Raw genomic sequence first — 72,089 nt, forward strand, 5'->3', positions numbered from 1 at the left:
CGAATTTTTTGGGTAACAGTTGATCCGGATGTCGATAAGATTGTTATAGACCAAGAACTTGAGGAATCAAATAACAGCGATTTTTGGCAAAACAAAACAATATTTTGTATTTTTTGGGTCATTTTAAGCAAAAAATATTTCTACAAGTTTTTTAGTAGGATGCAGAGTTTTCGAGATAAACGCGGTTGAACTTTCAAAAAATCGAAAAACTGCAATTTTTAAACCCGAATAACTTTTGATTAAAAAATAAAATAGCAATTCTGCTAAGCGCCTTTGAAAGTTCAAGTCAAATTATGTCGGTTTTGATTATTTGCATTGCTAAAAATTTATTGTGTTATTGTTAAACAAAGCTACAAACAACTAGTGCGTGAGTGATGTTTCTATGATTTCTCATTTAAAATCGAACGAGTAGGTAGAATAGGTACTAGTGCAATCAAGACTATTTCTACGTTACATGCGTTAAAACGCATGTAAAAGCACGGGAAACCCTACGTGTTTATAGCTTTGTTAAACAATAAAAAAATAAATTTTTACCAATGCAAATAATCAAAACCGATATAATTTGACTTAAACTTTCAAATGCGGTAAGCAGACTTGCTATTTTATTTTTTAATCAAAAGTTATTCGGGTTCAAAAATTGCAGTTTTTCGATTTTTTTAAAGTTCAACCGCGTTTATCTCGAAAACTGTGCATCCTACGAAAAAACTTGTAGAAATATTTTTTACTTAAAATGGCCCAAAAAATACAAAATATTGTTTTGTTTTGCCAAAAATCGCTGTTATTAGATTCCTCAAGTTCTTGGTCTATAACAATCTTATCGACATCCGGATCAACTGTTACCCAAAAAATTCGTGTTCTACGGGTCAAAATACATAAGAAAACCTTGAGTAAGTCCATCTGAATTAACGAGGCCGTTGTACCCCCCCTGGCGACAGGACTAATCTGAATTTTCCCACATTTACAAAGTGCGTCGTTATCTGTCTTGATACCCCATTTAATGAGGTTCTGTTTTACAGGGGCAACATCGGTACGTATGAGGTTAAGTTTCCGTCAGGCTCTCCAGTCCAGGTTCATTCCATTAGGTCGCTCTGGATGTAGGGGGAACAGTTCGGGTGGTTTGACGCTGACATTTCTCATAAACCTTTTCCTTCAATTAAGTCGCCTGGTTCCTGGCGGTTATTCAAACCCGTATAATTGGTGCCTTTTAATCGAAAGTCTGCCTGAACTTCTCCACATATTGTGAGGAGCAATCTACGGTCGTCTGGTGATGCGAATCCAGCTGCCCGGTACAGTAGGGGAGAGGGGTAGGCCTCATACAACCGGTAGTTATTCTATGTACATGTTTCGTTTAACGCCGTGGTGACTTGTTGGGTGTGTCTAGATCTACCCCAGACGGGACAAGCATATTGTTCTGTTGAGAAACATAAGGCCTTAGCTGTTAACTTTAAGACCTGGGGGTTCGCACCCCACTTGATCCCTACAAGTTTCCGGAGAAGGTTGTTTCTCGTAGAAACCTTTTGTCTTGTTCTCTGACAATGGAATTTATAGGTTAGTGACCGGTCTAGTATCACTCCAAGATATTTGGGCCTATCAGTATGTTCCAAGCGTTGTCCCTCCCAAGATACATTCAGTTTTACATGCCCCAAATGGTTGTTTAGATGGAATGCACATACTTGGGCTTTAGTAGGGTTTGGCTTTAATGAGTTTTGTTTGTAGTATCGTCGTGAATATTAGTGTAGGATCGTAGCGTCGCTTAGATTAAATGTTACTTTTTATTATACTACGGAGAAGATAATTTTATTTTTATTAATGATTTGTTTTTGTTTTGAAAAAGTAAATACAAAATGATCAGTGATGATGAATTCGATTCAAAAGATCCACAACAAAACACGACCAACAGACGTTTTATAAATTTCTTCCGGGATAAAAATACAAGTTTTATATACTATGAAAATTGATAACTTCTAATATGAAAAGGAAGGTTAAAGAAATATATATTTTCCGTCTCTATGCGGCCTGATTCCTAAATAAACTGTAAAATACATATATATTTTGTCAAATACCCTCATACAGTCAACATTTTCTAAAAGAAAATTTACAATTACAATACAATATTTGATGAAAAAATATATAAAATTCGATAATAATAAAAAATAACTTAATCATTTATATATAACCTATATAAAACATACTCAATGTTACAATTAATCGAAAAAAATATTTGGTATAACTACAAATAATAATTAATATTTACCCTTAACTAGTATCAACATATATGCATTTTCGTACAGGGTTGAAGACAGTCAAAATAAATTCACAGTTTAAAATCTCATCAACGGGGTTAGATTGCACGATTGTGAGTAAAGACTTCTTAAAGACTATTATTAATCGTTGTATTTTTCTGAATTTAGTTATATATTTTTTGGTTTATTTGAAAAAAAAAAGGTTAAAAATACGAGGGCGTGTGAATAAGTCCGTGACTGTTTGAATTTTCCGCCTCTTAACTGAAATGACAACACTGCTCATGTCAACAGACAACTGTCACATCACTCCTTGACTTCAGTATAAATTTGAACCTTAGAATATAAAATAAACAGGAAGGAGTCTGTCTGAAAGAGATTTGACTCCAACGACGAAATCATCTCACAAAAAAATGTGTATTCGCGGTGTGCAAGTACTTGGAGGCGATACGAGAAACGATCGTGCGAGAATAGCGGAGAAATATTGCAACTTTGACGTATATTTCAACCTACTGTCATTGAAGAAGAAAAATTATATATTGCTCCACAATATTGATATGATATGCAATTATTATATAAAGTAAATTCAATTAATTGTATTTTGCTTGCAGTACTGCATTTTAATAACTAATTTTATTTACTACATACAATTGTTTACATTTTAATAACATAACCTGAATCTTATTTTTTCTGCTTATTATTTTTTTGGACTATGGCCTTGACAATTATTCAGTAACCAGGAATAATATAATTGGCCAATGTAATTAAAAGTTCGAATAATGTTGCTGAGCGTAGAAACCAGGTGTCGCTTTGCCGAACTTGCACGGTCCCAATAGAACTCAAAGGCAGGCTATGTAAAAAAAATAATTTTTTATATAAAAACCTATGTTTCATTCAAAAAGTCACGGAATTATTGACATTCCCTCGTATTTTCAAAGGCCTGAGACAAGTTATCAATCAGAAGAAAAAGCACAGGTCAACAAAAAAATGAATGCAATACTTTAACAGAATAAGCAGCAACGTAGCTTATTCTGTTGGAGCAAATACATGCAATATGTCCTAAGGAGAAATGTTCTGCTTGATCAAAGTCATATAGTAAATAATATCATTTTTACAGTTTATTTTGACTGCTTACCCAATTACCTTAAGTATAACTCGTATTTTTGACGCCGCGCATCAAGGGAACAAGCAAGGCTGGAGGTCCGGCTTGCCGTAAGAAGGGATGCGCCAATAGCTCTTGCGCAGTTGCTCGTTGAGCGGGATCTCTGACCAACATCCTGTCCAAGAATGACTGCAATCTTGGCGACACCTATTAAATAATAGTGAAAATAGCATCAAAAGATTATAACTTGAAAGAGAAAACCCCTTCTATTTAATTCTTGTCTTTGTACCAGTTGCGCTATGTCACATAAGGACATATAGCAATGTTAAATATCCAAATTTAAAGTATACCTAAATCAAAAGTGGTAGATACACAGAATACAGTTAGAGCCCGATCAGAGAACACAAAATTTTACGAAAACCTCCAAAAAAATGAAGGAAGGATGAAAATTTGGTAAAAGGTAGTTGAAATTGTCTATTAGGTCTGGATCCCGCGTATGAAAAAAAAGTTAATTAATAGCAAGCTGAAAATTTGTTAATAGCTTAAGGGTGTCTAGTCAGATAAACTTTGATATATGGGAATACTGGAACAGGGGCAGTTTTAATTGTGGAACAGGTTAAAAATTTGGAACGGTCAGACCACGAAAACGGCACATTTTAAACTCTCCGAACAGGAATTAAACTCTCATGCAAAAATCAAACTGCTATTTATCACCTGTCATAATTCCTGTCATTTGACATATTCTACATGTTCCGCTCATTAAAACGCCCATTTGGTGATAAATAGCAGTCTGATTTTTGCATGAGAGTTTAATCTCTGTTGGGAGAGTTTAAGTCTGTTCTGTCGGACAAAATACATGTGCCGTTTTCATGGTCTGACCGTTCCAAATTTTTAACCTGTTCCACAATTAAAACTTCCTCTGTTCCAGTGTTCCCATATATCAAAGTTTGTCCGACTAGACACTCTTAAGCTATTACCAAATTTTCAGCTTGCTATTAATCAACTTTTTTTTCATACGCGGGACCCAGACCCATATTATTATATAAGAAAAAGTTTACAATTCTAAATCCTCTCCATTTTACAAAAACTGGGAAATACGGGGTGAAAAATATTTTCTCAGGAGTGAAAAAATATACGTCAATATAAGTCAATACTTCGATTTATTTGTGAGTGAATATGTTCATTTTTAACAAAAAAAAACATGTTTTTGGACGGTTTTTCGCAGATAACTCAAAAAGTAAGTATTATAGCGAAACAATATTCTGAGTAAAAATATAGCTTATAAAAATTGAAAAAATGGTGTACGCGTGAGGTCTGCAGACCCAGTACAAGCAGAGTTGTAGCTAATGAAAAGTAGGTTCTTCTTTGTCAGATTCCAAAGCGAATATTTCAATGTGAAATAACCAAAAAACAGAGCATTTTTCGGGGAAAATTCGTTATAACTTTTTTAAAGTGTTTAAGAAAAGGTTTATTTTTGTTTTTTAAAAAAACGTCTAACAATAAAAATAAGTGAGTTACGCTTAAAATATTGTTGGTCTCTTTTATTTTTTGGTACAAAAATCGCGAAAATCATCCCCTAATTAGCTTCCCAAATAAAATTAATCGTTACCGCTTCACAATCGTTAGTTTACTTTTCTATTGTTTATATTATCTATACGTTTCATTGGTTCAAAGTGCTCACTTTAAAAAAAATTGGGTTTAAATAAAAATTTTTTTTAATTTGAAAAAAAAATGGAATTGTTCATGGAATTAACTTTAAAATTATTAGTAATACCAAAAATCTTAAAGAGTAATAAAATGTACGTTTTGCTTTTCTGAATATTTTTGCTGTTTTGTTTTCTTGTTAGACAAAAATTGGTTATGCTATGGCTGTTCAAAATTTGCCTAAACTCGTGATTAGTTACTCGTTCAAGCCGTTTTAACTACAGCTTTTTCAAAAATAAGCACTTTGAACCGATGAAACTTATAGATCATATAAATAATACATAAGTAAAGTAACTTGTGTTCGCGATTTTTTTACCAAAAAATAAAAGAAACCACTATTTTGAGCGCAACTCACTTACTTTTAATGTTACAAGTTTTTTTTAAAAACAAAAATAAACCTTTTTTTAAACACTTTAAAAAAGTTGAAATGAATTTTCCCCGAAAAGTGCTTCGTTTTTGGGTTATTTCACAGTGAAATATTCGATTTGGAATTTTATGAAGAAGAACCTACTTTTCATTAGCTACAACTCTGTTTCTGCTGGGTCTACATACCTCAAGCATACACCATTTTTTTCAATTTTTTATAAGCTATACTTTTGCTAAGAATATTTTTTTCGCTGAAATACTTACTTTTTGAGTTATCTCCGAAAAACCGTCCAAAAACATGTTTTTTTTTTCTGTTAAAAATGAACATATTCACTTACAAATATGTATCTCGAAAAGTATTGACTTAAGGAAAAAACTCTACAGAACAAAAGTTGCTTAGAATTAGTCATTTTATCCAATTCCGGACTTATTTTGAATGTATATTTTTCACCTTCGAGAGGGGGGTTTTCCTCTCCATTTTTGTAAAATGGAGGGGATGTAGAATTGTAAACTTTTTCTTATATAATAATAGACAATTTCAATTACCTATTCCCAAATTTTCATTCTTTCTTTATTTTTTTTGGAGTCAGATTGTTCTTTGATCGGGCTATTAAGTTCAACTCAATTAGTTGGCATCGCTGACACAGTTAAAGTAGTAATGACCCTACCTCCTTTTCTTTCCTTTGGGAAAAGTGAACATAAAAATTAAGTTGGGGCGAATGTAGCGGAGTCCAGCGCTAAAAGTTTTTTTTAATATTTCAGAACTTCTGATAGAAAAAAATGGGATTCATATTAATAATCTTTCATTTTGCGCTTAAATTTTTTTTTAAAAATACTCATTAGTTTTATTAGGATTCGAAAAAAATGAATGCATTTAAAAAACATTTGACCGAAATTTTCCGCAAGTATTATACATTTTTGTAACCAGCATTTCAAAAGCTTTTAAATGAGGTGTCACATGATGTACTTTCCCATAAAAAAAAAACAAAGTTATGACTGTCACCTAAAGAGGCATCATGTAAAGTTCGAAACATTGATTATATATCGAATATAGTATGATTATTTTAACAATCAATCTGTCCGAGCATTTTGCTTATGTGCTAAAAAAATAAGTTAATATGAGAGGGGGGTGGGGTAACACTTATTCCAGTGCACTGTATAAACAGTTCTAAATATATTACCTTGTGAGCATTTTTAAGTTTCGGTGGAGGCATCTCCCTTATCCTCCTCATTGCCTGTAATGGAGGTTCGTTAAATAAGGGCGGTTCTCCGTCTACCATTTCAATGACCATAATACCTAGAGACCAAATATCGACTTCAGGTCCATATGGTAATCTGGAAATCACTTCTGGAGACATCCAGTACGGGGTTCCTACCAGTGATTTTCGTTTCGGAAGCTCTTGAGAAACCTAAAAGAACGGGATAAAAAAAAATATTAAAATATTAGTTCTTTTAGTAGTAGAGCATTTTTTAGAAAAAGCGAGTATTTCTATATTAGAACCCGCCGTCAATTCGAAAAGGGCATCATAAGGCATACTTTTTTAAATATGTATCACTTTTTCGTGCCATTTTCTTTCTTAAAGCGTTTTAAATAATTTGGCATGCATTTGGACCGACGCGCGACGCGACGCCTGACTTGGAAGAAGCATATATTCACCAAAAGAAAACAGCTATCTCTTAAATTTTGCAAAATGTATTGACTCATTGTCGCAAATCTAAATTATCATTGGACAACAAATTACTGTTGTATAAGGCCATTCTCAAACCTGTGTGGACCTATGGTATACAACTTTGGGAAACCACCAGTAACTCCAACATTGACATCCTTCAAAGATTTCAAAACAAAATGTTGCGAGCCATCGTTGATGCACCATTCTACATCCCCAATAGGGTCCTTCAGTCATTCTACACGACGTCAAGCTGGAATCAATCAAGGAAGTCATCTACCAATTTAGTGTTCGTTACAATGAAAGAGTGTCAGTGCACCCTAACGTGTTGGCCAATCATCTAAATGTGTCCGATGACAACGAAGTGCATAGACTTACACGCTTGCTGTCTGCCGACTGCCTACAGGACTCAGATAAGTTTTAAGTTCTAAGGAAATTAAACACTAATAAGTACTCTCAGTCAAAAACATTAAATTTAAATTTCGTTAGTTTTTAAAGGAGATCACTCACTGGATGGATACTCTAAATCAGGGGTTCCCAAACTGGGGGGCGTGAGAACATATCAGGGGGGGGGCGCGAGGCAAGTTGAACATTAAATTAAATTTGGTTAGTTTTCTAAAATTCAAAATTACCCGCTTGTTAAACTGTGTCTGGTAATGCAGAGTAAGCAAAAGTTATCTCAAATACCTCTTTTTGACAACACTGTGAAACGCCACATTGATGATATAACCGAATACATACAAAACCAGGTAATTGATGCAGTAAAATAATCGCCATTTTTTACTATTCAGCTAGACGAGAGTACTGACATAGCAGAATGTTATCAGTTAATTTTTTATGTTCGGTATATTCAAAACGAAAGAATGAAAGACGAGCTACTCTTTTCTACAGAGTTTTAGTGGAGACCACGACAAAAGCTATTAATATTATGAAAGCAGTGTGCGAGTTTTTTGACAAACATGAACTTTCTTGGCAAAAACTGATCAGTTTATGTACAGATGGCGCACCTTCAATGCTTGGTTTTCACTCAGGCTATTTGGAATTAGTAATAGAGAAAAATGCTGATGTGATTGGGATACATTGTTTTATACATTGACAAGCTTTGGCAGCAAAAACCCTTCCAAATGAACTTATCGCTGTCTTAAAGTTGTGTATTAAAGTAGTAAAGTACATAAAAAAAACAGTGCGTTGAATACTCGACTGTTTAAAGCTCTTTGTGAAGATTTAGAAAGTGATCACAAAACACTGCTACTTCATACAGAAGTACGATGGCTCTTAAAAGGAAACATGTTGGCAAGATTATTTGGCCTTTGAGATGAAGTAATCACCTTGGAACATGAAAAGCAAACTGAGCTAAACATGGCCTTCAAAAAACATTGTATTCAAGTAATATTGGCTTATTTGTCAGACATCTTTGACTCGATGAACAGCCTTAACCTAAAACTGCAGGGTGGAGGCTCAAATATAGTAGTTACCTACTCATTGTGATGGAGGCTTAGTTACTCAACTTTGTAGGCGTAAAATATCAGCAAACCCCTGAAATTATTCAAATTTCTTTAAAGTAGAGCCAATGTAATGAGCCAAAGTAAATGGAAAGAAACTAAACCATCTAAGATATGCAGACGATGTAGTAGTCATAGCATCAAGTTTTGAAGAACTACAAACCATGCTAACCGAACTAGCAAATGAATCCGAACAAACGACACCACAATAGAAGCGGTTAATGATTATATATTAGGACAGATGATAAAAATAAATAAGGAAAACCAAACAGCGGAGGTAAAAAGAAGGGTCAGATTGGCCTGGACAGGATTTGGAAAATTCAAATGGGTCCTAAAGAATAAAAAAAATACAACAATACTTAAAAACAAGAGTGTTTGAACAGTGCATGGTCAATGCCAAACATGGACCTTGACTAAGGCAAACATGGATAAAATAATGAAGACACAAAGAGCCATGGAGAGAGCAATGTTAGGAGTAAAATTGACAGACAAAAAGCAAAACAACTAGATCAGAAATAGAACAAAAGTCAAAGACGCAGGTCAACATATAGCCAGGCTAAAATGGAGCTTCACAGGTCATAACGCTAGACAAACGGACAATAGGTGGAATAGCACGATACAACAATGGAGACCATGGACAGGAAAGAGAGAAAGAGGACGACCCCAGATGAGATGGGGAGACGACATTAAAAAGATAGGAGGAACGCACTGGAAACAGAAAGCACTAAACAGAAGCGAATGGAGGAAACTGGGGGAAGCCTATGTTCAAAATTGGACGAATTAAAGGGCAAAAGAAGAAGAGCCAATCTCAGAAGAAACACGCTTCAGGGACATTTATGGAGGATCAAGTTTGAAAATCCAAATATCAAACCATTTGGAGAGCCTAATTTTACAGAATGTCAACTGATCCATTCCATGTCAACATAGACTCCCTGCCTGAATCACTTCAAGAATATGCTTTACAAATAAATCCAAATGATTTTTGCATGATTCCTCTGCCAAATACTTTAATGGACAAACCTTCATTTTGGTTAAAATATTTCAAAGTGTATCTTAGTGTATCACAGGAAGCTCTTCATTTATATTTGCCTTTTTCAAGTAACTATTTGTGCGATTTTCAACACTTGTGGCAATTACAACAAAGTATCGGAATAAACTTGATGTTGCTAGTGACTTGTGCCGTGCACTTACTAAAACTCAGCCACGAATAGGCATAGGTACTAGTAAATAAAATACAAGCACATCCATCTCACTAACCAACCTAATCTATTTTTCTTTTATTAATAATTTTTGTATTAATAAATTTGAATAAATAAATGTTTTGTTTTCAAGCTAATACTTATTTGTTTTTGATTTATTCCTATTTAGGCGCATACAATTTATTGTAAAGGGGGGGGGGCGCGAGAAGCTTTCATTTCAACAAAAGGGGGCGTGGTACAAAAAAGTTTGGGAACCCCTGCTCTAAATGGTAGGGGAGCCCAAGTGGGGATTTTTGCAGTTACTCGAGCGCGTCAGATAATCATATGGGGAGAAACCTGGTACCCTGCAGATGTACCTCTACCATATATTAGCTCTTAACACAGGGGAGTTCGTTAAGGAGGGCCCGAAAAAAAATCTATCCTTAAAATAACTCGAAATTGTCAGATTAAGATAAGGTGAGTTAAGTACATGCAAAAGAGTGTATATTTCAAAAATCTGACGATTTGAGCCGGGCGTAAGGAAATGGTGAGTTCCAAAATTTCACAAGAAAAAAGCGAATACTTCGCGAAATGAATGAGATCGAAAAACTAAAAAATATGTGCATAATTGCATAGTGTAGAATTCCTTCCCTTTAGTCTTCACTGCAGCATCCATTTGGCTTGCATATTGTAGAAGCCTTGGAGGTTGTCACCAGGAAATGGGCCAATAAAGTTTTTCAATTAAAAATCTTTTAAAAATATTTAATTTACAAATATTTTTATTAGGTTGAAAAACTTAGTCTTTTATTTAGCAGATGCCGCTAGGCACCTACTACCATCTCGTCAGTTGCGGTGGGAGATGGATATGTCGAAGATTTTTACCTGGGCCAGAGAAATGCAGCCTATGCAGTCTCTGATGAACCTCTAACAAGAGGTGAAATCGTCGATAAGAGTGCTGGCTGCACTCTCTGATCTGAGTAAAAATTAAGACAGTTTTGGTTTCGCACCGCAACTGAATGAATAAAAATGGTATACATTTTTATTTTTATTTTTAAAAAATATGTGCTCAATGTTTTTTAAAAATCTATCGAATGATACCAAACACAACTTCCCACGGAGAGGGGTGGAGGGTAAATTTAATATTTTACATACGAATCTCGCGATATTTCGCGAAATGAACATCAGATCGAAAAACTGTAAAATATACTTATTCAATATTTTTGAAAAATCTATCGAATACCAAACACGTCCCCCCACGGAGGTGTGGTGGGAGGTTACTTTAAAATCTTAAATAGGAGCCCTCATTATATATTGCAGATTTGGATTCCTTACTACCAAAATGTCAGTCTCACATTTGTCATAGCAAACGCTTATTGTTCTTTCGGCAGATTGCAGAACCCATTAGGGGTTATAAAAATTTTTATTATACATATAACTACTCACCTGCGCACAAAAACCAAAATCGGACAATTTTACCCTTCCATCAAGGGCTAGTAATATCGAATCGGACTTGATATCCCTATGTATAACTCCTTGCGAATGAAGGTAAGCTAAAGCCTTAAGACATTGCTTACATACTGTTGCGATTTGTTCTTCGTCCATTCTGGAATGAGTAACGATATCGGTAAGAGCTCCACCTATAATAGAGTAAGTTATTAAGTACATTAAAATAAACCAAATGGATAAAACTGGCAGTTAGATACTAATAAAACTGTTTTAGTATTATTACTTTATTATAGTCAGTAAAGTAGTAGACATTGCAGCGCACTTTGACTCCTGACGTCACATGTCACATATTCTTCTTCTTATTGTGCCGTCTTCTAACGAAGATTGGCGATCACTTTTTGAAGTTATACTTCTTTACGATAGAGAGTGAAATTTTATAATCCTGGGCGCATGCGCACACAGACAGTATGTTCTTAGTTGCTAAATCATCCAACTAGTTGCTAAATCATTATGTATATATCAGCGCAACTAAGGTTTAAAAAGAATATATTAGTGTTTTTAGTAAATACATATATTTATTATAATTTTTGTGTCTTTAGATTTGTCTTCCTTGGGAGTAAGATAAGAAGTATTAAACATTTTTATATAATTATACTTCATTTGATTTATTTGTCACCGTCGTTTGTAATTACGTCCGAGCAGCGGTAAAAACAAAACCCCGATGGGTTGTTGGTAGAGCATTCGACTACGTAACGCGGAGGTCCCGGGTTCGAATCCGGACTCGGACGGATGTTATTAATCCTTTTTTTTTAAATACAAATAAACTATTTTAAGTACCTATATTTATTTCGTTGAAATCATATAATAGAATCAGGGGTGGCCAAGCTCCTTGATATTCCGAGCCATTTGTCAAAATTTGAAATTTTTCGCGAGCCGCAATTAAACAATTACCTCAAAAGTGAAAAAAAGGTTATTATATTATTACATTTCTCTTTCACTGTTTGGATTTCGTGTTTTTGAAGTGAAATAAGATGGTTCACATTGTTTTTTGAAACATGCGAATAATTCTACAAGCAGCCTTTAATAATTCAGGATACTTCAATTCTACATCATCCATACATCTGTTTCTGGGACGGCCTACTGATCTTCGATCGTCTCTAAAAAACACTGTCTATAACACTCTGTCTTTCTCTGATCTGCCTATATTATCTTAGCTTTTATATGTCTGACGATGTTTTCAGTTCCATACACAGTCACCAATTCAGCTTTGCAGCACCTTCTCCACTCTACTGTCAATTCATCTCTTTGAAGGACAAATATCATTCTGATAACTTTGCTTTCAAATACCAGCACCATATTTATTTCCCGCTGATGTAGAGTCAATGTTTCACTTTCATATGTGAGAATTGGGGGAATAATTGGCTGTACAGTTTTAATTTATGTTGTTTTTTAGCAGTTAGATCTTAGTAATGATAATAGGGAGTATAATGCTCTATTCCACGCAGCCACCTTTGCTGAGACCTGTTTTTATATGTGGTTGTCATCTGTGATTACCGCCTCTAGATATTTAAACTCTTTTCCTACTTCGAAATTGTGGTCATTAATAGTTATGTTCTGCCTAACTCTTCGTCTTGGATTTTTGGTTACTAGCATGTATTTCGTCTTCTCTTCATTTATTCGAAGGCACAGACTACCTGTTCCTTCCTCGAGTTGTGAAAACACCTCTCTCCAGTGGCGGTTTCTCCATAAGTGCACATGTGCACGTGAAGCCCCAAAATTATTTTCACACCAGCATTCATATATGCAAAATTTATCATTGTATCAATAACATTTTAATCTAACTATACAGTAATTGAAATTCGAAATAACAGATCCAAGGAGTTTATAAGTATCTAATAGGCAATATTTAATTATTTTTATTGTATTTCAAAGGAGAAACTTCACGGATGCGAAGCCTTAGACAGAACCCCTCGTTCACCGCTCTTACGGTGGTTCCTATCCCAATGACTTTTCATACGGCAAAATACAACTCACCACCCGCCCGCTACCCGATATAGCCCAAAAGTTTAGATGGCCACAAGAACACAAGTTGGGTGTGATCTTATGGTGTATTTAACGTGCACGGCACACGTACGTTTAAATTTTGCTTTCGTGAAGTTCGAATTTCGGAACAATATTAAGAATGGAAGGATTTGTGGATGTAAATATTAGCGTAAAATATTTAAAATCAATTAAATTTTCTTCATTATATTCAGAAGAAAAATTAAAAATGCCGAAACCAAATTTGTTAATTAAGGATGTAGAATAAGCTCTCACGTCTCTTGCAGAATAAGCCACTGCACCTATATCATCAGTATGGAGCAGATTTATATGCGATCAATTTTGATGAAATATGCGCATATATATGCAGTAAAAAATTACGAAATATGCGCAAGATATGCACAAAAATTTAAAAAATGCGCATTTCGAGAAACCACAAATTTTCTGTTCTATTATATTCTAGCGGGTTCTTTTATAGGGGGGCGGCAATCTTATTTATTATCTTTCAAATAAAATCATTATTTTTTTATTTATTATTTATTATTATTTATTATTAAAATCTATTCACATTTTTTACAAAAACTGATACCAATAGTTACCTATTTAAAATAAAACAACAATATCACTATATATATCTTCGATTATAATTCACTACAATGTGTTTTCCAAATTTTTTAAGAGGAAACATTTTCTTTGATATTTTTATAACTTGAAAAACTCCTTTCAACATCAATAGAAGTAATTGGGGCGTATTTAAAATAACTTGTTAAAGCCGAATATTCTGCACCAAAATCAATTTCAAAATTTCCATTAATGATTTCGCATAAATATGTCCTCCAAAGTTTTAAAGCCGTTTAAATACGGGATCTGATCTAAAGCGTGAATATTTCAATTGCCGTTAGAAAATCGTAAAACTATGGTGGAACCTCTATATATGGTGTATTCCACGAATATACGACTGTTTTGGATTATTGCGACAACGAATATTTTACTGTGCAAAATAAGAAGTACGAAAGGATTTTGCTCTAATAATGACTCCAATAAACAACAATATAATTTGCAATTTACTTTCGTTCTTCATATTTTGCACAGTAAAATATTCGTTGTCGCGATAATCCAAGAGGGTCGTATATTCGTGGAATGGGGTATACATACTGTGCTATGGTTAAATGTGTAAATTCTCTTAACAATGGGGGATTTAAAAGAATCACCAGAATTGTAGGTACCTGCTAAATATAATAAAAGTAAATAAAATTCGGATTTCCCGGTAAACCATCCTTCAGTCACCTTCATCATTTTAACATCCTACAATCATTTTATAACGGCGTACTATAAATAAGTAGTTTGCGTAAAGATGGGGTATTTTCTAAGAAAAAATGAAAAGGCAGTGAATGAGCCGTCTCTCTTCAGGTAGTTTTCGAATTATAACCAGCCTGTGCGGGGAAATATTTTGTGTCGAATTAAATTTTTTTTTTTGGACTTAAATGATTTTAATATGCACAACATATGCATGTTTTTTAAAAAATATGCAAAATTTAGTAAAGTTCTGAAATATGCGAAATATGCATGCAATATGCATTTAGCATAAAATCCGCTCCCTAATCATCAGCAAAGACCAACAATAGTTTTGATCCTCGATTCTTATATCTTCCTCTCAACTGAGATGATATTTTACCTATTACATATTCTAAAGCCAAATTGAACAGCAACAGTGATAAGAGGTATCCTTATAAAAGTACTGATGTTACACTTAGTCTTTTATATTTGCTGTCAGTAATTTAATACATTTTGCCACACAAAAATTAAAAGTAATTCAGGTACATTTATTAACGAGCGACAAATAATCCTTCAAAGAGCCGCATGTGGCTCGCGAGCCACAGTTTGGCCACTCCTGTAAATAGAAGTATAACTTCTTACGTGCGTACAAAGTACACACACATTGTTTTTAAACGCTTCCCTATCTTTTGCAACGTAAAATATCTGTTCAACACTGAGGTTAGTCCAATCTCTGATATTGCTCAGCCAAGATTTCTTCTTTTTCCCAAGCCTTTTCTTCTTTCTATTCTTCCTTGTAACGTGTAGCAGAGTGTATTTATCGTTTCGAAATATATGGCCTAGATATGATGTTTTCATTATTTTAATTGTATTCATAAGCTTTCTGCCATGTCGAATTCGTCTTAACACTTCTTCGTTTGAGACTTTTGCAATCCAAGGAATTTTCAGAATACACCTATATAAACTGCGCGTCATAGAAAACGGGCACCCTAAAAAATGGGTCATTTTTGATGTGGCGTATCTCCTTAACCTGTTGTCCGATTTAAGTGACTTTTTGAACATAGTATAGCCTTATTCTTTGTCAATAACCCTGTAATAACATTTTTGCTAAACAGGTAAATTTTCATTGTATACCGGATGTACGAATCAAACTGTGTTTTTTTCTCAAAGTTCGCAACACCCTGTGGAATATTCTAGCCTTTATCAAATACTGAAATTAAATCCCGACTATAGCCTCAGGTTTTCTGAACATTCTGTTTTTTTATTCATTCTCTTATGTTGGATAATACAAAAGTTATGTACTTTAACAACTAGTCATGTTTTTCATCAGTATAGGTTGTTTGTAAATAAGTGCGACAAACTTTAAGGGGCAATTCTGCATGAAATAATAATGACCGTTTGCTTTATAAACTTATGTCCGCAAATGCTTCGTTTACGAAATACGGGACGTTGAATATTTTTTACAAACTGATGATTTATTTTATTGCCCTAAAACCGGTTGAGATATGCAAATGAAATTTAGTAGGTTGTAAGAGATAGTTATTGCGAATTTTTTGACTTGCAATCAAGAATTTTATATTCACTATTGGCGTGCATACGGGTAATATGACCGATCATATTACCCGTATGCACGCCAATGGTGAATAGAAAATTCTTAATTGTATGTCAAAAAATGTGCAATAATTACTTCTTAAAACCCACCAAATTTCATTTGTATATCTCAACCGGTTTTAAAGCAATAAATAAATCGTCAGTTTGTAAGAAAAAATTTAACATCCCGTATCTCGCAAACGAAGCATTTGCGGACATACGATCATAAAGCAAACTGTCATTATTTTTTAATGCAGAATTGCCCCTTAAAGTTTGTCGCACTTGTTTATAAATACCCTGTACTTAAAAAGAACATGGCTAATTGTTATAGTACCTAACTTTTGTATTATCCAACATAAGCGAATGAATCAAAAAACATAATGTTGAGAAAACTTGAGGCTATAGTTGGGTTTTCATTTCAGTATTTTATAAATGCTAGGATATTTCACAGGGTGTTGCGAACTTTGAGAAAAAAACACATTTTGATTCCTACAGCCGGTATACAATGAAAATTTACCTGTTTAGCAAAAATATTATTACAGGGATATTGACAAAGAATAAGGCTATAATATATTCAAAAAATCACTTAAATCGGACAACAGGTTTAGGAGATACGCAACCTCAAAAATTATCAATTTTTTAGGGTGCCCGTTTTCTATGACGCGCAGTTTAGTTACATTTCGAATACCTCCAATATTTTTTACGGATTGGTCTTTCAGATTAGCTCTTCAGAGTCCAAGTTTCTATCCCATATAGTAGTTGCGACCAAACATAACATTAAACGAACTTCAATCTGATAGCCATACTTAATTTCTTATTTGTAAACATTGACCTTGTGTTTTATAAATCCTTTTCGAACTATTTCTATTCTGACCTTTATCTCCTCATCTTGATCTAACAGTGAATTTATAATTATTGCTCCGAGGTATTTATACTTGTTGACCCTCTCTAACGGCTTACCCACAAATGTCAGATGTATGTTGACAAAAGGGTCTTTGAGATCACCATAGATTTGGTTGTTCTTGTACTAGTTGTTCTTGCCGGCGCTGGGATTTGAACGCCGGCCTACCAGAACGCGAGTCAAGCATACTACCGCATGAGCTACGCCGGCCCAAATATCACATAATACGTGACATGTGCTGTCAGGGGTCAAAGATCAAGTTGCGCTGAAGTATCTACTATTCTACTGTGGTAAATATGATATTTACAAGGTAAATCCCCCTCTTAATAAACGTTTATCACTTTAGTCGTGAGATTTAATAAAAAAGAATGTGTGTGTACTTTGTACGCACGTAAGAAGTTATACTTCTATTATATGATTCTTAAAAATAAATATACTTTAAACAGTTTGTTTTAATTTTTTTTAAACACCAAACTAATTTTGGGCTTACCGCTTTCAAAAAAAATAAAAAAAAAAGTATAGGATTGCACTGGATTCGAACTCACGACCTCTAGATCTCTGGTCGAATTAGTCGAGGCATTGAAGCACAAAAAAAGGCCTTACTCTCGATTTTTGGCGCAGTAAGACGGATTTTAATGCAGTTTGGTGCGTTGGATTCGTGAGAATGTCAGGAAATTTTGTGAACTATTGTAATGAATAAGAAATCTGAAATTGCATTTGTGCATAAGAAAAATTCATTTTAAAAGTGCATTTTGAAATAGGCAATTATTATAAATTTGCAACCCGGTAAATAGTTGGGCAACATCCCGATTAATTATTTTAATTATTTTTAATTATTTTTAATCATTTATAAGTACATATAATAATAGTCTAAGATGTCAATAACCATTAATAATAAACGAAAAAAAATTCCTTATGTGGGAATCGAACCAAGTACTAACGGGTCCGTAGCTAAATACACATACCGCTAATCTACGCAGTCACTTGCTAGACAACGGCGATATTAGGTATAAACAAAACAAATTGGTAAGTAAAAATTGTAAAGAAAATTACTACATACTTAAATGTATTATAAAATTAATATATTCCTAAATTTTAGAAGAAACATTCGTAAATAGGTATTATTAATATCTATTAATGTTACTAAATGAAATATAAATATTTTGACGTTTCACAATTTGACAATTCACTTTTAACTGCAGTGCCTTAAAATTTTTAAAGCACCGGTGCTTTAAAGTAGCATTTTTAACGCTCCTATGGAGTGCTATAAATTGCATTTTTAACACGTTTGTAGAAAAATATATTTAAAAATACTAATATATTCTTTCCACACCTTTTCTGGACTGATAAATACATAAATTAAAACATTTAGTAACGAACTCCATACTGCCTGTGTGCGCAGATTACTAAAATTTCACCCTCAATGAAATCGCGCCTAAAGAAGTATAACTTCAAAAAGTCAGTATAACTATTAACTAACCTTTGTTGTTTCTCTTCCCACAAATTTTAACACGCAACAACCATACATTACATAACCAAACCGTCAACCGTCCACACCACAGCTGTGCTACAGCTGCCATATTGGATAATTTTTGACATGTCATTTGAACATCCAATCAGAACAAAGTTAAAATGCGCATGCGCCCGGATCATATGTTTTAACATATAAAAAGTCACCCTCATATCGCGCGTAAAGAAGTATAACTTCAAAAATCTTTTGAGTTAGATGCAATATGTCTATCTTATAGTTACAAATTAAAAACGTTCCTAAATAAATAGTTTAACTTAATTGACTTAAGCGCAGAACACACCTAACCGACCACGATCGCGATCGCGTCCACGATGGCGATGGCGATTTCGGTTTCTGCAGAAAGCGAACACATTGGAGCGATAGCGCCCTGCGATTTTATTAGTGTAAATAATACGTCTGGGAATATTGTGTATAAAATGTGCGATTTACAAGAAGAAGAAGCATTGTTTGTTGAAGTATTGTTGGATGAAAAAAGGCAATTCAATCTAATTTGAAGACATGCATCCTTCATTATTCGAAATTAATGCGGATAAAGAAAGAAATTTAATAAAAGGTAAGCGTGAGCGTTCTATTTTTTCCATTTATAAATGAAGACATTTATACAGTTTATTTTGTAGAAACAGAAGGGATGTTTGGGTAGTAGTCCTGTCGCCAGGGGGGGTACAACGGCCTCCTTTATTCAGATGGACTTACCCAAGTTTTTTTTATGTATTTTGACCCGTAGAACACGAATTTTTTGGGTAACAGCTGATCCGGATGTCGATAAGATTGTTATAAACAAAGAACTTGAGGAATAACATAACAGCGATTTCTCGCAAAACATAACATTTTTTTGTATTTTTGGGTCATTCTAAGCAAAAAATGTTCCTACAAGTTTTTTCGTAGGATTCATAGTTTTCGAGATAACCGCTGTTAAAATTTCAAAAAATCGAAAAATTGCAGTTTTTGAACCCGAATAACTTTTGATTTAAAAATAAAATAGGAGTTCTGCTTATCGTTGTTGAAAGTTCAAGTCAAATTATATCGGTTTTGATTATTTGCATTGCTAAAAATTTATTTTTTTATTGTTAAAGAAAGCTATAAACACATAGTGTTTCCCGTACCTAATACATGCGTTTTAATACATCCTACGTAGATATTGCCTCGCTTGCACTTGTACCTACTCTACCTACTTGTTCGATTTTAGATGAGAAATCATTGAAAACATCACTCACGCACTAGCTGTTTATTACTGTTTATAGCTTTGTTTAAGAATAAAACAATTAATTTTTAGCAATGCAAATAATCAAAACCGATAAAATTTGACTTGAACTTTCAAATGCGCTAATCAGAATTGCTATTTTATTTTTTAATCAAAAGTTATTCTGGTTCAAAAATTGCAATTTTTCGATTTTTTGGAAGTTCAACCGCGTTTATCTCACAAACTACGCATCCTACGAAAAAACTTGGTAAGAACATTTTTTGCTTAGAATGGCCCAAAAAATACAAAAAAATGTTTTGTTTTGCGAGAAATCGCTGTTATGTAATTCCTCAAGTTCTTTGTCTATAACAAATTTATCGACATCCGGATCAACTGTTACCCAAAAAATTCGTATTCTACGGGTCAAAATACATGAAAAAAACTTAGGTAAGTCCATCTGAATAAAGGAGGCCGTTGTACCCCCCCTGGCGACAGGACTATAGGTACATGACAATAACCTGAGGTACAAGCAATAAGGAGAATTTTCTAAATTGTTCCCAAAACTTCGCAGAGATGTGTAGACCGTTTATATACATATTTTAGAATAAATTTAGAAAATTTTGATGAAACATTTTAATACGTATGTTCTTTTAATCTGGGTGGGACAGGTCGAAAGATATATCATATATTTTTTTAAAGTTCAACAAATTTTTAGATAACTATTTTTATTTGCATCGTCGCGACCAGTGAAAAATGTAACCTGCTGCGTTCTGTGCTAAGCTAATTATATCGCCGCGATCGCAATCAGAACGCTGCACAAATTCCTTTGATCGCCAGCAGATCGCGACAAGTGTGTGCTGATCCACTTATTTGCTTCAGACGAGTTAAATCGCGATCGCCATCGTGAACGCCATCGCGTCGAGATCGCGTTGGTATGTTCTCCGCTTTAAGCAAAATTTTGTCTTAAAAAGCAATTAAAAGCACTCTTGATTGATATCTCGAAACCATTGGTACAAAAAGCATACTTTTGGTTTTCAGTTAAAAAAGCTTACCTTCCAAAAACTCCATTACTACCCACAACTCATCGTTCACCAAATAACTGTCGAACATTTCCACGATATTCGGATGATGGTAATCCCTCATGATGACCACCTCGTTGAATAACAGTTCTCTTCGTTGTTGTTTTCTCAAGTCCATTTTCTTCACCGCGACTTGTCGGCCTGTTGTACGATCGTGAGCTATGCATACGGTGCCAGTAGAACCTTCTCCAATCTTGATGAATCTCTCCAGGTTCTCCCGAGGGTCTTTCGAAGACACGACCATTTGTAGAGCTGCCCGAAACTAAAAAAGTAACTCTTTAAAATCATAATAAAATGGTACTTACCTAGTTTACGGATGCAATATTTGTTGCAACTTTTCATCATTTGAGCAACTATTTTTAATATTAAATGGAAATTATTATTAAATATCAAGCTTTTATAGATATATAAAAAGTATTTGACAGAACACCGCGGATAGACATCGACAAAAGCCTAAAGAACAGAGAAGTAGACACTAAACTCAGAAAAGCTATTATGAGTCTATACAAAAACACAAGAAACAGAGTAAGAACAGATAATATGGAAACCGACGAGTTTAGAGTCAATGATGGCTTACGACAAAGATGTGTACTAGGCTCCATGCTGTTCAATATTGTACTAGATGGTGTAATGAAGGAAACCAGAGAAGAAACATCGATGTTGGACATAAAAATCTGAAAATGATACAGATTGCGGAATACGCATTTGTAGATGATCTCGTTGTGTTTGGAAGAGACGAGGGCGAACTCAAGAGAAACCTCCAAATATGGAGGGAAAAACTTGAAAAACGCAATCTAAGGATTAACAAAAGTAATACCAACGTAATGGTATGTGGAAAAACAGATAAACGTACAAAAATTAAAATCATTAAAACACTTTAGAACAAGTTGAAACCTTCAAATATCAAGTAGGTCAACTAGAGAATAGAGGTACACAAGAAACTGTGATAAACACTAGAATAGCCAACGCAGCCCGAATATGCCATGCAATTAAGAGCACATTCCTATCGAAAAAAGAAGTATTTCAAAAAGCCAAGATAACCAACTACAACACAGTTTTCGTACCTATCTTAACATGTGGATCTGGACGCTCACCATCAGACTAAAGAAGAAACTGCAAAGCATTGAAATTAAGTATCTAAGAAGAGTACTCGGTGTACCAAAAGACCAGAATGGACGGGACCAGAAATTAAAGATTATCTTAACCCATTAACGCTGAGAAAAAAAATTGTTTTCGACAAAATTTATTAAAAATCGTTAAATGTAACAGTATTCTGTACCAAACGTAACAAGAAATTTTTTTGTAAATGAAACAGTTATTGAGAAAAAAACTGTTCCCATATGGGACCACTATGCGCGAACCCAGTAGATGTTCGTTAAGGGTTACTTGGTATGAAAATTGCGAAACAGTCAATACAAAGGACCACATCATATTTGCAGCATATTGTTATCCCTCGGCTTAAAAATCCAATGCGTGCGCAACTTCTTCTTTTGTTTTCTGGTACAGAAACCACAAAATGATTTAATCACTCGTACCGAATATCTCCAATTCGAGAGTCACTTCTTGCACCTGCAGAAACTCTTCCTGGTGCTTTCGGTGGGATTTTATATCTTATTGGATACATTTGGGTAAGATCCCGTGTAAATTCCAATTGGCTAATGTTACGACCAGATTTTCTATACAACTTGCATGCATTTTTAATGTTCGCATCCACTAGGTATGTAAAAATAGGCCATTACCATTTTTTTGGAACCGATTCCAATTCGATAACAAGAAACATCGCTACCCATCAAATCAGTACCACCTACATTAATATTGTATTTTGAAACAATATTTTTGGCCTCGGAACAACAATGTTTCTTTTTCCTGTCTTGAAAACCTTTTAACAGGTCTAGTTGCTGTAATCTAAAAAGTTCTGAAGGGCTTGAACCAGTATACTTTGAGTAATCAGGCTCTAGAAAATCATACACTGTAGAAACCAACTCCCTTTCTTTGCAAAAATCTGCATGTTGCTGCAGCTTGAAAATATTTAGACCTCCATCAGTTGGCGTAGATGGAATTGCACTGCTAGTACGGGGTGGATCTAAGTGGTTTCTTTTACGATCGTGACTTCAGCAGTGCCTTCGATTCTAGTATCATTCGAAAATCCAATTTCCACGCCCGAAGACAGCTGGTTACGATTTCGATTATCAATAAAACCCGCGTCATTTTTATCTGCCGAATCGTCGTCTGTCAAAATGTTAGTATCTGGAGATTCTATATAAACGACAGAAACATCATTATTACTTTCGTTTTCCTCAAAAGCTATACCTACCTACCGAGATCTTTTTTCAACGAAATTCCTCTAAAAATAAGAAAAGTAAAAAAAGAATAGTGAAAAAAATATATCCAGCAAACCGCCTAGCGGTTCCATTTGGGAACACCCATATTTTTGGCCTAGTTACGAAAAAACCAAAAGATGAAATATTATGAAAACCTGTACAAATTATTTATTAAAGTTTGTAAAACATCTTTTGAAAACAAAAACGGGGATAATACTGCAAAAAATAATAAATAAAACACTTACACGAAACGAATCTCCATATTTTGGCCCAAAAAAACCAACCGTAAATTAAAAAAGTTATTACACTGGAAAATAGGTATAAAACTAAATTTGGGTTGTTCATTCAAGAAAAGGTATCTAACCTTGAACTACAAATAGGCCGAATCTCTCTGCTAAATTTTACCTAACAATATGGTAAATAGACTCCGATGTGTATGCAATTTGTTGGCTCCATATGGTACCCGTAGGCGTTAATGGGTTAATGTCCAACATATAGAGAAGAAAATCGAAGCCCAGCTGTTCAATGTAGAGATGTTAATCACGCAATATGAACAATTGCTAATCTGCGGGTTACTGTGACAAGTAGCAGAGGAATACCAAAGAAGACGAGGGGGGAAACGCATATGCAGGACATGTCGGTAAACGGTATTTGATATTGGTATGACCCAAGGTGGAAGTTTATGGAGAAATGTAATTTGTGAAGCCGACTCCGCATAGGGATGAAAGCAAAGATAATGATAATCGAAGTTAGTGGGTTATTTAGCCTCTATAAATTATATTATTTTCAGTGCACAAGATACCCTACCTGTTCGTGTGTCAACCTTTGTTCATGATGTTTACTGGAAGAAACCTGGCCTGTAGCGCTAGCGGGCGCATGCGCGGGTTGAGCCTGTTGCACGCCGTTCTTCAGATTTTGGTTCTGATCATGTCTCGCCGGTGCAGGATGGTACCCTGCATGTTGAAGGCTTTGGTGAGAACCACCGTGGCTGGAATTCGGGTGTGCACCCATGTGAGGGATGGGAGCCATTGGGGGAGGTCCCGATGACATCATGGAACCGGCAGGCGAGATCTGGGGATGATCGCGCGGATGATAGCCCATATATTGCTCCGGGATGTTACCATTTAGATAGGAATTTGGAACTTCGTGATTGCTTAGGGAACGTTCGGCCGGAGAATTATCTCGTACTTGAGGTTTGCCTAAAAGGTTCAAAATACCAATATTAAGCTATTTAATATTTGTCAGTAAGTAATTCAGAGTAAAACATTAGAATACATATGACAATTATTAAAATAGATATTTTAATGTTGTTCTGAAGCTATTTCCTTGAGGCAACAATTAATTGATATTTTGTATTTTTGACAATGACATCCGATGTGGACGTCGAAACGTTAATAAAATAATTTTTATAGTTAAATTGTGGCTTATTTCAGAATATTTGATTTGTTGATAATAGATATTTTAATAGGAATCATTGTTTATTTGTTACATCCCTATCATATTTCTTTCTTAATAGATCTCTGTATACATTTCTTTCTTGACTAACATAATATAGCCAGCCCGTGCTAGATTTACTTTACTACAAAAGGTTGTTTTCGTTAAATTGTCTTTTTAAGCTTATTATCTCATAAATCAGGTCTTTTCATATATGTTCTAAAAATGATTATAAAGATAATATATGAGGCGTCAACTCAACGTGAGATTATCGGTATAAAATACTTTTTGAATCGATTCTTGAATACACCTGCATGTAAATCAGATCGTTTGTATATATTATTTACACCATATCTAAAGCGCCAAATCTAGGCGTTAGTAAACGTATGTAAAATTTCCTTTTATCGACATAAGAAACAATTTTGACCGCACACCTATATTTTTTATCGATCTATTCTCACTGAAATGGTCTTCTAATAGTCGACTATAAAAATATTTTATTGCTTTTGAATTTAAAAAACTATAAGGCATAAAAAAGATCATAAAACCTCCCCTCGCTTGGAAATTTCTATAAAAGGCTGGTTCTTTGCCCGTAACAAGACAGAATTATTTCACACTCTCAGTTATCAAAATTTATCTCGTCCTCAATTATTAAAACAATCATCACGAGCTCTCTATGTATATTATTAGGGTTATCTCGTCTTCCTCAGTTAAAACAATCATATTGCGGTACTCAGTTAAAGTACAAACTTATATGGAATCATCTGATATTTCTTATTATTTCGTACGAATTTAAAAAAACGAACACACGAAGTCAAACATAATTTATTTTAAAGCAATTTAATAATAAATACGTAACAATTAAATAAAACGATAAAGTATTTAACAAACAAATTAAAACTAGTTGTTTTAAAACTAATAGAATAAAAAATTTTAATGTAAAACTAATAATGTTTAAATTGTTTTTATTTTTTTTTTATTTTTTTTTTTTTTTGGTAGCCAGTGTTATCACCTCTAGTCCTATGCAAGCTTCAGTTTGCTTGGGCACGCGCCTAATCAAATTTCAACATTCTGTTATGGTAGGTTGCTCCATTCTTCAAAAGCAACTTATACTAGCCGTGCAGTGTTTTGTGGATTATCCCGGCGAGCTCTAATTTTTCTTTTAAGCATATTCCACAAATAATCTAGAGGGTTAAGCTCGGGTGAGCAAGCAGTCCACTCCAAACAAGGGATGCCTTCTGCTTCAATGATGTCTCTAGCCACTCTAATGGTATGTGGAGGTCCATTATCATGCATGAAAATTAAATTTTCTCTTGTTCCATCTCTCCAGAGCCTAACCACAGGTTATCAACATACCTGTGAGCAGTTAAAGTTGATTGGATGAAAATTAAAGGAGTTTTTTTACGGATCGCAATTCCTCTCCAGAACATTCTACTTCCCCTTGTATATTTGTGAACAGATCTAACGGTTTTCGTTCTTGCTTGTCTTCTTCGACCTCTAAGTACACGATTTCGTGGGTCATATGATTTTACACCAAACCTGACTTTTTCTGAAAATAGCACATTTTGTCAATTCCCAATGTTCGAGTTTTGGTGGTGAAGACACCAATTTAGGCGACCAATCTTGTGCTCGCTGGATAACTCGGGAACTCAGTAACTGTCTCCTGCTGTATACTTCTTGGCACGAACTCTTCTTCTTATCGTTTCAACTGAAAAAGTTACACTTGTAGCTTCTAAAAACTGCCTTTTGAGCTGCAGGTGAGAAATTTTTGGGTCTTATCCAGCTGATTGGACAATTAAACAATCGTGGCGAGCCCATATTACTTTTTGACGACTTTCCCTTGCTTTATTTTTAAGCTTTCCTAGTTCCTGTTACCTAGCATAGGTTTTGGACAGAACGCCCGTGTGTTACGCATAGCTCTACAGCTATGTCCCTCTGAGAACATTACTTTCTCCACAAGACCAATATCTTTCCCCGTTGTAAGTTCTATAACCCCACATGAGGCATATTTTCGGTTTTGGACGCAAAAGTTAGTTTATTTATTTTCGTTCAATTTGCAACTCAAGCAAATAACCTATAAAGTACCGAGCTGTACTATCTGATTGTCTTATCGATTTGTTTATTTTCAATAAAAACCTTTATTCTTCGCAACAATAAAAAGTTTTTTCAAAATAAATAAATATTTCTTTGAAATACATGGTGATTCCATATAAGTTTGGGTGTGTGTACGTAAAGTACGTGCAAATAAGTCTAGATAATGTGTCATATGTCATATACTAAGAATTTTTTATTGCATCCTCGTATAATATTATAATTTTAATAGTTTACCCATTACAGTTCTAACAATGAAGTCAAATACCCATTCAAGAGGAATTAATTTATTGAAAAAATTCTTGTTATTTCTCACTCTTCTGGAATAACTGGCAGCATGCCTTATTTAATAGTATAATTAAACTGAATAAAATGACATGTGCTATATAATTATTAAGCGAAAGAATAACTTCTATTCTATTTTTGTTTGAGTACTTATACATTGTAAGAGGATGTACCAATTAAAATTAATAAAAATTATTAGGATAGGTTAACATTGCAAAAATTTTGTGGGAATCGTTTTTGTTCAGCAATAATAAATATAGTTCTTCACCTATAATATTAAATATAGTGAAGTAAAATCATTATCTGATTCACGCGTTATGCAAGAAATAGGTTTACAAAACGATAAGGGCTCGCAACTATAATGGTTTCCATGAGAGCTCCGTCGAGAGTGCAGATATAATAAAGAAATACTTTCCGGTGTCCTTTTGCCACATAAACAAGTCATTATAAGGTGGGGATCATGGATTGAAGCAGTAGTTTTTACAGCAGTTAACAAAACAGTAGTTACAGCAACAAAAACTACTAAAAGTAATTTTAGTTGCATTTGAGTACTTAATCTATAAAAGTTGTTAATAAATGGCAGTTTTATCTATCTAATCATAGATACGACACGCAGCGTTCCTAATTTCGTTAAGGTCGCGCATGACGTCGCGTTGTGAGTAGATCCTTTACATTTCGAATGCATTTCCATTATGATTTGGGGATTTTAGCTTTTAATATCAGTTGTGAAATTTTCGAGAAGTGCTGTTTTGTTTAGTATGATTAAATATAATTATTGAGAACATAATCTAATAATAGAAATCAATTACAAACATGATTTTATATTATTAGGCAAGATACGTCTCATTAGGTATATTATACTGTATAATACACAGCGTTGCTCTCTACTATTGTTTTGAAGCTATTTTCTTGTGGCATTTTTGTAATTAACTATTTTTAATGGGAAATAAGCCACAATTTTACCAAAAAAATGATTTTATTAACGTTTAGACGTAAAAATCGGATGCCGCTCTCTAAATACAAAAATATTAATGAATTAAACAAAAATGTTGTTGCTTAGTTAAAAAATCTTGTAATAATTTATTTAATCTGACTAATTTATATCGGCAATTCAGACATAATATATTATACATTTTAAAGTAGAAGACTTTAAAATGATATTGCCAATTATTCTTCATTTGATTACATGAAATCAACCCCAACTCAAGAATATCCGTCACAAAAAAAATAATTGCATGCGATCTGTCTTTAAACATACAACACATGACCACATGCAACGGTGACAGTAAAATTCTCGCATTAGAGATTCCATAGTAAATCATGAGTGAAAACCAGGAAAAAACCTCGTAATACTATCATGACATCCTAAGTATTAGGTCTAACTAATATTATCGTAAGTATTATATTAGAATCTGGTATTAGTTTTGAGAGTAAACTAATTGTATTTTTAAATAGGTTGTACTTTTAAAGACAGATCGCATGCTATTATTTTTTTGTGACGGATATTCTTGAGTTGGGGTTGATTTCATGTAATCAAATGAACAATTGGCAATATCATTTTAAATTCTTCTACTTTAAAATGTATAATATATGTCTGAATTGCCGATATAAATGAGTCAGATTAAATAAATTATTAGAAGAATTTTTTACTAAGCAACAACATTTTTGTTTAATTCATTAATATTTTTTGTATTTTGACCACGGCATCCGATTTGGACGTCGAAACGTTAATAAAATCATTTTTTAGTAAAATTGTGGCTTATTTCCCATTAAAAATAGTTAGTTGCTCTCTACCAGAATCTACTTTGCCTTTTCCCACTTTGACTAAATTTTGTGATGGAATAGCTTTTTTTTAAGGCATTGAAAATTTTTAGGAGAATATCCAAGCAGCTCGTGTTTCAGATTGCGTTCATAATCGTTGCTGTTACAATGTGTTGAACAGATACGAGCGTTGTTAACGTTAAAATTGTCTGCACGTTTACGTATACATAATTGTTTTCACATACATCGCACTTTTTTGTCTTTTGGGAAACTAAAAAACTTGATATTCGTATCGAAACCTTGTGATTGATTGTCCACATTACAACCAAACACGGCACACCTCATTTTTAATAAAAGTTTAACAAATTATAAGTAAAATTCACCTTAAACAAAAAAATAAACACCGTTTACTATACGACCACACTGAATTTAATGCTGTTCTACTCACAGAGTGACGTAGCTACGTAGGCCCCGCCCACCGACTCCATGTCATATCTTCAGGTATTGTATCATGCTATCTAATTAGCCTTCTTCGGTTCATCTCTTCAGTCATCCACCTAGGACCTAGAGCCCTCGTGCTTTTTGATATCATCTGCCCATCTTATTTGGGGCCTTCATCTGCTTCGTTTATATTACCACTGTCTCCAATTTATAAGAATTTTGTTCCATCGGTTTTCATTTTGTCTTATGCTGTGTCCGGTAAATCTCCATTTCAATTTTGCAACTTCTTGTCAAACATCCCTAACTTTTGTTTTCTCTCTTATCCACTCGTTTCTCTTTTTATCGATTAGTCTGATATACAACATTTGACTTTCCATTGCTCTTTGCGTTTTTGATTTTGTCCATGTTTGCTTTTGTAAACGTGTGATGGTACACGACAACCCTCACGGAATTTTCCTAATTTATTTGTTATAAGAATAAGGTCAATATTATAGTTGCAATTTGTATAATTTATTACGATAGTAGCAAAGTTCAAAGTATTCAACTCATTCGCAAGACTGCAAACACAGCACACGTCATTATTGAAATACGTATAGCATAACCATATATGGTAATACATATGGGCATTGTTTTTAATATAATAAGATATAAGTGGGAAGGTCGAGTACCTGAGACATTCATTGTTGTATCAGTGTGTTCGCTGAACTCTGCTGGCGCGTGGTCAGGGGATATAGTTACCGAGATATGGGTCACCTTGACCTATCCTAACTATAATGTCGGTCGACGTAGTTGTAACTGTACCTTTAACCTTGTAAGAATAAAGATATGTAGAAAGTTTAAGTTTGTTTGTTCGGGAGTGTCTTCGTCCAGCAACCCCCAACATCACATGGCGACCCGTGCCTTAAGTTAAAGAATGGAGTTTTCTGGTTCGCATATAGATTGAGGTATGCAGCTCTACACGTAAGATGGGAAACAACCAGAATAAAGAAAAAGAGGAACAGATCTTCATAAACCAAGCAGGCAACAGCGGAGGTGTGACAGCTGAAACCGGCGAAAACGAGAAGCTATCAATCCCGGGAGTTTTGGGAATTGTATCGTTCAGCCTGGCCATAATCATCGTCGGATGGCTACTGTATCGACGATGGAAGAAGCAGCTTCGACGCCACATCCGACAGGAAGTATCTAAATCAATGGAGATGCTGAGGTTAGACGCCCAGAATCCAGGACCAAATGCATAGACACATGAACCCATATTCGTGAGTAATTTTTCTTTTTAATACAATACAGTTTAACTGCTTATGAAGTAAGTTTGATGACTATTTTTTTTATTTTCATATTGAAATTTTGATTTTTTTTTTATTATATAATTACTCACTTACTTATTTACTGACACTTTAAATATTGACGGTTATCCAATATTATTGATCCTTTTATTTTACTTACATTTATGTTTTATTATATTATTTTATATGTTACATTTTGTTATATTTGATAAACTTAACGGCAATGATAAGCTTTACGAAGTAATTGAGACTTCGAGACACTAGGCCATATACTATTGAGTAACGTAGGCAGGCCAAGCCGAATTTATGTTCGAGGAAAGATTTCAACGTATTCTGGAAGATATAACTATATTAAATAGGAATCTCACAAAAGACACTATAGAACGAAGGAAAAATAAGCTAATCACAGATAAATGGGTGGAAAAACTCAGGACTATCACGGAACAGTTTAGGACGGTGCATAAAATATACAAAGGTGACAGCTGTAAGGCAGCAGAAGACAAATTCATTGCAGATATTATTGCAAAAATTGGAGAAAAGATCGGAAAAGTCCAAACAGAACTACGGAAAAGACAAGTTGAACATAACAACGACAAGATGGGAGAGAAATTCGAACTGAAAACAGCAGGGAACCTGATCCCTCACATAGGAAACACCGAAGAATCAATTAGAGCATTCATAGACGCAATTGAACTGTACGATGAATTTTTAGATGATGAAGGAAAACCGCAACTAACAAAGTACCTGTTGAAGGTGAAACTAACGCAAGCAGCAAAATTACGACTGAAGACCACTTACAACTCAAACGCGGCACTAATAACCGATATTAAAGAAAAGTTTCTAGTAAAACAATCTATCCCTGTTCTGTCAGCGGAGATCAACTCAGCGAAACAAGAGAATAGGTCAATAGAAAAATTTGGAAGAAGTTTAGAGGAGCTCATGGCTAAATTAACAATAGCACAAGCAGAGGGAAACAGAGATGCAGAAGAAGTGCTGGCCAAAGTAAACGAAAAAATTGCAATAAGCGTGTTTACTAACGGTTTAAAAAATGACAAGATAAAGACAATTTTGAAAGCCAAGAACTTTAGCACTTTAGCGGAAGCGATAGCAAGCGCAAAGAACGAAGAATCGCTAACTCGAACGGAAACTGCAGGAATGTACCACATGAATAAAACATATAGAGGCGGAAGAAGAAATACAACAAACGGATACAAAAATAGTTTTGACAGGAGAAAAGAAGGTTACAAGACATATAATAATAGAAATACAAATGGAAACGAAGTAAGACAATATCATAACAGAGGTAGGTCTCAAAGAAACAGAGGAGCAGGACATGGTCATCGAGGGAGAAATAATAATTGGTCGCAAGGTAGAAACCCCAGCAACAGAAATTCACCAGGAGCATATTTCGCAACAGAGGAGCAGCCCCGCCAAGAGCAACCACACACAAGCACAATACAAGAAGTAGATTTTTTTCGTGGCCCATCAAATGGAGGCAGATAATTCCACAGCAAGTGGATTAAATTATATTAATGTTTATTACAGAGGAAAACGCAAAAAACTATTAATTGACACTGGCGCAACAGTCAGCGTTTTATTTGAAGAATGTTTAGATAAAAACTACACCGACATAAACAAAACCCGACGTATTAGCTTGCGAGGTGTTACCGGAAAAACTATATATACAAGGGGAACCTTATTGTGTGACCTTGAAATATTAGATAACTCAGAGAAGATAACGTTGACACAGGAATTTGCAGTTATGAAGAGTTTCACAAATAAAGTCGATGGGGTTATTGGTAGCGATTTTTTATACCAATATTTTGCTACAATAGATTACGAATCCTTAAAATTATCGTTACATGTAGAAGGAATGAGAAGAGATTTTAAAATGCTATCTATGGGAGAAATTTATACGATAATAATACCTAGGAGATGTGAAAAATTATTTTTTTTCGAGATCGGGACACACTACGGAGATTTTGTAACTATACCACAGGAGATAGCGGAAGGAATTTTCTCGGCAGGAACAGTCTCAAAACCAGTCGACGGAAAAATACCAATAAGGATATTAAATATCAATGATAGAGAAATAATTGTTAAGAATTTTAGACCGAAGGTCGAAAGATTAGACAAGTTCGACGTTTTCCACATGGGAGAATCAAAACAATCGGTGAGTCGTGCCGAAAGACTTTTGAATATAATAAACACAAAAAATTTATCGCTAGAGGAAAAAAGAGCAATAGAAAAAATATGTGTAAAATATTCCGATGTGTTTTTCTTAGAAAACGATCCATGCACAACGACGGACGTATACAAAGCAAAAATAAAATTGCAAAAAGGAGTATCACCTGCTTATACAAAACCGTATAGATTACCACACGGACAAAAAACGGAAATAAATAGACAAGTAGACAAAATGTTAAAAGACGGGATTATTGAAAATGCAATATCAGAATTCTCATCTCCACTACTTATAGTGCCAAAGAAAAACGATGAAAATGGAAACAAGAAATGGAGAGTTGTGATAGATTACAGACAACTAAACAACAAAATTGAGAATGACAGATTTCCATTACCATGCATAGAAGAAATCCTAGACGCTTTATCAGGAGCAACATATTTTTCACATTTAGATTTATACCAAGGATATTACCAAATAGAACTCGATTCTAAGTCCAGACCGTACACAGCATTCGCAACCGATAGAGGTCAATATCAAATGACACGACTTCCGATGGGGTTAAAGACAAGCCCAGGATGTTTCTCACGAGCCATGACTATGGCAATGTCAGGTTTAAATTATGAAAACATGTTTATATATCTTGATGATTTGATAGTCTTTGGCAACAGTCTACAACAGCATAATCAGAATTTAGTGAAGGTATTAGAGAGACTAAGGAAAGTAAATCTGAAATTAAATCCAATTAAATGCGAGTTTATGAAAAAAGAACTATTATATTTAGGACACAAGATTTCGAATAAAGGTGTAGCACCAGATCCGGAAAAGATCACCGCATTGGAACAATATCCAATACCACAAAATGCAAAAGAAGCAAAAAGATTCGTAGCCTTTGCAAATTATTACAGAAAACATATCAATCATTTTGCAGAAATAGCCGCACCTCTAAATAGACTATCAAGGAAAAATGTAAAATTTGAGTGGACAACAGAATGCCAAAAAGCTTTTGAAAGCCTCAAGACGTCATTATCAAACCCCCCCGTAATGGAATTCCCAGATTTATCGGAGGAGAACACGTTTATTCTACGGACAGATGCATCTGGCATCGCACTAGGAGCAACTTTGTCAAACGGGAATGACAAACCGGTAGCATATGCCAGTAGAACACTTAATAAAGCGGAAATGAATTATCCTACGATAGAAAAAGAATTACTGGCAATAGTATGGAGCATTGCTAAATGGAGACATTACCTTCTACAGAAAGAATTTATTATTTTGACAGACCACCGACCATTGGTGTACCTATTTGGTATGACAAACCCTTCCAGCAGATTAACCAAATTTAGATTGAAGTTAGAAGAATACGACTTTACAATTAAATACGTGAAAGGAGCTGAAAATGTAACAGCTGACGCCTTATCACGAATAGAAGTTACATCAGAAGAACTAAAGCAACTAAATAAGGACTCAGAGAAAAGTATATTAGTGATGACGAGAGCACAAACGAAAAAGCAGGAGGAAATCACCGATTCGAAGAACGAATGGACTGATCAACCAGACGTAGTCGAATTGTTGAAATTCCCGAAAAGTGCGGTAGAGGTAAAACTGATAGACAAGGACGATTGCAAAACAATGAAGCTAGATTCGGCTGAAGAAAATACAAATAGTAGTATATTGTACAATGAAGAAGACGATATTATTTATCTGATTCGAGATTTTCGATCAACGTCTGCACTACGAGCGTCGTTGAGAAACTCGACATATCAAGAACCTCGATCAACGTCTGCGCTACGAGCATCGTTGAGAGCCTTGATTCAAATGTGCGCACAAAAGAATATAAAGGAACTAGTACTAGTAAAGAATAATAAGAATCAGCCAATTATTGAAGAGATAAGAAAGGATCCTAAAATATTTAAAGAAAGAGATATCAAAATATGTATAGTACAAGACAAACAGAATATAGCAGATGAAAAATTAAGAAGAATTATAATTAATGATTTTCACATGTTACCAACAGGAGGGCATGCCGGAATAAATAGAATGTACAAAAATATAAGGAAATATTATTTTTGGAATAGTTTACGAAAAGATATCGAGGAATTTGTGAAGAGATGCGACGATTGTCAAAGACATAAGCATTCTATCATAACCAAACAACCTCTAACTATCACATCGACTGCCACCTGCGCATTCGACACAATATTTATAGATCTAGTAGGACCATTTGAGATGGATGACAGTGGGAATAGATATATATTGACACTGCAATGTGAGCTAAGTAAATACATAGAAGGATATGTAATAAAGAACAAAGAAGCCGAAACAGTAGCCAAGGCATTGGTAGAAAATTTTATTCTGAGGTATGGAGTACCCAGAAAAATAGTCACAGACCAAGGCTCAGAGTTTATGGCAAGAACATTTAAGGAAACATGCTCATTATTGCAAATAGAGAAACTAAACTCAACAGCATATCACCACGAAACAATAGGAGCTTTAGAAAATACTCACAAACATTTAAATGCGTACCTTAGGATACAACTATCAAAATTCCCTACAAATTGGAGTACATGGGTGCAATATTTCTGTTTTTCGTATAACATTTCAGTACACTCAGCAACGGGTTATACTCCGTTCGAATTAGTGTTCGGAAAAATATGTAGACTGCCGACAAATGTTCAAAACGAAATAGAACCCCTGTATAATTTTGACGACTATCCCATGGAACTGAAATACAGACTACAAGTAGCCGCAAAGGAGGCCAGAGAAACACTAACACATACAAAACACAGCAAAAAAAAAATATATGATGCCAAAACGAGTAAAATAACTTATAAACCAGGAGATAAGGTATTAATAAAAAAGGAGCCAAACACAAAACTTAACTGTTTGTTTTCGGGTCCATATACCGTAATTAAAGATGAAACGCCTAACGTAATTATTGAGAAAAAGGGTAAACAAGTAGTCATACATAAGAATAACGTTAAGCTGTATAATATATAAAAAGAATAAGTACTGAAAAGTGTTATAGTGTAAAAGTGTAATAATAGTCCACCATAAGACTTTCACTAGTACTTAAGGTTCAGTGTAAATATTTATATATCTCATTTTTTTTCTTTTCTCATTTTCTTTAATATGTTTGTTTAATTTTCTTATAAAGGAGAGACGTCAGTCAGCATAAATAATATAAAATAGAGATGAAAGGAAATTGTTACTGAAATTCCCTTTCATCTTTTCCCCGCCCAGAGAGATGTGATGGTACACGACAACCCTCACGGAATTTTCCTAATTTATTTGTTATAAGAATAAGGTCAATATTATAGTTGCAATTTGTATAATTTATTACGATAGTAGCAAAGTTCAAAGTATTCAACTCATTCGCAAGACTGCAAACACAGCACACGTCATTATTGAAATACGTATAGCATAACCATATATGGTAATACATATGGGCATTGTTTTTAATATAATAAGATATAAGTGGGAAGGTCGAGTACCTGAGACATTCATTGTTGTATCAGTGTGTTCGCTGAACTCTGCTGGCGCGTGGTCAGGGGATATAGTTACCGAGATATGGGTCACCTTGACCTATCCTAACTATAATGTCGGTCGACGTAGTTGTAACTGTACCTTTAACCTTGTAAGAATAAAGATATGTAGAAAGTTTAAGTTTGTTTGTTCGGGAGTGTCTTCGTCCAGCAACCCCCAACATCACAAACGTCCACATATGGGAACCATAAGTGAGAACAGGGAGTACACATTGATTGTATACCTTGGTCTTAAGATGCTGTGGATATCTTTTGTTTTAAAGGATGTACCTTAGTTTTCCAAATGCCGCCCATGCCAGTCTAACTCGTCTTTTGATCTCTGCTGTTTGGTTTTCCTTGTTAAGTTTTATAATTTGACCCAGAAATATATAATCATAAACTTATTCTATTTCATCTTGTCTGATACTATAATCATTGTGATGTCCTCATCTGTATTTGTTATGATTTTGGTCTTACTGTAATTCATATTAAGGCCTATCTTTCCAGCTTCTATGCCCAGTTCTTTCATCATTTCAAACAATTCTTCTTTTTTATCAGTTATCAATATAATGTCATCAGCATACCTTAGATGGTTCAAGCGTTGTCAACAAATTTCTACACCTTTTTCTTCCCATTCGATTCTTTTAAAAATATCTTCCAGAGCCTGATTGAAAAGTTTCGGTGATATTGTGTCACCCTGTCTCACTCCTCTATTTATTAATATTGCTTTTATTCCTTCGTATACTTTTATTGGTCGGTCTTGACGGTCCAGTTAGCTGGGGCTCAGTCGATCGACAAGTTTAGTGGATTTGCGATTTGCGGTCGCTGGTTCGAGCCTCAGCTAGGTCATGAAATTTATAAAAGGCCAACGCCGTAGTATAAAACTCAATAGAGTCTACGGCTTGGTCTGGAATAAACTGGCGTCTGATCGACCTATGGAGGAGCGGTACGGGAAGGGATAAGGGCTTCCGGCTTGGTGATACTCCTCCATAGATCCCTACCGAAGGGCGTTGACGCCTAAGAACGGTGTATACATACTTTTATTGTTGTTTTGGCTGCCTTAATATATTGGCTATTAGGTATCTATATCTGTGGTCAATTCTGCTGTTAATCAAATAACTTTTCACCGCCCAATTTTCGACACTGTCGAAAGCCAAAATGGCAGTTACCATTTAAAAATACAGCCACATTTTATTAGTTTAAAAAAATACCAACATCTGTCACTTTTCCATACGAATATTGTGTTACCTTACTTGAATTAATTTTGAACACTATTCTAAACCAAAAAGTACTTAAAAAGGTCAATCTTGTGGATTTAACTAACAAATAAATAATTTTATAAAAACTATCTAACTAAAGTCCTCTCATAGTAATACTGTTGAGGGGATGGGTACGTAGTTTCGTCTCCAATGCTGGTTAAATGGGATTCATTTTTTTCAAATCCTGAGACAACTATTAAAAGTATTTTTGAAAAATTTAAACGCAGAATGAAAGATTACGTTCTTACCGAGGGCCGAAAGTCCCTGAAAACTTCTGTAATGTTAAATTCTCTTAATTTTAATATGATACAGTGGTGAAAAATTAAGAGAAAATGTAGTGTGAAAACTTATTTATTCTAAGGGACTTTTGGCCCTCGATAATAATTTAGTCTTTCATTCTGCGTTTAAATGTTTTAAAAATATTTATTATTTTTTCAGGATTTGAAAAAAAATGGATATTTTCGTGGTGATATTTTCCAAATCGAACATTCGCTATCTTTGTCATACAACGCACTGAGTCAAATAGAATATGATGACAAGATAGTGACAATTTTAAATATTTGACATGGCATCGGGAATATTTTGAGTTGTTGATTCAATATTTATAGTGTATTTGATAAATAATTGATTTAAGACGTGAACTTAATAAAAAGTTAACTGTTTGTTATTTATGGACGATCCAAGCAGAGAATGAACTAGGATATATTCTGTTATCCAAGTATTTTGTTGTTAAAGATGTTCAAAATTGTAAGCGTTCCATAGTAAAATACTTTAACACTTTTCCTCTTTTCTCAATTGAGTAGTAGTTTTTGTTGTACAGTATATAAATTATTACAATCCCTGAATACATAATTAGTGAAAAAATTATCATATTTATTAACTGAATTAATAATTTGTAATTATACAAGTAACAGTTATCCAAGAACATTCAAAATAGTCCATGTGGTGAGACCGCTCACGTCTGAAAAACATTTCTAATTCCGTTTCTCTGCGGATTCATATTCAGAAATGTCCCCTTTAAACAAATCTGAAGGGTGCCGGACGGAATTTTTGGGCAGAAATTGTTTAAACAATTTTTTTAAACAAATACATAAGATCACCTTTTATTGCTCCAAAAATATATATTTTTAGGTTTTTTGGGTCATTCTAAACAAGAAAGGTATCTTGTGATTGTTCTCAAAAATTGACAGTTTTCGAGTTATAGCCGATTTAAAATCTAAAAAATGTGAAAATACGCATTTTTGAGGCTTAAAAACTCATATTTAAATTAGTATTTTTAAGGGTGCCAATAACTTGTATTAAAGTATAAACATTCCTTTTCAAGATTTCGAAGAGTGATCGGGTCTAACTTCAATTTAGACCGTAGTTTTTTAATTGTTAATTATGCATGTCCATCCGATTTTTTGGCCGGTGCGGCGCGCTCTATTTCAAAAATCTCCTATTTTCCTACGAAAAATACTTTTTCTAGATTCTTTGAGACATTCTAAATAAAATAAGTTTCTTGACATTTTTCTCAAAAGTTAATAGTTAAACTATTAACTTTTGAGAAAAATGTCAAGAAACTTATTTTATTTGGAACGTCCCAAAGAATCTAGAAAAAATATTTTTCGGAGGAAAATAGGAGATTTTTGAAAATAGGGCGCGCCGCACCGGCAAAAAAACCGGATGGACACGCATAATTAACAATTAAAAAACTACGGTCTAAATTGAAGTTAGACCCGATCACTCTTCGGAATCTTGAAAAGGAGTGTTTAAACTTTAATCCAAGTTATTAGCACCCTTAAAAATACTAATTTAAATATGAGTTTTTAAGCCTCGAAAATGCGTATTTTCGCATTTTTTAGATTTTAAATCGCCTATAACTCGAAAACTGTCAATTTCTGAGAAAAATCACAAGATACCTTTCTTGTTTATAATGACCCAAAAAACCTAAAAATATATTTTTGGGGCAATAAAAGGTGATCTTATGTATTTGTTTAAAAAAATTGTTTAAACAATTTCTGCCCAAAAATCCGGCACCCTTCAGATTTGTTCAAAGGGGACATTTTTGAATATGAATCCGCAGAGAAACCGAATTATAAATGTTTTTCAGACGGGAGCGGTCTCATCACATGGACTAAAAGCTATCTCTTTAAAGTTAATGATGACATTGTCAAGTAGTAATGTTTACATATCCATACCAGTGAGAATTTTACTACACGTATTTTGCCGTGTAAAGACAGAAAAACTAGGGACAGCCATAAAATATTTGCGAATTATTTGCCGCTGGCCTTAATTGAAATATTTCAAACAAAAGTAATACAGAAATTATTCTTCGTTCTGCCATGAAGTTCTACAATATCACATAAACTATTATTATAAAATTTATAATATTACTTACTAATTCATTACATCCTATACAATAAAACAACCAGTAAAAAACTCTGTTTCTCCATTTTTCTGTAAACAAACTATACCAATACTGGAAAAGTTCACTTAACACGAAATCTTCCCCATAAATATACCAAAAACACACACAACTGTTATTTAATGGGAAATTTTTTATGCTCTGCTCAAAAATAACAGCTTTAAGGTCATGTATCAAGGACATGGTATTTCATATTTATTGTATGGTTCAACCAATCAATTATAAACTTATATGGGTTTGTTTACACAATACAGGGGGTGGGTGGGTTGCTAAATTGATTATTAGTCTACACATACTATCACAGATATATATGAGGGGCACGCAATAATCTTTTTAATACACTAAAATATGGAATAAAATTATTTTCTATGTACAGTAGAACCGAGATTATCCGTGCTCCTCGGGACCGGACGTTGGCACGGATAATTGAAAAGCATGGATAATCCGAACATGTATTTCTTATGTATAATACATATGTACGTATACACATACATATGTAGGTACCTAACAGAAAAAGATAACAGAAAAAATAAATCTTTCATTATGAGTCTCTATTTCGTGATTTAGAGTTTCCGTCAAGTGATTTACGATGATGATATTTTGATAAAACCTCAAAAATGCAACTTGAGTAATAGAAAATGATAGCACGGATGTGCTATCGGGGTTCTACTGTACATCTAAATGTGGTGCCTCCTCAAAGATGTGACTTTTCCAGTTAAGTACATATTTTTCGGAGAACATATGACTGCATCCTATTACCCCAGTAAATGAACGGGGGAAATCTTTCGAGCAGATCGTGATAATTTTGATCATTTTAAAGATAAGGGAAGAGGTGGCGGTGTCCTTATAGCCGTTAAGAAAAAGTTTAACAGTTTTGCTCTATCTATACCTCATACTAAAGTTGAACAAATTTTTGTACTAGTTAATATTGGAACAGAGAAAGTTATTTTTGGCTCTGTGTACATACCGCCACGGTCTGATCATGAAATATACGAAGATCATTGTAATGTCCTTGATTTTATATTAATGAACAATAACTACTCTAAGGTCTTTATTTCTGGTGACTTAAATCTTCCGAATGTTACGTGGACAAACGATAATTTAGGAGTTAGTTTATTGAACTATCCACCAAATTCACCAGCTTTACATATGGTCAATTGCTATAGTTTTTACAACCTTTTTCAAAATAATTTTGTGTCCAATAGTAGAAATGTAATTTTAGACTTAATCTTTTCTAATTGTTGTAAACGAGTTGAGTGTTGTAAATGCTGCTGATTTAATTTTTCCTAACTCCCTTAACCACAATGGTGTAACATTTGATGTTAATATAATAAATAACAGTGATCCTTTAAAGTACGCAGAGTCATATTATGATTTTAAAAACGGTGATTATATTGGTATGAACTTTTTCTTGTCGGAAATAGATTGGGATTCACTAAAGACTTTGAATATTGAAGACGCTGTGTCTAAATTTTACGATATTGTCAATCATGCAATAAATTCTTATGTTCCTAAAAAAGTATGTAAGACAAGTACATTTCCAATTTGGTTTAGCCCGGAGTTAAAACGACTAATAATAGAAAAGAAAAAATATCATAAAAAGTATAAGATGTTCAACAATTATGATGATTTTATTATTTTTCATAACTTACGATCTGAATGTAGTACACTGAGTAAAGATTGTTATAATTTATATGTTAGAGATTCTGAATTTAGAATTAATAATGACCCAGGCACTTTTTGGAAATATATAAACAGTCGCAAAAAAAATTATGATGTACCTTGCCATTTATATTTAGGAGATGATCAAAGTAGTTCTGGGGAGGAAGCTGTGAATTTATTTGCCAAATTTTTTTCTACAGTGTTCACTGACCATAATACTGCCCCCCCACAATATCAATTTGAAAATGCTGGTAACATGAGTTCATGCTCTTTTAACATAAATACTATTTTTGAGAGTATTCACAATTTGGCTCCTAAACTAAATTTTGGCCCTGATGGCATTCCTAACTATCTATTAAAACAATGTGTTTGTACTATATCTAAGCCATTGTGTATACTCTTTAACAAATCTTTGCAAGAAGGGGTTTTCCCTGATTGCTGGAAACGAAGTTACGTAAAACCTATATTTAAATCTGGTTCAAAGTCAAATGTGGAAAACTACAGAGCAGTTTGTACTATATCAGCAATTCCAAAATTATTAGATTATTTAGTTACTAAGCAGCTTACTTGTGAATTCGGCAGTATTCTGGTGAATGAACAACACGGTTTTGTACAGGGTAAATCTACAGTAACTAATTTACTTCTTTATCAGAATGACATTGTTATTGCTTTGGAGAACAAATTACAAGTAGATTCCATCTATACCGATTTTTCTAAAGCATTCGATAAGGTCAATCATAATATCTTACTTGCAAAACTTACAGCATACGGTGTTTCTGGAAGTCTCTTTGATTGGATGCAAAGTTACCTGACTAATCGAAGTTTAAGTGTAAAAATAGGATGTTTTCTTTCTAATGCTTTTACAGCTACATCTGGAGTACCGCAAGGTTCCCACTGTGGCCCCCTTCTATTTAATCTGTTCTTGAATGATGTTCACTATATTTTTAAGGAAGTTAACTTTTTAATGTTTGCTGATGATGTTAAAATATATAAGACTGTCAATAATGAGGATAACATTTTTCAGCTTCAGTCACAAGTAAATGATTTTTATGAGTGGTGTGGTAGAAATGATATGGAACTTAATATTAATAAATGCTTTTTAATAACTTTTGCTAGATCCCATTCGCCTATTCACCATCAATATTTTATTAATAATACTCCTGTCACACGTGTGAACGAAATTCGGGATTTGGGTATAATATTTGATTGTAAATTAACATTTTACTCTCACATTGACCATACTGTTTCGAAAGCATTTAAGATGTTGGGTTTTGTATTGCGTTCATCAAAAGATTTGTCAATTCACACAATAAAAATCTTATATTGCAGTATCGTGAGATCAATTATTGAATATGGTTCTATTATCTGGTCACCTAGTTATGCATATCAAATCCTAAATATTGAAAAGGTTCAAAACAAATTTTTACGTTTCGCAGCTTTTAAGATGGGTTTAACAGTTAGAAATTATACTTATGATAATATATTAAAGAGATTAAATTTACAAACTCTTGAACGCAGAAGAGTCATGTTGGATATTTGTTGTCTTCGCAAAATTATCTCTGGTGTTATTAACTCCGAAGAATTGATAAGTCTTGTATACTTTAATATACCTGCTAGATTGACACGAAATCCACAAATATTCAGGGAACAACGACATGCTACAAATTATGGTCAATATGCACCGATTAGTAGATTGGCCCTGTATGGAAACAAGTTTAGTCATGTAATAGATCTGTTTGGTTCTTCAGTTTCCTCTATTAAACAAGAACTCGGGCGTCTTGAATTTTGAATTTAAAAAATTAAATAGATTTAACTGTTATAGTTAATTCAGTTGTTTTCATCATTTACAAATAATTTATATTCTTTTTTATTTTTTATGTTTGTGTTTTATAGTTGTAGTTTTACATGTATCTAAATTTTATATTTTCATTATTATGACAAAAGCTCTGCTTTATTGTATTTTGTATGTATTGGGTTTATCCCGTTAATAAATAAATAAATGAAATACAGTGATACCTTGTAAGTAATCCAAAATTTGGATTTATACTTTACACTTGTGCCGTTAGTTGCTTTTACTGAAAAAACAAGTTTAAAATAAGTCCGGAAATGGATAAATTGGCAATTCCAGGCAACTAGGCAATTGACAATTGAAGGCATTATTCTCTAGATTTTCTTAACTAAGGCAATACTTTTGAATCTATTTGCGAGTAAAACTGTACATTTTTCAACAAAAGAAAATATATATTTTCAGGCGGTTTTTCACAAATAACTCAAAAATTAAGAATTATATTAAAAAAAATATTCTTAGCAAAACTGTATTCATTCGTTAAGTCTATAGACCCAGTAAAAGCAAAGTTGCAGCTCATAAAAAATACTTTCTTATTTGTAAAATTCCAAGTCTAACATCTCAACGCAAAATAACCAAAAAATGAAACACTTTCAGGGAAACCTCATTAAAACTTTTTAAAATAAATTTAATATAATGTGTATAAAATAGTAAGTGTTTAAAAAAAGCTATATTTTACTTTTTTAGAAAAGTCTCTAACATCAAAACTAAGCAAGTTATGCTCAAAATAAAGTTACCCCTTTTTTGGTAAAAATCTTGAAATCTCCCTCTATTTACCACCCTAAATAAAAATAATGGTTACCGCTTTAAAAGTTACTTTACTTATGTATTTTTATATGATTTGTAAGTTTCACCTGTTCAAAAGGCTTATTTTTGAAAAGGTTGTAGCTGAAAGGGGTTGAACGATTCACTAATCACGAGTGTAGGCAAACTAAGAACAGCCATATCTTAACCAATTTTTGTCTTACAGAAAAACAAAATAAAAGGAAAATATTTATGAATGCAAACCCTACATTGTTTTAAACTTTGAGATTTTTCGTATCATGAATACTTTGTAAGTTATTTAAAAAAAACATATTCTCCAAAATTAAAAAAAAAACTATAAAAATAAATCTAATTTTTTTAAAAATTCCACTTAGGGCAGGTCAAACTTACAGGTCATATTATAAACAATACATAATATATAAATTAAATTAATGCAAAAGTGGTAATGAATAATTTCATTTAGGGTGCTAAATAGAGGGAGATTTTCAAGATTTTTTTTATCAAAAAAAAGGGGCCAACTTTATTTTGAGCATATAACTTGCTTAGTTTTGATGCTAGAAACTTTTATAAAAAATAAAATATAGCTTTAAACCCTTTAATACCTAAAGGTTTAAATAGTTTTCGCAGAAAAGTGATTTTTTTTTTGTTTATTTCACATTTAAATATTCGATTTGGAATTTGACGAACAAGAACATATTTTTCATGAACTAACACTTTGCTTTTATTGTGTTTATAGACATCTTAAATACACCTTTTTTCGTTTTTTTATAAGCTCCATTTTTGTTAAGGGGGGGGGGGGTATAGTATTTTTGATTATTTTTTTCGATTTTTTTATTGGCTTACCTATTCGATTGTCACTGTTTTTAAGAGTATACCATTAAAATTTCAAGTTAATCCGAGCAAAATTGACGGAGATATGGATATATACAAAAATTTTCTTAGTATTATTGACAAAACTACATTTTTTTAAACGTGTTTTCTGAAAAACACGTTTTTTTAGGCGGTGTACATCATAACTCAAAAAGTAATGCACTGATCTTTCTGAAATTTTGAACTTTTCTTTTTTATATATTTTAATAGGTAGTGACGTCGAGTTTTTGCTTATTTTAACAATTTTTTTTATATTACCATTTTTCTCTTTGCCGAACAAACTTTTTTTTTCTTTTACACCACCACCACAACACCACAATTACATCTCTCTTCAATCCTGATCCCCCGGAGGGAGTGTAGTGGTCGACGTGATGTCTTGTATTGTCTGTCTCTAAAGATCTCCATCTCTGGTCATTTCTGTTAACTCATGCATAGGTCTTTTGAATAGTCCGGTAATTTGATCAATCCATCTTGTTGGGGATCTTCCTCATGATCTTCAGCCTTCCACCTTTCCTTGTATAATGAGTGTCTTCCATGTTTTCTGTGTTTGCTCTCATAACATGTCCAAAGTTGTTGAAGATGGACTTAACTGGAGAGTCAGTGGCTAAGCGTTTTAGCTCTCTTAAAATTGAATTAATTGTTTTACGGTTAGTCCAAGAAATAACATTTGTCTCCATTAGAATACTTCAGTGGGGTATATCTTTCTTTTTTCTGATCATCTCAAGGTCCAAGTTTCACATCCATAGGTGAGTATTGGGAATATTAAGCAGTTAATCAACCTCATGTTTAACGCTACCTGTAGATTTATTATTTCATTTAACAAAATGTGAATACCGAGCAACAGGAATCTTGCAAGAAAATAGATCAGCAAAGTGTCTTTTGCAAGATACAATAACTCTTGGTAAGGAATCTTGTAGATATGATTTTTGATTTGAAATACACAAAAAATAGAAAAATACTTATTGTACAATGAAACAAGAATAAATTTACTAATTACTATAGTATCTAATTTTGATTATCTAGAACTCGTACAATCCCATACAAGCTAGTAGATGGAATCACAAGCTCAAAGGAAGACATATTTTGTTCAACAATGTCACTAAAATCAGAGCTAAGAAGTGGTATTGGTCAATATTCACACCACTGATTGATATAACATTTTGATATGACATTAGAAAATTCATGGCTTCTCTAAAAATGAGTCAATACGTTAAATATTACATTATTCGATTTTCGTTGATCTGTAACAGTTCCCTACCTGGGAAAAAGTATGAGAAGTATAGTACAGACATAAATTTTGACGAAAAAGAACACTTAGTAGGGAAACGTGAGGAGCAGAGACCTCTTAGAGAAATATCGATAAAATACACTCCTGGCCAAAAAAATCAGCACACCGTAAAAATGGTGAACTTATTAGGTACGTTTGAACGAAAAATCCTCAGACACATATATAAGGGGGTAAAAGAAAATGACGTATGGCGCAGAAGATATAATTTTGAACTATACGCAGCATACAACGAACCCGACGTCATAACATCCATAAAAATCAGACGTCTGCGCTGGATGGGCCATGTTGAACGGATGTTGGAGACAGAAACACCAAAACATATAATGAGGCAAGCACCAGTAGGGAGAAGGTCAAAGGAAAGACCCAAACTTAGATACATGGAACAAGTGGAACAAGATCTGCAAACACTTGAGATTACCCACTGGAAGAACAAAGCAAGGAACAGAACAGAATGGAGGAAAATCCTAGTACAAGCCAGGACCCAAAAAGGGTTATCGAGCTACTGATGATGATAATGACCTTAAAAATGGGTCATTTTTGATGTCTCGAATCTCCTAAACATGTTGTCCGATTTTAGTGATTTTTTTAGTATGTTATAGCCTTATTCTTTAAAAATCTCGATGTAGCAATATTGTTGCTGAACAGGTAAATGTCGTTGTATACCGGGTGTAACAATAATACTGCGTTTTTTCCTCAAAGTTCGAAACACCCTGTGGGATATTCTAGACTAGAATTTAAAAAATATTGAAATTAAAACTCAATAATTGTAGCCTTAGGCTTTCTTAACATTCTGTTTTTTGACTCATTCACTTATGTTAGATAATAAAAAAGTTAAGTACTTTAACAACTAGCCATGTTCTTCATCAATAAAGGGTGTTTCTAAATAAGTACAACAAACTTTAAGGGGTAATTCTGCATGAAAAATAATGACCGTTTGATTTATGAACCTATGTCTGCAAATGCTTCATTTCTGAGATATGTGATGATGAATTTTTTCTTACACACCGACGATTTATTTATTGCTCTAAAATCGGTTGAGATATGCAAATTAAATTTGGCGGGTTTTAAGAGGTAATTATTTCGCATTTTTTGGCATACAATTGTGTATTTTATATTCACCACTGGCATGCATACGGTATATGACTGTATGCACGCCAATGGTGAATATAAAATTTTTAGTTGTATGTCAAAAAATATAAAATAACCACCTCTTAAAACCTACCAAATTTCATTTGCATACCTCAACCAGTTTTAGAGCAATAAATAAATCGTCAGTTTTTAAGAAAAAAATCAACATCCCGTATTTTGAAAACAAAGCATTTGCGGACATATGTTTTTAAAGCAAACTGTCATTATTTTTTAATGTAGAATTAACCCTCAAAGTTTGTCGCGCTTATTTAGAAACACCTTGTATTGATGAAGAACATGGCTAGTTGTTAAAGTACCTAACTTTTTTATTATCCAACATAAGTGAATGAGTCAAAAAACAGAATGTTAAGAAAGCCTAAGGCTACAAACATTGAGTTTTAATTTCAATATTTTTTAAATGCTAGAATATCCCACAGGGTGTTCGAGGAAAAAACACATTATTATTGTTACACCCGGCATACAATGACATTTACCTGTTCAGCAACAATATTACTACATCGAGATTCTTAAAGAATAAGGCTCTAACATACTAAAAAACTCACTAAAATCAGACAACATATTTAGGAGATTCGAGACGTCAAAAATGACCCATTTTTAAGGTGTCCCGATTTTTTTGACCAGGAGTATAATAAAATGTATAATAAAAAAAATGCAAAAAGGATATCAAAGCAGAATATCTATCCAAAGGATTGTTAATACCATAAAAGGTTCTATAAAATGGTACATAAAATGTTAACTGACAAAGAAGCATCAGATAGGATTGGGCATTAGCATAGACCCGACCCAACAGAGCAGCACCATTAATGCAACCACTAAGTAACTTGTAAATAATTAAAAAGAATTTCAGATTATCAGTAAATTTCACAGAGACTATTTTAGAGGCATTTTATGATGTCCGCTATAAATAAGAGGTGAGCAATGCCACCCTAGGGAACTTCAGATGTTACTACTGTAGATTCCGAAAAACAATTACCAACTTTGACTCTTGGTCCTCAACTCTTGGAATGCAACTAGCAATATTAACGAAGATATTATTATATTACAGTCAAAATCATTTACAAAGACACCGGCTACAGTCAGAAAAATGAAAGAATACCCATGAACGATTACATCAATCACTTATTTTGTATTTGCTGTCTTTTTTTATAACAAACGTTTGTATTTATCGAAAAAGACAGCAAATACAAAATAAGTGATTGATGTGACCGTTCATGGGTATTATTTCATTTTTCCGACTGTATAATGTACAATCGGATATAACAAACAAAATAGTAGGTCCCATAAAATGACATAAAAAAGCATTTATATTGCTTATAACGAACAAATCGGTTAAAGCGAACAAAATGGTTAAAGCGAACAAGTCAGTTAGAACAAACATATTTCTTGGAACACTAGCAGTTGAAATATTGGTTACAGCATACACATCTGTACCTCGGAGAGATACAACATCCATTTTTTCAATTATGGCCTTTTTACACACTATACAGTGATGAGCGCGCTAATAACCGGCAAAATAGCTCAAAAGATGGAAAATGTATTAAGTTGTAAGATAAAAAGGAATGAAACTACTGGAGGTGGGATTTTACCGGTATTAACTTATAATTTACATTACCATTATGGATAGTTTCCACCTTTATACCTTTAAACGTCAGCTAGTTAACTTCGGTCATAATTCTACATAGTATGACGTTCTTTCAAACCTAGTTTCAATAGGTTATGTACGTCTTCTTCTTCTTTGGTTTATTGGCCTCTACCTGCATGAGTATTTGGCTAGTCCATCGTTTTGGCATAAAGAAAAAATCCCTTATTCACCTACAATTTAGAGTTGGTATCGGACAAATACAACAAAGGTAAAAACTTTTCTCGTTCAGGGATAACTGTCGACCATTACACAATCTGCCTCTACTTCTTCTTCTCGTTCTTTAGTTAATTGGCAATTTTGAATTATAATGGGACAAATACAACAAAGGCAAAAATCTTTCTAGCTCAGGGGCAACTGCCGATCATTACAAGATTCCGTAATGTGGCCTCGGTTTCCTTATCCTTTTTCATCTTTCTGATGACCTCAACATTTGTTATTCTATCTACCCAACTTATTTTTAATATTCTTCGCCAGGTCCACATCTCGAATGCTTTAAGTCGATCGCTTATGTCTTTCTTTAAGGTCCAGGCCTCCACCCATACAGCAACACTGAATTATCTAGTCGTACGTAATTTTTGACATATTGTTCAAATTATTTATTATTTTATCAATTTCATTTCCAATATTTTGCTTTCCTCATAACTACGTTTGACGTTAATACGACATTTTTTTTTCGCATAAAGCAAAAATCAATTGAAGACAATAGGGCTTTTCATTCACAGTCATTTGTTTCTAGCTGTCATATGTCGTATAATCTCTGTATATTAATATTATACACAGATTATACAAAAGCTCGAAACAAATGACAATCGATGAAAAGCCCTATAAAGCAAATGTAAATAAAAACAGTTTAATTCATAGTAATTTTTTTATTCTAAAATTAACTTAATTTCTATTTACCATGATTTTAGACGTCTCGGATTCACTCCTGTCACTTCAGAATTGTCGAAGGTTGTTTCAAATCCCACATTTATGACTTTATTGCAATAATTAAATATTAAAATTTGAAATTATGCAGATATTGTTTGCTTTGAATTACTTAACATTTGTGTTAGTCTTTATTAGAAATGTTTAAAGTCTTCTTCTTCATTTTATGTAGACATGACTCTGTCTGTTTTTCAATGTGCCTACCGAAGTTGTCGTTCCATCTTTTTCGTGGTCTTCCCACTGATCGTCTTCCTATTGGGGAACCGTCTCTCGCTGTCCTGACTACTCTATTTGTTGTCATTCGGCTTATGTGGTCGTTCCATTATATTCTTCTGTTTTTCACCCAGTTATTAATGTTGTCCACCTTACATCTCCGTTGTATATCTGCAGCACTGAAGTAGTTTAAAGTAAAACATGAAACGCTTACTGAAAAAACAATGTCATACTTTCGAAAATAAAAAATTCTACAAAAATAAAAAAAAAGTCCTAAATGAATCTGTTTACAAAAAATGTTCAAATAAGCCACCATAAGCAGCGGAACAATAACCCAGCCTATTGTAAAAATTTCGTCTAACATTAGATAATGTTTCTGGACTAATACCTCTCATTGTATCAGAGATCTTTTCCCGTAATTCTTGGAGAGTATTAGGCCTATCGTCCTCAATTCCATATAGTTTGGACTTGATATACCCCCACATAAAAAAATCACAAGGTGAAAGATCAGGTGATCTTGCAGGCCAGAAAATATCTCCGTGGCCACTAATCAATCTATTAGGAAAAGTAGCACTGAGATATTCCCTGACGATGCGAGAATTATGTGCAGGGCAACCATCTTGTTGAAACCATATGGAATCGAAAGGTATTGGTAAATTACGAAGGGCCGGGACAATTTGATTTTGCAGAAGTTCCAAGTATTTCCGCCCAGTCAACATACCGTCTATAAAAAATGGACCTATGACATGATTCCCTATTATGCCTCCCCAAACATTTACTTTTCGAGGACGCTGAGTACGAGCGACATAAATCTGACGAGGATTTCTTCGAGACCAATACCGAGTGTTCATTGAATTGTGACGTCCATGCAGTGAAAACGTACATTCATCGGTAAACAAAACATTCTGTAAAAAATGTTCATCTTGATGTGACATTTCCATTGCATTTTGACAGAATTCTAAACGTCAATATTGATCTCCAGGGAATTGTTCGTTGGATTTATGTAACTTGTAGGGACGGTATCCATGCTTTTTCAAAATTTTACCTACTGTAAATCTTGAAAGTCCAAACTGTTCTCCGAGAAAAGATGTTGATTGAGTAGGATTTTGTTCAATACTTGCACAAATCAAAGTGTCCCTTAGTTCTAAATCTGGGTTTACCTCTCGTCGTCTACGAATTCCTCTTGGAGTAAACACGGATCCATAATTTAAAAAATTACGTACAATAGACTGAATTGTCGATCGTGTTGGTGTTGGCCTATTTGGGTACATATCTCTAAATTGTTGTCTGATCATGTTCTCTGGTAATCCATTAGCATGCCAGACAATTTGCACTTTTTCTTCTACCGTTAAAACCATGATTTCCACGAATTGTTTTTTCAGCAAAAAGTTTCTGTTTACCGTAGAAAACCACTTCTCGAACTCGAAGTGTTATAGTTTAATTTAACGTTCACTAGAGCCCACTTCAGTAGTTGTATGGAGGAGAATCAGATTAGAAGTTCGGGAAATGCTTCTAAGAATCAGTGCAGCATTTTCATGTGGCAGTTTATGGAATTTAATATTATTTATTTTATACTTAGTTAATTGGCACTCAGTCAAATGGTTTCGTTATAGGTATTTGTGAATTTGGAAATGTTTAGTTTTAGGACCTGATGCTTCTTGTGTGTTTTATTATTTTAGTTTGGAATAATCGACAGTTTTAGTTTGAAATTAAATTTCGGTTTGACGTCTATTTGTGTCAGATGAAAGTTTTTACCTCTGTTTTATTTGTGCCATAACAACCTAAAATTGCCAATTAATCAAAGAAGGTGAAGAAGAAGTAGAAGCAGATTATGTAATAGTCGGTAGTTATTCCTGAGCGAGAAAAGTTTTTAACTTTGTTGTATTTGTCCGATATTAACTATAAATGTAGATGTAGATTATTAAGGGATTTTTTCTTTATTCTGAGAGAATGAGCTGGCCAAAATACCCATGCAGGTAGAGGCCAATAAACCAAAAAGAAGAAGAGGTACATAACCTGATAAATCTGAGTTTGAAGAAACGTCATACGTAGAATTAGAATTATGACCGAGGTAAACTAGCTGACGTTTAAAGTTATAAAGGTGGAAACTATCCATAATGGTAATGTAAATTATAAGTTAATACCGATAAAATCCCACCTCCAGTAGTTTCATTTCTTTTTATCTTACAACTTAATACATTTTCCATCTTTTGAGCTATTTTGCCGGTTATCAGCGCGCTCATCACTGTATAATAAACAATTATAACAAATGCATGATTTAAATGACAATAGATACAATGTTCTGATATAATATTGTTTCCACATCTCAATAAATAGCTGTAGCAATAACACTTTTTGTTGAAAAAAGTTTAAATTGCTTTCCTGTAAAGTTATGAAAATGGGCATTGTATTGTTGTATCTCTCCGAGGTACCGACATTACCACGAAATGAAAAGGAATGTTTTATTAATTTATGGTTATGATGGTACATCCGGGCAGGGTCCACTTGTAAATCCTTTAGACACTATTTAGACCTCCTAGGTAGGTCCATTATTACTAGATTTTGTTTACATTATTTGGTCTTTTTAAAAATAAATAGTGTAAGTATGTATGCCAACATTTTTATAATACAACGATTTTGAGGACCCATTATATTTGGAGTATTGTTTCTTGACTACCTGTACTCATTTCAATACATATTATTATATGTATGTACAGTAAAACCTCCGTTAACCGAAATAATTGGGGGGAGGCCGTTCCGGATAACAAGAATTTCAGTTAAAACTAACATTGTTTTTTGTATTCTTCTTGTATCAGGTTACATAGTATTCTTGGTCAAAGTTGCTATTAAAAAATACTATTAGGTGATTTTATAATGTTTTCTTTCATATGTAAATACAGAATAAAGCAATAAAATTAAGGAAAATGAACATGTTTAAAGTGTTTTTTTAAGAAATCTTCTATTTTCTTTTGTTTTCCTTTGACAACAATGTTTGCCGCAATATCTCTCCATCGTTTCATTTGCAGAACATCATGAGATTTTGCCTTATTTGATTCAATTCTTTAGCTGTATGAAAGAAATGATGATGTTGACAAATTAACATCGAATTGTTTCCGTTTTGCTATAAAAATTTACTTTTATTGAAACTCAGCCCCTTCGGTTAAACACTGTTTCCGTTAAAAAGGTTTCGGTTAACGGAGGTTTTACTGTATGTACATATTTAGATTTACATAAGTACTATACACACATATGTTAAATGGTCTGTGTAATATGTTATAGCATATTATAAGTACCTATAGATTAAGTTACACATTTTTGCATCATAAATTTACAACAAACTGACTGTTGCTACCAGTGTAATATCGTTTATAGCAACCTGTTCATTATAACAGATAGAACCGTTTACAGAGAACACTGGCTACAACGTACAAAAACCACCAGTCCCCTGAAGTTCATTATAAACGGTTTTGACTGTATATCAATTATTTAAAAACATTTATATAGGATAAAGTTTAATTGGAGCAACTTACTTATACTAGGATCTCTCCGCATTGACGTATACTGCATAATTTGTTCCTCAGGTACTGACGGAGGCACATTGGTATTGTTCCTATGGTCTCTTCGTAATCTAGGAGGACTAGAAGACCTAAGAGAATTCGATCTAGCAACATTGGAAGTCTTGGGAAGCATGATACCATTATTAGGTTTGACTTGGGGTACACCTTGTTTGCTTTCATTCTTGTGATCACCCCTTACAATGGTTTTCAGGTCTAATATCTCAGTTGGGGTAATCTCGGAAGGATCAACTAGAGGTAGTGGTCTGTTGGTTGATTTTAATATCTGGTTATTGCCCACAATCGAAGCCCATTGCAGTGGAAGCCCTACATATTTTCCTTCATGTTTATCATAGCCTGTGTGAACCCTGTGTTCAAAGTTAGTGGGCTGCGATATTTGGGGTTTCTTCTTTTTCTTACTAAACATTGTACTTAATAATTAAAAAGTAGCAAAGGAAGTCCTAAGTAGGTTAAAATACTTCTTGAAGAACAAAACTCTCTAGTAGTGTCAACATACGTGCTACATAACCTGATTTAAATGTTTTGAAAATAAATCTAACGATTGCTTCTTTTTGACGAATAGCCTTTTCATCTCGTTTTTCTAAAAGTCACTTAATCACTTCATCAATATTATTAATCACAGGATAAGTCGACGCAAATAACTAAAAAAACTACAAATAAACAAGAAATCGCCCAGTTTTCGCACTCGCACTTAGATCCCTCTGGCGGACATGTCATCAAACAAGTGTGGAATTTGAAAAGGTGAAATAACAATACTGAATATTTATTACCAGTAGATTAAATTTACCTGGAATTTTTAATTTATTTAAAGCAAACCTTCTATCGACTTCGTTAGTAAATAAAGGTACGTTTATAAAAAAAGATAGTGTGAGTAATCGTAAAGATCTTTGCAAAATAATTAAAGGATAAATCATGTGGATGATTGCTATGTCTAGTAGGGCCTTTTTTTAATGCTGTCAATCGTCAATCTCTTCTTCTGTTACAGCATATTTTAATTCCACTGGATAAAATGTTGTGTATTACGAGTGGTGTTCTAAAAGTAAATAAGTTTAAAACTGAATTTTTAAGCATATTTTTGATTTCTAAGTTTTCTCATCAATAAAAAGAATATTTTTGATTTGTACAATAACATTGTCTAAGGAAGGATAGAGTCCACCAAAATCTGTACCATTTGGTCAGACGGTGTTAACCACGGTTGTACGGTTGCCCAGATCGACTAACCAATGAACATTAAGGGTGCGATTACGTCACGAGTATACTGTAATTTGAATCGTTATATGATTTTTTTGGAATCCTGAGAAAACTAATAAGTATTTTTGAAAAATTCATACGCAGAATGAAAGATTACATCATTACCGAGGGCCGCAAGTCCCTTAGAATGGGCAGGGGAGGGCGTGCCCCCCTAGCTTTTCCAATGTATTATCCAATGTATACAAAATGTAATGTGCAACATCTTCACGTCTGCCTCCCCTAAAAATTTTTATATGGGCGCCCGTGCTTAGAATAACCAAAAAGTTTCTTTTGAACGAAATATTTGCAATTTAAAATCACACTTCTCTTTTATTTTCAGCCCTGTAACTTATTAAATAGGGCTTTTCATTCACAGTCATTTGTTTCGAGCTTCTGTCATGTGTTACATAATATTAATATATCTACGTCATACGTTATTAGTATTGCCAATGATACAAACCAAAGACGTATGACGTATATATATTAATATTATGTGACACATGACAGAAGCTCGAAACAAATGACAATCGATGAAAAGCCCTATACAACTGGTCTTACAAGGCAACTGCAACTGGTCTTACAAGGAAAAGTAGAGGGAAAGCGAGGACCAGGAAGGCGAAGGATTTCGTGGCTGAAAAATCTACGTACGTGGTTCAACACAACCACTACAAATCTTTTCAGAGCAGCAGTGTGCAAAGTACAGATTGCCATGATGGTCGCCAACATCCGAAACGCATAGGCACTACAAGAAGAAGAAGAACTTATTAAAATAAACATTATAGAAGTTTTTCGGGACTTTCGGCCCTCAGTAATAATGTCTTTCATTCTGCGTTTAAATTTTTCAAAAATATTTATTAGTTTTCTCAGGATTCGAAAAAAATGAATACATTTAAAACACATTGAGAATTTTGACATTCGTCAAAATTTTGCATTTTGCTCCTTCCCTTTAATCGGTATTTTTATGTCTTTGATGTATGGAAAATAGTCAAGTTAGTTAAGAAATAAAGATGTTTAGTGGATTATAATACCTAATTATGGAAAACTGTTGATATTTATCCATGCAATATTTACGGAAATCTAGGACTTCAATCTCCAAACTACACTGAAAATTTGTCGATGATTTTCCATTAATATTGGATTAACTATTGAATAGGTACCTACATACTATCCTTAGAGGTCAGCTAGGATTATGTGAATTAGAATTACTTGTATAATTTATTGTAAGAATTTAAATTATAGGTACCTAATAAATTTGGTCACACTACAGTTTGTACCTGGCATTCAAAAATGTCATTTATTACGTTAAAACTTAATGAAATTTTAACGTTTTAACCATTTAACCTACCTTATAAATATTGTATATTCTTTTTTAAACTCCTACAATAGGTACGATCTACAACTTTCATGAATAATTCAAAATAAGTTTTTACGGGAAACAACACCAAAATTACAAATACAAAAATATAAAGTAAACTAAACTTACGTGCATAGAAATCGGCCCACTTGAAAATTTGGTCATTTTTGATGACTCGTATTTCCTAAGCCTGTTAACCGATTTAAGTGATTTCTTAAACATGTCACAGCCTGATTTTTTAACAATACCAGTTTAATAATATTGTTGCTAAACAGGTAAATTTTCATTGTATAGCGGGTGTACCAATCAAACTGTGTTTTTTCTCAAAGTTCGCATCACCCTGTGGAATATTCTAGCATATATAAAATACTGAAATTAAAACCCAACTATAGCCTCAGGTTTTCTTAACATTCTGTTTTTTAATTCATTTGTTTAGGTTGAATAATAAAAAGTTAGGTACTTTAACAACTAGACATGTTCTTCATCAATACACGGTGTTTCTAAATAAGTGCGACAAACTTTAAGGGGTAATTCTACATGAAAAAATAATGACAGTTTGCTTGATAGACGTTTGTCCGCAAATGTTTACTTTCCGAGATACGGGATGTTGAATTTTTTCTTACAAACTGACGATTTATTTATTGCTTTAAAACCAGTTGAGATAGGCAAATAAAATTTGGTAGGTTTTAAGAGATAGTTATTGCGGATTTTTTGACATACAATTAAAAATTTAATATTCACCATTGGCGCGCATACGGGTAATATGACCGATCATTTACCCGTATGTACGCTAATGGTGAATATTAAATTCTTAATTTTATGTCAAAAAATCCGCAATAACTCTTAAAACCTACCAAATTTCATTTGAATAGCTCAACTGGTTTTAAAGCAGTAAATAAATCGTCAGTTTGTAAGAAAAAATTCAACATCCCGTATCTCGGAAACGAAACATTTGCGGGCATACGTTTATAAAGCCAACTGTCATGATCTTTTCATACAGAATTACCCCTTAAAGTTTGTCGCATTTTTTCAGAAACACCGTGTGTTGATGAAGAACATGTCTATAGTTGTTAAAGTACCTAATTTTTTATTGCCCAACATAAACGAATTAATCAAAAAAGATAATGTTAAGCAAACTAGAGGCTATAGTTGGGTTTTAATTTTAGTATTTTATAAATGTTAGAATATTCCACAGGGTGATGCGAACGTTGAGAAAAAAACACAGTTTGATTGGTACACCCGGTATACAATGAAAATTTACCTGTTTAGCGAAAATATTATTACTGTGGTATTGTTAAAGAATCAGGCTATAACATGTTAAAAAAATCACTTAAATGGGCTAACAGGTTTAGAAAATATGAGACATCAAAAATGACCAAATTTTTAAGTGGGCCGATTTCTATGCACGTAAGTTTAGTATATACCGGGCTGTGAACTGGAAAACGGGCCATAGGAAACTTAATGTACCTAAAATTCTAAACTATTGAATTACCGCTTCCCTAATTATTTTATATCAAAAATCATTAGAAACTATTTGTAGAGGATTGAAATCTGTATTAAAAACAACTGTTAAAATTGTTCTACGAATTAAACATATTAAAAATGTAATACATTTTTCAGTTTTTCAGCCCAAAATTAGGCCACACAAGGTGCAATAATGTGTCACAATGAAGTTATTATTTTCACATTTTTGAACTGTCAATAATATTTTTATTTTATCATTTATTGTTTAAAAAGGTCGGGATGGAAGAAGGTCTGTAGGACGGCCTAGAAAAAGGTGGAAAGATGCAGTCAAAGAAGATCTAGACAAAATGGGAGTGCGCCAATCGGAATTAGTGGCACAGGACCGACAAACATGGAAGGCCATAGTAAACGCGGCAAAGACTCACGAAGAGTTGTAGCACCATTGATGATGATTGTTTAAAAACAAAACAGTTGATAAGATACCCTCAGTTGCGAAGAGAGTATGTATTAATAATAAAAAAATTTTATTCAGTCAATGGTGTGAGTGCTGTCAGTTAAATAGTAACGTGTGGCCTAACTTTTACACACATACCAACTGTGGCAAATGTATTATATTTTTCAATATTTTGGAATGCGTTTAAATCGTAAAATAATTTTAACTTTTGATTTAATACAGATTTCAATTCTCTACATTCTCTCATGACTTTTGATGTAAAATAATTAGGGAAGTAGGAATTCAACAGTTTAGAATTTTAGATACCTACATTGAGTTTGCTGTGGTCCATTTTACGATTCACCACCCGGTATAAGATTAAATATTTATTATTTGTCTTATTATTTAATAATAACACAAAGAATACACACATATACACAATAACACACATTCAATGAGCGAAAATCATTTAAAAATATGGGATTGTGTACTCTTGTGACGTAAAGTCAAAAATAAAGTCCCCCCACCACCGTCGGACAAGACAACCGTAGTAAAGTCTAATAACCGTGACTTCAACCCATCTTTTGTGTGTGGGATTAGAACAGGATCCCAAAAGCCCAAGGAAGAAGTGAAGCTTGTTTACCACAAGATCTGTAAAAACAATGGTCAACAAAAAGATCCAAAGTATCGGTTCTTCCTGACAAAAGCGACGAAGTTGTAGATTTTCAAGCAGATATTTCTAATGGCAAAGATGAATGTACCGCAGCACATAGCAAAGAGAACAAAAGCCCAAAGAGCAGCACATTAACAAGGAAAAACCTGTTAAAGAACATGATGAATCAACTTATGAAGAGTCTGATTATTCATCCCAAGAGCGGACGCAGAATGGAGGGAGGGTTTGCAATTAATGTTTTGAAGGAAAATAATTTAAAAATCCACAAGGAAAATAAAATCCCTGTAGCTGGCTGTATACCATAAATCTCAAAAAATACAGGATCCTTTGTAAAAGGTATATTTAAAAGACCATAATAAGGGTTACATTACAAAACAAAACGTTTTCGGATTAACAAGTAAACCATCATCGGTGTTAAGACAATAGCATGCATGCGTGAGCCACCAAAAAGTTATGGGTAAAAACCCATTAAAAGTTGTGATCTTTGGTCATAGATGGTCATAGATCTTGCAACTTTTAAAGGGTTTTTACCCATAACTTTTTGGTGGCTCACGCATGCATGCTATTGGCTTAACACTGATGATGGATTACTTGTTATTCCGAAAACGTTTTGTTTTGTGAATGAAACCCTTATTGGGGTCTTTTAAATATCAAAGTTTTCACTTGGACTCTTTGTCATTGTCAAATAGTCATGTCAAAGTTATGACAAATAGTCTGGGCAGATTATCGGAGAACAGGTCATTTTTGGGAAAAGTTATTTACCAGCAATTTTATTGCTGCGATCAAAACTTATGATTGTATATATTAATAATATAGGTATGCAAAGTCCACAGATAGTGTGCTACTTTTTTTATAAACAAAATGGCGCCTGAAAATCGTGTTTTTTTCAATGTTTGCTCTATAACTCCAAACATTTTAACTTTACACCAAAAACATCCAAATAAAAATTCACCGTAATTAAATTCTGCATAGAGACGTGTTTTTCCCGATTTCTTTCGACGAAAATTTTCCCCGGAAAATGCCGGTTTTTCCAAGAAAATCTTTAATTTTCAACTAAAATTTTAAATAAGTAATTGTTTATCAATAATTAAATAATTTGATAGCATCAAATCTCTTTTAGTATAGATTATAATTCCAGAAGCCGAGTGAAATGCAATGAACAGTTTAGCAACAATTGAATTGTTAATTAAAAATTTACGGTAGCTATAATAACCACAATAATTATGATACATAAGAATAGCTACGATTTTTGTATAAAAAGACACTGTACCTATCGAATGTACTTTACAGAATTAAAATTGGACAATTTAAGCGGCCTATTTTAAAATTATAAACAATTTTTTGGCTTAAAAACAAATATAATATCTCGGGAAATATTAAATGAAATTAAATCATGAAAACGGTATTGGAAAAAAGGCGACAGGTCACTTCTTTTATAAGAAAGAACGTTTAATTGTGATGAGTGGTTCCTGAGATACAACCGGTTAAAATTGACCGGCATTTACGGCAAAGATATAAACAATAGGATCATAATTTTCGAACCATCACCTTTTTATTTTTATCCTCTTTCTTCACACCAATTTTCATATCTTTAAAATAATCATAACATATATTATTATAATAAAAACTATCGATATTACATATTACCAGTAAAATATGCCAAACATAGCAAAATTCCAATCAAAAATCAGGTTGGAGAAAATGTAGTCTCAAAATTCAAAATCGGTGTACGTTAAAAAAATGCATTTTCTCGGCTTCCCGTGGAGCAATTTTCTTCATTCTTTTTTTGTTCCCAAGTAACTCGAGTAAAGCCAGCTAACTAACGCATTATTAAATGTCAAACTTGCTTTTGTTTTGTTATATTACCAAGTTATTTAAATATTGATAAACAATTACTCTAAAATTTTAGTTGAAAATTAAAGGTTTCGCTGGAGAAACTCGCATTTTCCGGGGAAAATTTTCGTCGAAGTAAATCGGAAAAAACACGTCTCTATGCAGAATTTAATTACGGTGAATTTTTATTTGGGTGTTTTTGGCGTAAAGTTAAAATCTTTGGAGTTATAGAGCAAACATTGAAAAAAACACGATTTTAGGGCGCCATTTTGTTTATAAAAAAAGTAGCACACTATCTGCGGACTTTTCATTCCTATATTAATAATATATAGGGTCATAAGATTTGATTCCAGCAATAAAATTGCTGGTAAATAACTTTTCTTGTATTTTGCTAATTAGCCCATAGTAAAAGGCCAAAAATTAATTTCGATTAAATATTCTCAAAGACTGAGCTTCTCTGGTGTCGCTCCTAGCGGATTACTAATGCAACTTTCGCCGGTAATTTTTAAATTTATTATTTAATTGTTATCGCTTAATATTTACAACGCAAAAAAGTAATTAAATTGTAATCGATTTTTTAAAGATTTTGCTAATCATTTTAACGTTTTATTAATGAAATTTTAATTTCTTACTTCGGATACTTTCACAATTATCGTGTAGATGGTGCTTAGATTAATTTATAATTACATAGTACGAAATATTAAAAAAACTTATATTCAGTATTTAAAACGTAAGTATATTTAAGGTAAAAATATACACCACAGCTTTGACCAAGTAATATTATTTCCTATTAATGTTTTTAATTTCAATGTTTTAAATTAATCACTTTGACATTTATGTCAAATTTCCAGTAAAAGCTTACAGACTTGTCCCTCCTGGCTCCCGCGAATTTTTAATTATCCCCTCTACCTACGAGCTCATAGCGTATATTGTAAAGTTTTACAAAAAATCCTCCCTTAGCTTTTATCAAACAGATGAAGAAGCACCCTTTAATGATATGATATGATCCGCAAGCTTGGAAAACCAAAATAGGGAACTTGCATAAATTTTTAAATTCGAAGAAAATGTTATAAATCACAACAGAACATAATTTAAAACATGTATCAAAGATAAAAAAGTTTTGTTTGTCTTTCGTTTGGCCCCTAAAGACGATTAAAAATTCAAATTAAAACAGGTGGCCCAAAACGCCTCGTGACGTCACTCAGTTTTACGTTTACATATTTCCAATAAAGTAAACATAATTTTAAATTAGACGCTATAAACGTCAGTAGAAAATACATTTATGTGACGTTACAAATGTTTTTGATCGTTTGAACTATTCATAGAAAATTTGTACTTTTACAAAATGGTTTTATTTTCAATAGTAAACCTTCGTTCCTTTCCTTCAAAAACAGTATAAAATTCCAATTTTAACAAACTAGTATATATTATTACAATGACATACGATATATGTCATTAGAATATAAATATTTTTGACTTATTCCACGACGATGAGCTGGCCAAATACCCAAGTAGGTGGAGGCCAATAAACTAAAGAAGGAGAAGAAGAATATACCTAAATATAAGGTTGTGTCTAGGTATACGCTAACGTGTACGCAAATAAAAAGTTAGTGTCAGTGATTTCTTATTTTTTATTCGTTTAGTGTTTGTTTTTAAATTAACTATGGAGTGTGGACAATAATTATTTAGTTCTTTTAACGAGTTTAAGAACATTTTAAAACAGTACGAAAAAGATAAGGGACTATAAATGAATATATATTTTTTTAGTTATAAGTGAAATAGTATTACCGTCCAAGTTTAAAATAAAAGGAAGACCTAAAGCCTTCACAATAATAATTAACTTGTTCTGAAGCTATTATCCTTGTGGCATTTTTGTAATCAACTATTCTAAATGAGAACTAAGCCACAAATTAACTAAAAATTGATTTTATTAACGTTTCGACGTCTAAACTGGATGTCGTTGTGAAAATACAAAATATTATTAAATTAAACAAAAATGTTGTTGCTTAGTAAAAAATTTTTTCTAATAATTTATTTAATCTGACTAATTTTTGTATTTTGACAATGACATCCGATTTGGACGTCGAAACGTTAATAAAATAATTTTTTTAGTTAAATTGTGGCTTATTTTGCATTTAGAATAGTTGATTATAATAACTCACTTACGTATAAAAATTATTTTAACAATATTTTGTACCTACATGTCATGCCAACTAAATACATATAATTATTTTGCTAACCTAAATATATACTTTTATATATATATACATTGATTTATTACAATTAAGTTTGAAACATCTGAATAGTTCTGCTTCCCTTCCCTTAACAAATATTTTTCTATCAAACAAACACTAAACATATCAAAATAGCATGTACCAAAATATATAGTCACTGCGCAAGCTAAATAATGACGTCACTGGCTTGATGAAGTTTAATTCGCGTCTACCTAACTTTTTTATTTGCGGACACTTTACCGTGTACCTAGACACAGCGAAATATAACCATAATCAAAACTAATGCAAAACTATGTGACGTCACGGACCGTTTGAACTATTTTATACCGCAGAAGATTTTAAATATGTATTTCTAAGTTATTACAAGTTTTTGAAGCGTGAAATTTTGGAAATCTCATTTTTAAACAAAACTGAACATTATTATCTAATAAAAAAAAATGTGCAAGTTCCCTATTGTCACATCTACAAGATTCCAGGGACTAAAGGGATTTTAGAAATGCTTTTGATATTTTTTTGTAATTTGAATAAGTTAATTTTGTTTTCCAGTAGAATAACTTGTGAGGCAGTACCATATCAAACTTTTAAGCAGTTAACTATATTTCTGAGTTCAAGCAAAGTAGCTTTGGTAATCAAAAAACAAAAAACTGTTGCTATACATCATATCTTACGCCAAATCTTTATATCTAATAATAGTCTGTACAAAGTAACAGATGAATTATGTTAACAAGTTATTAAATAAAAAAAATATATTAATTAGAAGGCAACTACTAAAAAATGCTGCTTTATTAATTATCTGCGTCAAATATAATTTATTAAAGCAAAAAATATTGACGACAATTATTATGACAGAACAAGTAAAAATTGTCTTAATTATAGAAAAACCTGCTAATTAAAAACTGCACCATACCTGCATGTTTTAATGTGCACTTTTAACCTGCATTTGTGTTATAATGTGTTTTTCTAAAGTTTTTATGGTGTTATGTTAGTTTTTTCAAATACATCTTTAAAAAGCAATGCTGCGTGTCTATTTTGTCAGAACTGAACAGAATAACCGAGGCAAATTATTTAATAAATTATTTCAACATGGTGGCCCCTTCAGATGACTTGTACTTTCTTGCATGCATAAACAGAGAGAAAATTAAGCACATGGCATCAGAATTATTGGGGTACACCCTTCTATTGGGGTTGTCTCATAAGAGAAGTGGTTTTCTTCAACTGTTGTACTCATACTCGGTAAGTACCATTCAATTCTGTCCAATAATTTTTCAGCATTTGCTGGTGATTCTTAGCACCCTTTGGTCCTGTAAGGCTTTCCGGATGTTAGGGATCATATTTGTATTTTCTATTTTCACGTCTTTCTTATTATATGCTGATATATCTGTTTTCCACCTTTAAGTACAAATTCTTAAGTACGTTTAAAAAAAATATGGCCCTTTATGAGAGGTCAAAGAGCGGAAGTGAAGGAATTAATAGATCTGAAACACATCGAAAAGGATACATGGATTGATTGTCTAAAGAAGTTGTATATATACAAAGCATAAGTATAAAAACACTTGAAAAAACTAAAGAACGGAAAAACTGCAAGTAAAGATGGGATACCAAATTAATTGTTAAAAAATAGTGGAGCGGCAATGATGGATCAACTAATAGCATTAATTACCAAAATTATAGACGCAATATACCAGATATACCATATAATACCAGAAGAATTGAGGACAAGCAATGAAAACCAACCAGAAAATTACTAAACCATAAAAGTACTACAGTAGTTTTCTGGGTATTAATTTGCTAAATATGTACTACTAAATAATATTTGCTAAATACTACTAAATACTAACTGAATAGAAGTATCAGTTTGCTAAATACTACCTACTCTGAAACCTACAACTACAATTTTGCAGGAACGAAAAAAAGCAGCTAAACTTAGCAGCTAAGGAATAAGGTTTCCGTACATGAACTCGTATACAGATGCATTATTCGTCATTAAACAGATTACAGAAAAAGCATTAGAATATAATTGGCACACATTCCTATGTCTTATCGGCTTGAAGAAGGCATTTGAAAGAGTAAGATTTCTTAAGGATGCAATAAATCTCTTATATAATAAAGGTCGTAAAATGTTACATGTGGCCTACATTATTGTATGGTTGTGATACAGGGACGTTAAAAATCACAATGCTAAATAAGTTGAACCGCGTTATAGGTCTGGATCCCGCGTATGAAAAAAAAGTTGATTAATAGCAAGCTGAAAATTTGTTAATAGCTTAAGGGTGTCTAGTCGGACAAACTTTGATATATGGGAACACTGGAACAGGGGAAGTTTTAATTGTGGTACAAGTTAAAAATTTGGAACGGTCAGACCACGAAAACGGCACATATATTTTGTCCGACAGAGCAGACTTAAACTCTTCGAACAGAGATTAAACTCTCATGCAAAAATCGGACTGCTATTTATCACCAAATGGGCGTTTTAATGAGTGGAACATGTAGAATATGTCAAATGCCAGGAATTATGACAGGTGATAAATAGCAGTCTGATTTTTGCATGAGAGTTTAATCTCTGTTCGGAGAGATTAAGTCTGTTCTGTCGGACAAAATAAATGTGCCGTTTTCATGGTGTGACCGTTCCAAATTTTTAACCTGTTCCACAATTAAAACTGCCCCTGTTCCAGTGTTCCCATATATCAAAGTTTATCCGACTAGACACCCTTAAGCTATTGACAAATTTTCAGCTTGCTATTAATCAACTTTTTTTTCATACGCGGGATCCAGACCTATTATGTAATAGCGGATTAAGCGCCAAAATGTAGTTTTGAGATAAATCGGTTTAAAGATTTTAAACTTGTTTTTGGTACTATTTCTAAAATATAGTACTGACATGTTTCATATTTAATATATTAATGCAAATGTAAATAGACTTTTACATGTGTTTAAAATTTTTTAAAAATAATTTATATTTTAAAAGTTATTCGATCAAATGTCGCTTAATTCGTTAATGATTTTTTAAGATATGCATGAGTTAAGATCCGAATACCGGATTAAGAGACATATTTGGCGCTTAGTCTGATGTTACCTGACAAAGGATGTCTTTTAATTCGATATCTTAAACGTTGGTACATATGTTATGTTTTGTAATAAAGAATTAACCGACTATTCGTGGCGCTTGATTTGTTATTACACTTACAAAGATGCGGATTTTTGTTTATGACAATGGATTATGTACCATTATTGGCGTTTAGTTCGATATTACAAATCCTAATGTGAGATTTTTTAATAAAATAAAAAATGTCGCTTAATACAGGCATTTAAAAACAACTTTTTTTTTAAATTTTTTTACAAAAAACATATTTTTATACATAGATTTGCACCCTAGCTGCAAGATGGCACTAATATCTCGATTTTGGACTTTTGGCGGTTAATCCGTTATTACATAATGCGGTCCAATTATAAGCATTCGAATTGTGGTGCTATCGACGAATCCTAAAGATATCGTGGATTTCGCACACTTCCAATGAAAATGTTCTCCAAATGATGAATTCAGATCCTCTGCTCATAAACATCATAAAGAGGAGAACAACAGAATACTTCGGTCATATAATTAGAGGAACTAAATACCACCTATTTCGCCTTATAATACAAGGAAAAGTGCAGGGAAGGAGATGGATTGGCCGAAAGAAACTTTCGTGGTTGCGTAATATTAGACATTGGTGTGGTTCCACGGTAGAAGAATTATTTCGCGCAGCAGCCGATAGAGAGAAGTTTTAGGAACTTGTAAACACGATGACGGCCAACGTCTGAATACAAACACGCACCTGAAGAAGAAGATCCTAAGAGATACCGCTGAATGTATATGAAAGCAATAAGATGGGTATCAGAATAGATAGACAACTTACGGAACCTTCAAATACAGCCAATGGAATAAGACAAGGAGATTCACTAAGCCCTTTGCTATGCTGATGATGCAATATTGACAGTCCAAAATGAAGATAGCCTTCAAAGACTAATTTAGACTTTTTAAAGAGCAAATAGATTAGCAAGAAGTAAGAATACCTATATGGCGTAACCAACACAATAACTGAGATGAAATCAACAATCTGTAATAGTCCAGTGTAATAAGGATTTTCTCGGGCCACTCAAAGATCCAGGTAGCCGACTACTTTTTTAGTTATTATAAACCTAAAGGAAGAAAACCTACCTGTTTCCTGCCTAGAGTTCGCGTCCGTTCTTTAATTATTAACAATTTGTGCAAACATCGTGACTATTTCGATTTTTTGCACTCCATTCAAAAGATAAATAGTTGAGATAAAATTACAAAATTCAGTTTTTTAGAACATTGAAAAACCTTCAAAATGACGATTTTTGAAAGTTAAAAAGTTAACTTGTTGCTACGCAAACTCCAAAATAAGTGAAAATCGTTATTTGTTAATAAGTTTTACTAAAACTACCTTAGAACTTTAGTGTTTCATCCAAAGTTGGGTATTGGCGTACTTAACAAACCTTCAAAATTTGAGACTGATCTTAGATTAATGAAAACCCCTTTATAAATCTACGAGACCGCTCCATTAATTAGTTTAAGAGTTGTTCTATTTGTTTATCCCAGAGACCTTTATTTTGCAATAAGATAAGACAGAAAATAAAGAAGATAGGACAATTCTGAGTATGCCAAATGAAAGTAGAAGAGTGATAGTATCAAAATATATTAAAAAATATAAAAAATAATTAATATAGTCAAAAATCCTAATGCCAAATTTTGGAAATTTTGTAGTTTATAAACATTTAGAATAACTTTAAAAATAATGAACTATTTTAAATGGGAATTAAGCCACAATTTTACCAAAAAAATGAATTTATCAACGTTTCGACGCCCAAGTGGGGTGTCCTTGTCAAAATACAAAATAATACTAAATAAACAAAAATGTTGTTGCTTAGTAAAAAATTCTTCTAATAATTTATTTAATCTGACTCATTTATATAGGCAATTCAGGCATGTATTATGCATTTTAAAGTAGAAGACTTTAAAATGATATTGCCAATATTGATGAGTTGCGTTCCTGGGACGACTTTACTAAAAGATAGTTCATTCGATTACATGAAATCAACCCCAACTCAAGAATATCCGCCACAAAAATCATAGCATGTGATCTGTCTTTAAAAAGACAACAATTGCAACGATGGCAGTAAAATTTTCGCGCTAGAGATTCCATAGTAAATCATGAGGGAAAACCAGGAAAAAACCTCGTGACACTATCCCGACATCGTAAGTATTTGGCTTATATTTAGTTTACTCTCAAAACTAATACCAAATTCTGACTTTAATGTATGTATGCTATTTTAAATTATAAATAATATTAATAATACATAGATATTATATAAATAAAACTAAAATATAAAATATGTACTCGATATGTTAATGACTTACTAATCGTGGTATTTTCTTTCTATTGACTTCCTCTTTTAGTATGGGTAACCACATCCTAGAGCCTGACCACATAATTAGAGCCGCTTCTTTGATTTTTCTCTTTTTACTATCTGTTTCTATCAGGACTATACTTGAATCTCTCCACTGAACTCTATGTTCATTATCCCATGCGTTTTGACATATTTGAGATCTATCAAATTCTCTATTTTTAATATAAGACTGATGTTCACTTATTCTAACGTCTAATGGTCTTGATGTTTCACCAAAATAAAATTGTTCGCATTCACAAGGTATTTTATAAACACAATTCTTTCTTCTTTCTTGTTCATTGTTAGGTTTAGTTTTAGATAGAATAGATCTCAATGTGTTTGTTGTTTTGAATGTTGTTGAAATGTTGAATTTATTTCCTATTGTTTTAAATTTCTCGGATAGTCCTTCCTTTTATATACGGTATTGATATTTTCCTCGTATTATTTCTTGTGGATGTTATAGGATCCCGTTCTACGTTGTTCTGTTCCATTCGATCCAATCTTGACAATTCCTTATTTATAAACGATAAAGGATAATCATTTTTTAATAAAACAGATGTTAACAAATGTTTTTTTTTTCTAAAAATGAATTTTCGTTAGAACAACTAATTTTGGCTCTATCATATAAGGATTTAATGATTCCCTTTTTAACGTTGATATTGTGATTTGATTTGTAATTGAGATATCTGTTAGTGTGTATTGGTTTCCTATACCTTGAGTCTCATATCAAGTATCGTTTTTTGAGACTAAAACATCGAGGAAAGGTAGAGTGTTATTACATTCCTTTTCCATTGTAAATTTTATTGTCTCTTCTTGATCGTTTATAATATTTAGAAATGTATTCAACAATTCTGATCTATGAGGCCATATTGAAAATACATCATCTAGATATCTCCACCATACTGTGGGTTTTAAATTTTGTTTGGAAATGATATTAGTTTCGAAATCCTCCATAAATATATTAGCCAATAATGGAGATAAAGAAGAGCCCATTGCTAGACCAAAATTTTGTTTATAGAATTCATTATTTAGTTGAAAATAGGTAGTATGTAGTATTAGTACATAATGTCAATAACTCCATTATAGCTGATACATTTAGTCTTGTTCTAGTTGTCAATGTATTATCATTCTTCTTCTTCTTGTAGTTTCATGGCCTCCACCTCTTAGGTACTTGGCGAGTCCTCGTATTTAGACTAACTGGAAGGGAATCTTCTTTTCAAAGGGTCTGGATTTTTCCATATTCCCTTCTTTAAATTCATTGTGATATGATTTTCAAATAACTATTTTTATTTTATATTTTAATTTGAAATATTGTTAAAAATTGATTGATCTTTCTTAAGGTTTGGTCATTAATATTATGTAGGAGATTTTGTATTGAAATGGGGGCTGGACTTCCTATATTAACAAGTTCCTGATACAGGTCAAATTGATTTGTTTTGTTAATTGGACATTCAAGTAACATATGAGATATACTTCCTATTTGTCCACATTCACAAAAAGGAGTATCACTACAATTAATTTTAAACAAATGATCTGGTGTGTGACAATGGCCCGTTCGCATTCTAATAATTGATGTCAAGTGCCTTCGATCCACAAATGAGAATTTGTGGAACCAAGGGTTTATAGAAAAATCACTTATTATCATTCTCGTATTTCGTTTTGATTATGTTTAAAGTTTTATCTAATGACACATTTGTAAATAAACTGTTTATGTCAAAAACTTACTAAAACATTATTTGGATTAAATTCAATATTTGATAATTTGTTTAAAACATGTTGTGTATTTTTTATAAATGTGTGATTATTATTTGCAAATGGTTTTATAATATTTAATAAAAAATTTGAAAGTTCACTACAAGGAGAATTGATGGTACTACAAATGGGTCTAACTTTAGACTGGTTTTATTTGGGACAAAGTTAGCCATATGTTTTTTTAATTCACAGCTAATTTGTTTATAATAATTAAGGAATCTCATTAATGCCATTTTAAAGAATGGGATTTGTATTTTTTCTTAAAAAATTTGCACAAACATTCTTCCTTCACAGCACCCTCTACGATTTTTCAAAAATGTAGTTCAAACGATTACTAGGGGGAACCTACAAATCCACCGACTTAAAGTACCGAAAAATCAATTTCAAACGAATATAATTTTCTGTATCTCCGAATCAACTCAATGGATTTTGATCTTTCTTTTTTAATTTGTATGTAATTTCTACATACATTGCAAATATGCAATTTGTTTATAAATTTATTAATTAATAAACAGTCTAATTTGTTTAAACAATTCTTGAAAAAATATTTTTTTTACAAAAATCTATTTTTTTAATCATAGTATCATTAATGATCATAGAAAAAGTTAAAGTACACTTTAATAAATAAATTATTTTTATTAGATATGTAATTATTTATTGAAGATAATTTATTTATTAAAGTATACCTTAACTTTTTCTTCGATTAATAACGATAGTATGATTAAAATCATGGATTTTTGGAAAAAATTATTTTTTGAAAAATTGCTTAAACAAATTAGAATGTTTATTAATTAATAAATGTCTAGACAAATTGCAAATGTACAGAAAAATTACATACGAATTAAAAAAGCACGATCAAAATATATTCAGTAGATCCCGAGATATAGAAAATGATAGTAGTTTTAAGTTGCCTTTTTTAGTTTTTGAACTCGTGCATTTGTCGGCTCCTAGCTCCCCCTTCACTTACCACGGTCACCAATTAAACTACACTTTTAAAAATTCGTGTAAAATACCAGCTTTTCTAATATGTAAAATTATTTTTTCTACGGACAATATTTTTAAAGTTATTCTTAAATGTTTTTAAACTACAAAATTTCACAAATTTGTCATTAGGATTTTTGACTACATTAGATAATTTTTTTATCTTTTTTTAGTACATTCTGATAGCATCAGTTTTCTACTTTCATTTGGCATATCCAGAATTGCCCTATCTTCATTATTTTATGTCTTATGTTATTGCAAAGTAAAGGTCTCTGGGAAAAACAATTAGAATAACTTAAAATAATTAATGGATCGGTGTCAAATTTTGAGGGTTTGTTAAGTACCCCAATACCCAACTTTGGGTGAGACACTAAAGTTCTATAATAGTTTTAGTGAAAGTTATAAACAAATAACGATTTTCACTTATTTTGCAGTTTGCGTAGCAACAAATTAACTTTATAACTTTCAAAAATCGGCATTTTGAAGGTTTTTTAATGTTCTAAAAAATTAAATTTTGTAATTTTATGTAAACTATTTAGCTTTTGAATGGGGTGCAAAAAATCGAAAAAAAAACCGCGATTTTTGCACTACATTGTTAATAATTAAAAAACGGACGCGAAAAGTGTTCTTATTTGTATGTTATGTTGCAGAATATTTGGAGTAAATTTAGGATGAACACGTTCTTTTTGATTCTACTGTTGCTGATAGATTAATCGATGGGACTACTAAATTTTTCACTTTATTGATTTTAGAAAATACTGACAACGATTTTAACAATGATTTGACATTAAAAACCCCCATTATAGCAGGACAATAAAACGAAAAAAGACTTCAATTTTAGGTCCACCGAAATCCACCAGAGGTTGTCATTGTGACAACACAACTAACACAAATACTCTTAACATCGCCAATAAGATCAAGAATCGCATTAGAAATAAGACGTATTGTTCTCAAAAAAAAC

The 72,089-nt window shown here is 32.9% G+C and overlaps 2 protein-coding genes across 2 annotated transcripts in view; one reads left to right on the forward strand and one right to left on the reverse strand.

Moving 5' to 3' along the window:
* Positions 1-2,162: 2,162 nt before the first annotated feature.
* LOC114334752 (serine/threonine-protein kinase PAK mbt) lies at positions 2,163-54,434 on the reverse strand. Its single transcript, XM_028284846.2, has 6 exons — positions 53,682-54,434; positions 23,930-24,321; positions 20,775-21,063; positions 11,203-11,396; positions 6,594-6,821; positions 2,163-3,549 (listed from the first exon to the last, which is right to left on the reverse strand). The coding sequence occupies exons 1-6, from the start codon at positions 54,130-54,132 to the stop codon at positions 3,385-3,387; spliced, it is 1,719 nt and encodes a 572-aa protein (XP_028140647.1). The 5' UTR covers positions 54,133-54,434; the 3' UTR covers positions 2,163-3,384.
* A 9,646-nt stretch (positions 54,435-64,080) lies between these two features.
* Positions 64,081-72,089, forward strand: part of LOC114334761 (uncharacterized) — a 601,548-nt gene continuing 593,539 nt past the window's right edge. The window contains exon 1 of the mRNA XM_028284875.2: positions 64,081-64,180. The gene's annotated coding sequence lies outside the window, so the exon portion shown is untranslated. The remainder of the gene's footprint in view (positions 64,181-72,089) is intronic.

The sequence above is a fragment of the Diabrotica virgifera genome, chromosome 5 (assembly GCF_917563875.1).
Source record: "Diabrotica virgifera virgifera chromosome 5, PGI_DIABVI_V3a".
In the NCBI taxonomy this organism is placed as follows: domain Eukaryota; kingdom Metazoa; phylum Arthropoda; class Insecta; order Coleoptera; family Chrysomelidae; genus Diabrotica; species Diabrotica virgifera.

Coding starts and splice junctions, on each gene's coding strand:
- LOC114334752 (XM_028284846.2), bottom strand. CDS start 54,132: ATGTTTAGTAAGAAAAAGAAGAAACCCCAAATATCGCAGCCCACTAAC. Junction 11,397..20,774: donor AGTAATGGAGTTTTTGGAAG/GTAAGCTTTTTT, acceptor ACTCTATTATAG/GTGGAGCTCTTACCGATATC. Junction 3,550..6,593: donor AACTTAAAAATGCTCACAAG/GTAATATATTTA, acceptor ATTATTTAATAG/GTGTCGCCAAGATTGCAGTC.